Here is a 70716-nt window from a genome sequence, read left to right on the forward strand (position 1 = left end):
AGATAATCTTGTGTTTTGAAGTTTGTACTTTGCATTCTTTTTTTTTTTTAAAATTAATTAATTTTTATTTTTTTCCAACTTTTTTTTTAAATTTTTATTTTATAATAACTTTTTATTGACAGAATCCACGCCAGGTTAATTTTTTTTTTTACAACATTATCCCTTGCACTTGCTTCTGTTCCAATTTTTCCCCTCCCTCCCTCCATCCCCTCCCCTAGATGGCAAGCAGTCCTATATATGTTAAATATGATACTTTGCACTCTTTTATTATACCTTGTCTGTCGGGATGTTGCCCTCTTTCGGAAAGATAATAATACATTTTTTGCCTTTTTTTTTTTTGAGTCTCTGATTTTAATTTGGATAAGGACCATGTCCCACACAAATTAAAACAGGAATAATTGAAAATATTACCCTACACAAGTATGTGGTAGAGGATGGCAGGAGAATTTTATAAGCCCTTTTGCTGAGAGATGGAAATTCATTTTTTTTGACCATCTTGATGTGATCTATGGTGTGGGGTTTGTCACCAAATGGGAGTATTCCCCAAAAGTTGGGGTTCGGCCATGTGAAGAATTCACAATGGCCATTCTCTTTGGCAAAAGGTAGACGTATTTAGGGGAGAGGTTACAGTCAAAATGAAGAGATACAATAGACATCAGGAATGGTAAATATGGAATAGAGTGGGATAGCATGTGGAAGACAAGTTCCTCGATGGAAACACACAATTACTGGGTAGAAAGGGAGCATCCATGAGGTTGGGGCATGCCCTTAGCTGGCAGGCTAAATCCCTAAAGGGACTTCTTCTCCTTAGAGCTAACTCTTTTAGGGTATAAAGACTTAGCACCCTAAAAGAGTTAGCTCTAAGGAAGAGAAGTGGGGTTGGGAAGCAGATGGAGTTAGGGGAGATACCACATGGGAAAAGACACCAGAGGCAGCGTGCCATGGACCCAAAGGAAGCCAGCACAAGTAGGTTTTTTAGGGAAATTTTAAAACATGACTGGGATTTCTACAGAGAGCGTTCGGCAGGAATTTGACATAAGTTGGATTTCAGACTGGACCACCCCCACCCCCAGGGATGGGACTGAAGCTCAGTTGATCTCTATCAGAGCTTTTTGCCTCCTTGCCCCAGAGATCAATTCCTCTACTGACCACACCTAACATTGAAGACCTCATCCATCTAACCAATCAACAAAAAAGAATAGCTTGTTATCATATAAGATATTTTTCTAATAGCTAACGATGAACATTATATCAGATGATAAATCTATTCAAAGTTCGATGATTATATGGCTTTGTTTTTTAAAGTTTCTATAGGAACTAACTTTGTTAAGGAACAATCTCTTTCCTTCCTTCCACACTAGAAACTATTCAAGGTAAGGGGGTGGGGTTGATCCTTGTGCCTCAGTGGAGTTTCTTGGGTACCAAATGGGATAATGGATGCAAAGGGCAATTGCTATAAGAAAATTCAGAGCAATGGCGGCTGTTTTGTGAGAAATGGAGGCACTTTGGTTTCCAGAGTTAGGAAAATCAAATGGAAGAAATGGAACTTAAATTAGAAACGGAAACCCACAAGGACATGGAAGAAGAATCAAAGGTGGAGATTATCTTCCCAAAAAGAATGTAAACATCTTGGAGCCAGGGACCGACTTTCGTCATCAGGAGTGGCGGCCTGAGATTTGGGAAGAATCTTGTTCTTTGTCCTTAGTCCTCCTCTGTTACCTTCCTCTACTGGAGTGGGAGCTCCTGAGAAGCAGGGAATGAGGGGTGGAGATTCATGTCGTGTAACTTCCAAATAACGGGGAATCTGGAGGAGAGGAAAGAAAATGCTGCCTTTGGAGTCCCAATGGTGTGTCTGCTCACCTAGGCAGCCGTTCTCGCAAAAATGGGAAAGAAACCTTTCCTGCATCATCAGGGAGTCAGTGGAGTTCTGGGTAAGAGATTTTTTCCCTTAGTTATTAGTTATTTAATAATAGTAATGACTAGAGAGGGAGGGGGAATTCGGGCAGGCTTGCAGAGCCAGAGGAGCAATGAAAGGCAGGCTGGGGGATGGAGGGAATGAGGGAAAGGCGTCCTGAAGTCTCCAGAGCCCCCCTTTTTTGCCTTTAGTACCAGAGGGCTTTCTCCTCCCCTCTGCCTTCTCCCTTAAGTCTCTGCCCAGTTAGCCCTCGCCACAGAGCGCCCGGTGCCCAGGGTGGCAGCGCGGGCGGATTCCCTGTGCTGTTGGGAGGCGTTCCCTCTGCCTCTTTACCTGTCCCGGTGCCGGAGGGAGCGAGAGGGCGGACGGGGCGCTAAGGCATTGGCTCTTGGTCCGTTCTGTGGCTTCTGATTGGACCTTGTGGGGCAGGCGACTCCGCTCCGTCCTGGGCGCCCCGACCTAAGTGGCTTCGGGTAACCTGCTCCTCCCGGGAGGCTCCTTTGGCTTCGGCCAGCATGGCGAGCGGGTAAGAGGGCCGGGGCGAGGGGGAGCCGAGACCTCCTCACACCTCCCAGGGAAAGGAAGGGCTTCCCTTAGCCGGGATCGGAGCTCCCCCCGCGGTGGTCAGCCCCTTGCTTACCTCCTCCCCCGCGACTCCTTATTAAATCTCCCTAAAACCTAATCAGCCTCTGGGCTCTCTGCCCCTCTCTCTCTTTATCCCTCCTTCCTTTCTCCAGCCCCTCCCCCAGTGGCCCTGTGGAACCCTCCGAACAGAAGGGTGCCCTGGACCCTTTGATCCTCAGCTTTCCCTCCGTCCAGAAAGTGCAAGCCATTCTTGTCTGTGTCCCCCATTTCTCTAGTCCTCAGTAAATGCTTGCTGACTGACGGGCTAAGTTCCAAGGTAATTTAACAGAGTACGGGAGCCAGAAGATAAGTTTTATAGGAAAAAGAAACGAAGAACGGGTTCTTCAAGTCCTGGTTGTGCTCATTTTGTGGCTCAGAGGTAAAACTGAGAACTGGTTGCGCCCATTGTTGAATTGGATGGCTTAGGGGGAGAATTGGGGGGTGCTCTGAGAGGTGGAGTTGAGGCGTATTGAATTCTGGGGCTTTGGGGAGGACTTGCACCCCACTGAATTCACCCCACTATTGAATTCTCAGAAACTCTGCTATTACAGACCAACAGATTGTGGCATTATTCCTCAGGTAGGATAGCCTTAGGGTTATTGTTACCTCCTCCCTGTATGAAAGAGGTGGGAGGGAAGGAGAAGGATGGGGGCACAGAGGAAAGCAGGGGGATCTTAATGGAGGAGGCGGCATTTGCTGGGCCTTGAAGGGTGAGAGAGACTTCTCTACCCCAGCCCAGGGGGTGGAGGGCAAGTTTGGGGAATGGGTCCTGGCAGGACCGGACTTTTGTCAGGTCATCATTTAGCTTTCTCCATGTTGGGTAAGTCACTTATCTTTCCCAGGGTCTCAGTTTCCTCATTTGTAAAGTGAGGATGTTGGACTAGACAGCTTCTGAGGCTCCAGGTGCCCTCCTCTCTGGGGCAGTTCTCTCAAAGACTGAAACGCTAGTAAATAGCTCCTTGGCACCCAGCACATAGGTCCAGACCCATTGAAAGCCCCCGTGTGACTTTGCAGAACTGGGACCTGGGCCCTTTTTCTGGATGGCACCCGTCGGACTAGTTCTGGGCTGGGAAGGAACTTGGCTTCCCCCTGTGCCAACACTGGCTGCTGGGTGGGGCAGGTCTGCTGGGTATTTGATAGTAGGAAAAAGGGAACTGGGGATGTAGAACTCCCACCCAGAGCCCTTCCATCCTGGGACATAATACGTAGGAGGGGAGAGCTCTGGCCCTTTTCTCAATCCTTTCAACATCGGATGCTGAACACTAGTCCCAAACAGCCTGGGCCTTCTAGAGCCCCACCTGAATCAGGAACTGGGCCTGCCTCTTTTGTGCTGGGCTTTTAAAAATTCCGTTAATTACAAATATAAACAGTGGCAAGAACAAATAATCAAATGTCCATAAGGGATAGGATTCCTCCAACTCTAAACCAGTTGTTTAGAGTTACAAAGGCACTAAAAAAAACCCCTCCTGCTTCCAGGTGAAAGTACTTCCCATGGCCTCTTGCCTCTTTGGAAACTTGTAGATGCTTTAAATGAAACTCTTTGTTATTGCCAGCTTCCCAGAGTGTCCCCTGCCCTCTTACACTCAACAGAATTAAGCAATTAGGCAATGCATTGCTATCAAACTGCATCCCCTTTGACCCAGCAGTGCTACTACTGGGCTTATATCCCAAAGAGATATTAAAGAAGGGAAAGGGACCTGTATGTGCAAGAATGTTGGTGGCAGCCCTCTTTGTAGTGGCCAGGAACTGGAAACTAAGTGGATGCCCATCCATTGGAGAATGGCTAAATAAATTGTATATGAATGTTACGGAATATTATTGTTTGGTAAGAAATGACCAGCAGGAGGATTTCAGAAAGGCCTGGAGAGACCTACACGAACTGATGCTGAGGGAAATGAGCAGGACCAGGAGGTCATTATTTACTTCAATAACAATACCATATGATGATCAATTCTGATGTTAGTGGCCATCTTCAACAATGAGATGAACCAAATCAGTTCCAATAGAGCCGTAATGAACTGAACCAGCTACACCCAGAGAAAGAACTCTGGGAGATGACTAGGAACCATTACATAGAATTCCCAATCCCTGTATTTTTCCCCGCCTGCATTTTTGATTTCCTTCACAGGCTAATTGTACGCTATTTCAGAGTCCGATTCTTTTTGGACAGCAAATTAACTGTATGCACATGTATAATATATTGTATTTAACATATACTTTAACATATTTAACATGTATTGGTCAACCTGCCATCTGGGGGAGGGTTGGGGGAAGGAGGGAAAAAGTTGGAACAAAAGGATTTGCAACTGTCAATGCTGAAAAATTACCCATGCATATATCTTGTAAATAAAAAGCTATAATTTAAAAAAAAGCAAAAAAAAAAAAAAGTTAGGCAATGCATTGTCCATGGCAGACTGTGGGTTCCTTAGTAATAGCGTCCCAGCTCCGTTAAACCACCAGAATCTTGAATCTGTTTGCCTCAGCATCTAAGAACAGGGAAGGCTGAGAGGGAGCTTAGAGCAGGGAAGATTAGAGCTAGGAAGGGCATAGCTTGGGAAGTCAGGGTTGGAAGGAGCCCATAACTTGGAAAGTCAGTGTTGGGAAGGGCCTTAGAACATGAAAAGTCAGGGTTAGGAAGGAATTTGAAGAGTATGTATTTTTTTCCTGGTTACACATGTATATTAACTTTTAAAATACACATTTCTTTATTAATTATGTTGGGAGAGAAAAATCAGAACAACCGCGAGAGGAAAAACCACGAGAGAGAAAAAAATGAAAAAAAGAAGTGAACGTAACATGTGTTGATTTACATTCAATCTCCATTGTTGGAATCCTTACTAACTGCTAACTAATTAGAGTTGATCTAATCTTACAAGAAGATGTTTTGGGCAGAACCTGAAACAAGGTACTAAGTAGAACTAAGTTCAATGAGTTCACACCTCCCTTGAAGCTCGTTGGGCCAGAGAGCACTATGGGAGAAAACCCATAATCCCTCTCTCTCGCCCCCTCCGACTGGCCCATTGGCCTATTTATGCTCCTTCCAGAGAGAGGGATTATGGGTAGTTCTACTTAGTACCTTGTTTCAGGTTCTGCCCAAAACATCTTCTTGTAAGATTAGATCAATTCTAATTACTTAGCAGTTAGTAAGGATTCCAACACTCCATAGTTCTTTTTCTGGTTGCAAATGGCATTTTCTATCCAAAGTATATTGACGGAATAGAAACGTGTGCAAGGGATACTGTTGTAAAAAAAAATTACCCTGGCATGGATTCTGTCAATATAAAGTAATTATTAAATAAAAATTAAAAAAAAAGTGTATTGAAATTGCCTTGGATCACTGAACCGCTGAGAAGAACCAAATCTTTCATTGTTGATCATCGCACATTGTTGCCGTTGCTGTGTACAACGTATTCCTGGTTCTGCTTGTTTCGCTCAGTTCAGTTCACGGAAATCTTTCCAGGCCTTTCTATGATCAGCTTGTTCATGATTTTTATAGAACAATAATATTCCATGACCTTCATGGACCACAACTTGCTCAGCCATTCCCCAACTGATGAGCATCCACTCATTTTCCAATTCTTTGCCACCACAAGAAGGGCTGCCACAAAGATTTTGCCCACGGGGGTCCTTTTCTTTCCTTTATGATTTCCTTGGGATACACACCCAGTAATGGCATGCTGGGACAAAGGGCACCCACTGTTCCATGGCCCTTTGGGCACACTTCCAAATTGTTTGGAGAGTATGATTTTCCATGTGAGCAGCAAACAGTCCCACAGAAGTGAGCTGTTCGTGGGGTCCTTGGGTGTTTCAGGAGGCCCAGTGTCCAGACTACCCCCTACATCCATGTTCCACAAGCTCAGATTTCCCTCTCAGGAGGTCATATACTGCATGGGCTTCCCCCTCCCCCCAATTAGGTTGGGGTTCTGTAGGTCCAGATCCTTGGAGGTAAGCACATTCAGCCCCTTCATTTTTAGGGGGCTTGATCTGAGTCACACAGTAAGTATCTGAGGCAGGAGATCTGACCAAAGTTCCCCTCCCCATCCCAGTGTGTTTGTCTGCCTGAGGTAGCGGAGGACAGCAGGGCTATGGGCTCTTTAAGACTCAGACAGGAATCAACAACCACAAATTAGGGTTTTAGCTCCAGCTGGTGGGAGGCCGGCCTTCATTGATCAAGGCATTCTCTCTAGTTTAAATGGAGGTCATTTAACTCAATCTGTGCCTAAATCAGAACCCTCCCTGTGTTAGTCCCGACTCTGCAGGAAGACTTGAGTGATGGGGAACTCCCTCCCTCCCTCCTCTCCCCATCCTTCAGGTTTTTAGTTTCCTCTGTAAGATTATGGGGGCTGGCTCAGAGGACTTCAAAGGTCTCCTTTGAGCCTCTTTCCTCATCTGGAAGAGGCTACAGTAATTGAAGTCCTGAGAGTCATGAACTTGGAAGCCCAGAGGGAGAGACCTTGGGATCTTTCATTACTTCGTCTTCTGCCCAATGCTGGGAACCTGGAGCTCCAAGACTAGTCCTGGTTCTACCTACTTTCGACATGTCCTTTCTGTGCCAAATTTATTCTCAAGAAAACAGGAGAAGACTCTGTTCACTTCTCCCTCACCTCCTTGGAGAAAGACAGAAGCATTTTGGAAATCACTGGCCCCATGTAAACACAGGGGAAGGAAAGAGAGTATGTATAGAGCACCTACTATGTGCCTGGCACAAATTATCTCCTTTCATTTTTACAACGGCCCTGAAAGGTAGGCACTATTATTATCCCCATTTTACAGGAGAGGAAACGGAGGCAGACAGATCAAAGATGTTTTGCCCAGGGTCACGTAGTCAGTAAATGTCTGAAGCTAGATTTGAAATCAAGTTTTCCTGATCCTAAAAAAATTTTAGTTGCCTAAAAACAGGGAGATAGTATTACTTTATTAAGAATAAATGTCATTTGATAAAATCCAACATCCATTCCTATTAAAAACATGTGAGAGTATAGGAATACATGGACTTTTCCTTAAAATAATCAGTAGCATCTATTTAAAACCATCAGTAAGCATCATATGTAATGGGGACAAACTGCAACCATTCCCAAGAATAAATGTCATAATTACCTGCCATAAAATAAAAACTCAGGCTTCAGGGATATCTGAAAGAAGCTAGTCTAGCTCTTATTTTACATACATACAGACTATGAAGTAGAGACCCAAAAAAAGGAAATGACTTATTGTTACTATATTTTTCTGAGGGGGAAACTGGAGTACAGAAAAATGAGGTGTCATGAAAGCAATGGTAGCCAGAATATTAAACATGGAGTCAGGAAAATCCAAATTCAGATCCTACTTTACACACTAGCTAAGGGACCTTGGGAAAAACTTAACTTTTCCTAGCCTCAGAGATAATGATTAACAATAATAACAGGACCCGTTTCATAGAGTTGTGAGGATCAGAAGTGTCAAATTCTGTGCTATAAAAATGTTGGCTACTATGAACAGATCGAGGGGGCTTATGAAAGGGATCCGTAAGGAGAAATGTGTGTATGTAGAAGGGTTGAGATGGAGGCCTCGGAGATAATTAATAATAACAATGATAATAATAATAATAATAATAGGACCTACTTTCCAGAATTGTGATGAGGATCAGAAAAAGTATCAAATTCTGTGTTATAAAAATGTCGGCTATTGTGAACAGATTGAGGGGACTTATGAAAGGGATCCTTAAGGAGGAATGTGTGTATGTAGCAGGATTGGGATGGAGGCCAGGGAATTGTTTCTCTCCTGACTTCCCCCACTCCTTCCCCACCACTAACTCCTTGCGCTGGCCTAGGTGGATCGCAGATGGCTTTTTGGGAAAAAACACTGTTTTCCAAATGTTTAAATCTACTCACAGGAAACAAGGTCTGGACCTGGAACCAAGGTTTTCCAATAAGTTCTTCTGCTAGAACTTCCACCATTCTTTGACTTCAACCCAATTCAGTAGGTCATTGTAAGCGGCACAGCCGCGATTTGAACGCCGCTCCTCCTACTCCAGACCCACCCTTCTAGCCAGGGGAGCCTGACACTCACCTGACACCTCGAATGCTTGGTCTGGACAGATCTGCTCCTGTGTTTCCTTGCAGGCTGGTTTTAAATCATGAGCTCTCAAAACTTTTCAACCAGCTGTGGGATGCCGATGTTAACCGCTTTAGGCCTGGCCAAGACTACACCATCTCCTTGCAGGTGGGTGCTTCCAGGTGGGCTGAGGCAGGGGATGCTTGACGAGGAGCCAATCAGGGCTGGCCAAGAATCGCTCGCCTGTGGACTTTGTTGCTCGTCAGGTGGCTTCTCCACCCAGTGCCATGAGAGGGAATGGTGGAGAGCTCTCTCTGTTCCACCACTGACCCTCAAACTGTCCCTCACATTAAAGCCCTGTTATCTCACTTTGACCATGTAGTACTTCCTCTGGGATAACTCAGTTGTCCCCCAGGGACAGGTTCGGGGGATTCTGTGAGTCAGAATGCTTTGAACTAGGGATTGAGCCCCTACTAGTTTAATCACTTTTAATAATCAGCCGATTGATACAATTAAAGCAAAGGCATTTACTGAAATGAATAAAAGTACAAACTATTTCTTCCATAAACCTAACGCACATCCTCTCCAAAATGCCCACAGTATAAGTGGGAAGAATGGGTGGAGGAACTGCCTCTGAAAGGGGCTTTCTGCCCTCTAAACTGTCTGCCTAAAGGCAGAGTTTTGGCTGTCCCACCCAGGTGTAGATCCCATCAGTAGGGAGAACAAATCTCTGCCCAGAGCTTCTTGCTCATAATTATTATTCTCTTGAAGAACAAATGTCTCTAGAACCTTCAGGTCATAGAATCAAAGATTATCTAGAAATCAAAAGGGCATCCAAGATAATCTCTTCATTGCCCCTTTTGTTTTCAGAGAAGAAAATTACCCATTAAAGAGGTAGGAAGATGTTTGCAGTATATATAATATACCATAGATATATAGATACACTATAATATATAACATATATAATCAGATGGCCCCTCTTATTGTCCCTTCTCTGATTCCTTCCTTCCCTCTCAGGGGAAGGCAGACTTTGTCCCCCAAGGTGCCCACAGAGCCACCGACCATGCTTCTCAGGCTCTGTTCCTCTGGGTGAACGAGGGCCGGTTACAAAGCACCAAGACCTTTGCAGGTAAGAATCACCGCCTCTCCTGGTGGGCTGCACTTCCAGCTTAGCTAGCCTGGTCTTTGGGCACTGGACGGATCACCAGCCTGTGTAGTCTTCCTCCCTGGCAGGCCCTATCAGGGCTTACTCTTTGCTGACAGGGTATTCCAGAGCCCCAGTCAGAGTATCCTCATTGTGTGTATTCTCCACCCAGCGACTACCTCTGATGCTACTTAACCTTTCTAACCTTAGCCAACTGACCGAAGAGAGAAATGATTCATTTTGGACCCCTGGTCTATTCCAATCCGTATTAACCAATTTCATAGAATCATATCAAAGTTCCATATTTAAGTGTACACATAGATTGTAGTTAAGATATACTTTAACATGTTTAACATGTATAAGACTGCCTGCCATCGAGGGAAGGGAAAAGTTGGAACAGAAGTGAGTGCCAGGGACAATGTTGAAAAATTATCCATGCATATGTTCTGTCAATAAAAAGCTATAAAAAACGTTCCTTATTTAAGGCCCCAGAGCTATGAACTACAGATCCTAAGTTCCCTTGCTAAACTACAGGAAGTTAGCTAAAGTCCCCAGCGTGTTTTGCCCTGTGATGATGACTAAGTCCGGCGTGGCAGGGGTCATGACGACACGGAAAGTCCCACAAAATATTTTTGTACCTTTGTCCAAGGCTGACCATCTTAGGACCACTTAGGTCACTGACTGTGATGGCTTGTACCAGTTCCTCCTATCCAAATTAAGGAGAAGCCTGTCCGTTTACGTGGAGATAGTCCTTGTTTCACCCAAAGGCTGACCCTGCTGACATATTATTTTGTTAATTCAGTGGAATTATTTTGTATTTAGTTTAGCGTTTTCCGGCAATGACTGGACATCCAGTCCTATAAAAATAGGGCCCTGGGAGGAGGCATCTCAGATCAAAAGGAAGATCTGAGGTCTACTTCATTAAAGGGAACCGTGGGCCTTTTAATAAAGTGCCATTGGCGCTGAGCTCTGCCACAGTCTCTCTTATTGTAAGTGGGATAATTTTAATTTCCACACTTATCTCCTAGTCAACTTCTGACTAGACTTGAAGAGGATTCCCACATACCGGCCTGCTGGCTCACAGCATGCAGAAGTTTTAAGTTTTGAAAGACTTTCAATCTGTTATCTCACTTAGCCCCATGACTAAAGGGATCATGGGGCAGGGATCATTTTCCTCCTTTTTATAGCTGGAAAAATGGAACTTTAGTTCAAGTAGTTCAGTTGCTTTCGATTTTTCCTTCAAAAGTCCTTTTGTTTTCTCCTCGTAATGCTCTTGGGGCTCTTGTTCTCATTTCACTGATGAGGAATCTCCGACTCAGAAAGCACTATTTGTCCAAGGTAGCGCAGCGGCTCGGTGGTGGGGCTGGGATTGTTTTCCTCTGCTCATGGAGGGCTCCCTGCTTCGCCTTCTTTGCCCCACTGAGGTGATCTCCGCGTTTTTAGCTTTTATCTCCCTTTTGGATAACTACGAGACGTCAACGGGTATAGCAGAAGTCGTGACCCCGGAGGAGGAAGCAGAAAACAACCTGTTCCTGGATGCTCTCTTAGAGACGGAGGTGATGAAGGTGAGAGGAGAGCAGTGGAGGCCCATCCCTTTCCCATTCCTCTTCAGTTCTTCCCTTTGACTTAAGTCACAGTCATTTTTGCAAATATTCACTAAGCTTGCATTAAGCACCTCCTGTTTCCTGAACTCAAGAACATCCAGGTTGTATAGAACAAATGCTAGACTCAAATCAAGAAGCTGTTAATTCAGAACTTGTTTTAGATATTTCCTACCTGTATGATTTCTAGCAACTCTCTTCACTCCTCTCAGCCTCAATATACTTGTCTATAAAATAGGTATAACAATAACTAGCACTTATTATTACATTATATTGTTACATAATTATTATTATTACATTATTCATTATTATTACATAATAATTTAAAATTCAATTATTTAAATGGGGACATTAATAGCTAACATTTATTTAATTATATATAAAAATAGCCAAGTTTATTACAGAATCATTTAAAATTAAATTATTTAAATGGGGACAATGATAAAATTTATTTCATTATGTATAACAATAGCTAGCACTTATGATCACACAATTTAAAATAAAGTTAAGTGGGGACAATAATAGCTAGCGTTTATTTAATTATTATATATGATAATAGCATTTATTTTCAAGTTATCACACAATAAATTTTAAATTATTTAAACAGGGACAATAATAGCTAGAATTTATTTAATATTTCTTACACAATTTATTTTTAAATTATTTAAATGGGTATAATAATATATATAATAAAATGATAATAATTTTATGTTGTAATCTATAAATTATTGAAATAGAGACCATAATTAGCATTTATTATCAAATTACAATAATTCATAATTAAATTAAGTAGGGGTAATAATAATAGCACCTGCTTCACAGGCTTTGATCTTGTGAAGATCAAATAAAATAATATTTGTAAGCGTGCCAGCAGATGATAAAATGTTCTTCAAGTGCTTATTATTGTTATGATTCCTGATGGGCCCGAGGCACTTGGGAAATCAGGATGAGACCTGCCCCTGAAGAGTGTAGAATTTCTCAGAGCTGGAAGGGGCCTTAGGGATCAGAGATTTCCATCCCCTCATTCTCCAGATGTGACTTGCTGTTGCCCAGGTGACTCAGCTGAAATGTGAGAAGCGTTATTTGCACTCAGATCTCTCTAGAGCCCAATTAAGGACTGGGCTCTGCAGTTGGCCCCTGGTAGGATTAGAACTGTGTTCCATAGGTCAGGGCAGCACTGGCAGCGATCCTAGAATGAGTCCGGCCTTTAAGTGGACAATACCCAGGGCAGGGAAGGGCTGAAGGGGGCAGAGGTACAAAAGGGCAGTAGAAAGGGCACTTGATTTGAAATCAGTGGATCTGAGTTCAAATCTTCCCTCAGACACTTTTTAACCTGTGTTATTTTACTTAAACTCACTTTCCTCCTGCCTCGATGAGCCTGAGGGTTTCTTCCAGCTCCAAATCAATAACCCTAAGTCTGGGCCAGTTTCCATCTATTTCAAGAATGATGGCTACTCGTAGCTTCCGTCTGAGACACACTATTACCCTGTGACCGATCGTGGGGAATGCCCCGGCAGCAGAGACTCTGGGCAAGGGGCAGCTTGAAGGTTCACTGGGAGCCGGGGGGAGTCGGTACCCGTGGACCACCTCTTCAAAACGATAACAGCGCCCATTTCTAAAATGCCAAAGGGGCTCACCAAGCACCCTCCCTACAATAGCCCCGTGAGTCGGTGCATTATTGTGCCCATTTTACAGATGAAGAGACAGTTCAGAGCCCCTTGTTGGACGTCCCAGCCAGTGTGTCAGAGCTGAGATCCACGGTGAGGTTCTCTGTTCCCCCAAAGGGGCTTCTTCCATGTCATGGGTCTCGATACCGTGGAATGAGTGATGCCCCCAATGCCCCCTAAAGCCCCCTACCCACCTCTTTCCTCTCTTCCAGCTCACCCATCAGTATCTGGTGAGAAAAAACTGGTCCAAGCCCAGCCGGACGGATTTCAAGGCTCAGCTCTACAGAATCTGGTTCCAGCTGTACACTCGGGAGGGCTACCAAGGGTCTGCAGCCCAGCCTGAAACCCGGGGCTCCCGAGCAAGTCTCTGGGGATGGGGTCAGGAGAGACACGGAGCCTGCCCTAACTCAATCACCCCTTTGGGAAAGCTGGCCCTTCCCTTCTCGGGTCCTCAGTCTCCTCCATCAAATAAAGGGGTTTGCCAGCGGCCCCTCCCAACCAGGACCCTCTGACTTCTGACTAGCTCAGTGCCACGTAGGGGTGCCCACCCTGGAGTCAGGAAGAGCCGAGTTCAAATCCTGGTTCGTACACTTATAAACTATATGACCTGCCTCAGTTTCCCTACCTGTAAAATGAATGGAACTAGACTAGCTGGCCTCTGAGGATGGAGTCTCACCAAGGAGGAAGGAAGCTTATCTCATTTGATCCTCACAATAACCTGTGAAGGAGGTGCTACGATTATCCTCACTTTACAGAAGAGGAAACTGAGGCAGGCGACTATTAAGTGGCTTCCCCAGGGCTCCACAGCTAGTAAGAATCTGAGGTCAGATTTGAATTTAGGGCTTTCTGTCCAGATCCAGCTCTCTAACCACTGCACCATCCAGCTCTCCTGGGATAGGCTGGAGAACCTTACCTTTCTCTGTGATTAACACAGGCCTGATTCCTGTGGTTTTGAGCACGTGTTTGTGGGTGAAACGCGGCGAGGACGGGACATCCTGGGCTTCCATAATTGGGTCCAGTTCTACCTGCAGGAGAAGCGGGGAAATATCGATTACAAAGGCTATGTGGCCAGGAGGCACAAGAGCCGGGTGAGTGGGCTGGTGGTGGGGGGCGTAGAGGGATTGTCATCCTCCCTCTGCCTTCTCTTTTTCTTCCTTCCTCTCCATCCCACTTTTTGTGGTGCTTTCACTCTCCTCCCTTATCACCTTTCTATTCCCTCTTTTTTTTTCCTGTTTTTTTCCTCTCTCTTCTGTGCTCCCTCCTTTCTTTTCCTTCATCTTCCTCCTCTTCCTACATCCTTATTTCCTTCTCTCCTTCCTTCTCCTTTCCTCTTTCCTCATCTTTCTTATTTTCCCTTTCCTTTTTTGTTTCTTTCTCTCCTCTCCTATGCTCCCTCCTTTCTCTTCCTTCATCTTCTTCCTTTCTTCCTTCATCCTTCTTTCTTTCTCTCCCTCCTCCTTTCCTCTTTTCTCATCTCTTATTTTCCCTTTTTTCTTCCTCTCCTCTCTCTTCTATGCTCCTTCCTTTCTCTTCCTTCCTCTTTCTTCCTACATCCTTATTTCCTTCTCTCTCTCCTCTTTTCATCATTTCTCATCTCCTTTTCCCTCTTTCCTTTTTCTGTTTCTTCCTCTCCTCTCCTATGCTCCCTCTTTTCTCTTCCTTCATCTTCTTCCTCTTTCTTCCTACATCCTTCTCTCCTCTCCCTCCTCCTCTTTCCCTCTTTCCTCTCTCCGATCCTCCTCCTCTCTGGCTCCCTTGCTCTTCCTGCTCTCTCTCTTCTCCATCGGGTGGTTCCCTCTCCCTTGAAGGAATACGCTATACCAAACCGATTTCTGCCAAAGCTCAGCCTCTCTTCCCCCCCTCGGCTCCCCCCTCCTCCCCTCTGGTTGTATCTTGAACCCAGGATTTTGTCTCCTTGCCCTTTCCTTAGCTTCCCTCCAGATTCAGTTGAGGTGCCCCCTCCCATAGGATTGTGGGGAAGATCCTCCGAGATGCTGGCTGTGAAGTGCTTTGCCAATGTCAGAACCCTATAAAAACATCAGCCGTCATCATTACTATGATGAAACCTCCTTACACAACACAAAATAAACTCTTTGAGGGCAATGCTGATACCTGGCACACAGCAGGTGCTTAATAAATGCTGGTTGGATTGAATGGAGGTGAAGGCTTCAAACAGATGTTGCTGATCAGCCGGTTGGGGCTGGAGGCGTGAGGCCGCCTTTGGCCTCCAGGGGTCGCGGCTCCCCCAGTTTTCCCCGCTCCTCCACGCCTCCTCCCGCCACACCCACAAACTTATGTGGAGGCTGGCTGGGCTCACCTAAGGATCGCCCGAGGGGCTCTCTGTGGGCCACTCTTCTGCCTCCCAAGGTACTTTCGGGTGCACTCTAAGCACATTGGTTGTTCACAGAACCCCATGGAGGGGGCAGGTGGGGACAGTTGTCCCCATTTTTGAGATGGGCCTGACTGAGGCCTGGAGGGAAAATCACACTGGTGCAGCCTCAGTTCCCTGGGCAACCAGACGAGGTATCTACCCAAGCAGGAAACAGATCTTAGCTGAACTCAATGAGTCGTTTTTAATGTTTTATTGATGCCTTTGTTTTTTATTTTAGTGCTTCCCCAACACATTCCCCACAGAAAGCTTATAGAGCCTTTTCCTAAGTGACTTGCCCAGGGTCCCACAGCCAGGAAGTGTGAAGTGTCTGAGGTCAGAGTTGAACTCAGGTCCTCCTGACTTCTGGGCCGGTGCTCTACCCACTGCGCCACCCAGCTTTTTTGTAGCAGAGGAACCCACATTGGATTGGCTCCTTCGGTGTGCATCTCAAGGGGCTCAGAAGGGGGAGGGACTTTAGAACATGGGATGTTTGGGCTGGACTTGGACTCCTAACATTTCCCACTCTCCTGACCCCAGCCCGATGAAGATGACCAGGTGATGAACCTTCAGTTCAGCTGGAAGGGTTTGGTGAAACCCGTGGGCAGCACCTTCTTGGGCGTGAGCCCTGAGTTCGAATTTGCCCTCTTCACCGTTGTGTTCCTGCAGTCCCAAGAAAAGGTCACTCGGGAGCTCGTCCGCATCGAGGAGTATGAGCTGCAGGTTGTGGTCTGCCGCCATGGTCAGCACATGGGTTCCGCCTACCCCATCCTGCTCAGCAGCAACAATGAGGACCTGTACTGAGACTGGGTGGGGGCCGGAGCCTGGGCCGGGGCCGGGGCCTGAGCGGGCCTTCCTGGAGAAGTCATTCATTCCAGAGGGCCTCCTGCTACTGGAATGGGAATGACGGGAGTCCTGGCTTCTCTCTCCTTTGTACTTGTGTCTCCTTGGACAAGTGAGGGCTAATCTCCACTCTAGAAATAGAACTATTCTCATCTGAAAATTTCTGTTCTAAGTCTCCTCCCAGCTCTGACATCCCCTGTTCTAAGCCCCCTCCCAGCTCTGACCTCCCCTGTTCTAAGCTCCCTCCCAGCTCTGACACCCCCTATTCTAAGCCCCCTCCCAGCCCTGACATCCTCTGTTCTAGGTCCCCTCCCAGCTCTGACACCCCCTGTTCTAAGCCCCCTCCCAGCCCTGACATCCCCTGTTCTAAGCCCCCTCCCAGCCCTGACATCCCCTGTTCTAAGCTTCCTCCCAGCCCTGACATTCCCTGTTCTAAGCTCCTTCCCAGCCCTGACATCCCCCGTTCTAAGCTCCCTCCCAGCCCTGACATCCCCCGTTCTAAGCCCCCTCCCAGCTCTGACACCCCCTATTCTAAGCCCCCTCCCAGCCCTGACATCCTCTGTTCTAGGTCCCCTCCCAGCTCTGACACCCCCTGTTCTAAGCCCCCTCCTAGCCCTGACATCCCCTGTTCTAGGTCCCCTCCCAGCTCTGACATCCCCTGTTCTAAGCTCCCTCCCAGCCCTGACACCCCCTGTTCTAAGCTCCCTCCCAGCTCTGACATCCCCTGTTCTAAGCTCCCTCCCAGCTCTGACATCCCCTGTTCTAAGCTCCCTCCAGCTCTGACACCCCCTGTTCTAAGCCCCCTCCCAGCCCTGACATCCCCTGTTCTAGGTCCCCTCCCAGCTCTGACACCCCCTGTTCTAAGCTCCCTCCAGCCCTGACACCCCCTGTTCTAAGCTCCCTCCCAGCTCTGACACCCCCTGTTCTAAGCTCCCTCCCAGCTCTGACATCCCTGTTCTAAGCTCCCTCCCAGCTCTGACATCCCCTGTTCTAAGCTCCCTCCCAGCTGACACCCCCTGTTCTAAGCTCCCCCCCAGCCCTGACATCCCCTGTTCTAAGCTCCCTCCCAGCTCTGACACCCCCTGTTCTAAGCTCCCTCCCAGCTCTGACATCCCCTGTTCTAAGCTCCCTCCAGCTCTGACATCCCCTGTTCTAAGCTCCCTCCCAGCTGACACCCCCTGTTCTAAGCTCCCCCCCAGCCCTGACATCCCCTGTTCTAAGCTCCCTCCCAGCCCTGACATCCCCTGTTCTAAGCTCCTCCCAGCTCTGACATCCCCTGTTCTAAGCTCCCTCCCAGCCCTGACATCCCCTGTTCTAAGCTCCCTCCCAGCTCTGACATCCCCTGTTCTAAGCTCCCTCCCAGCTCTAACACCCCCTGTTCTAGGCCCCCTCCCAGTTCTGACATCCCCCGTTCTAAGCCCCCTCCCAGCTCTGACATCCCCTGTTCCCAATACTAGTTGGTATGATTTTTCCCACTTCATTCAGATTCCCTTTCTGGAGCTTACTTGGAGATAGTTCTTGCCAACTTTTGGAGGAAAGAATCTCATCGAGGGACAGAGCTGAAAGGGCCCTAGTGGCTGTTCAACCCTTCATTTTACAGTTGGAATTGAGATCCAGAGAGGTCAGATGCCCCGAGAGCACATGGCCAGTTAAAAGTAGAACCCGGGTTCCTGATCCAAGTCCCCTCCTCTAGCATTGGCAAAATTCTGCTTAGACTAATGTCCTCTAAGGACAAAGCTTTTAAGCTGCTGTCCAGTGGGAGGGCAGAGTTGGGTCTGTTCTTTCTTCTGCATTTATAACAGTAGTAGAGAGCGAGCTCTTCCATATGCAATCCAATAGAAAAAGATTGTCCACTTAGGTACACTTTGCTTTAAAAAAAAATCTACAATAAATTCAACATAAGCCTTTCAAAGCTGTTCTTACGGTGCTTCCTTCTGTTTTCTTCTGTGCATTAAAAAAAAAAACAGGCTTCACTGAGCCTGTTTTTTCCCTTTTTTGGCACTTCTGTTCTTTTTCCTCCTCCCCACACTCTGCAATTAAAAAGGAACAAAAACATACCCCAAACCCTCATAACAAATATGACTAGTCAAGCAAAACAAATCGCTATGTTGGCCCCTTCTGGATATGTGCCACTTGTTCTGCAGGTGTGATCCGTCCCATCCCAGCCAGGTCAGCAGGTCATGACCTGTTATATCATTGGTCCTCTGTAATTGTAGTTGACTGCTGCCTTTTCAATGGGGTCTTTCCTTACAGTGTAGGTGTCATGATATAAATGGTTCTCTCAGTTCTCCCTCCCTTCATGCAAGTCTTCCCAGATTTCTCTAAACCTGTCTTTTTTATCATTTCCCAGAAACCCGAGGTCTGACAAGGCAAGTCTGTATTTATCTGGTACCCTATGGGGCATCTCAATCAACCGATACGTTAGTCATATCCACATATTCACCCAAGAAAGAGATGAAAATTTTATGAACAGATTTATCATCTCCAAGTATTCCTACCTGAGTATCCATGATGGTGTTGGTCATTTTCCCACGTGCAACCTGATAGACTGTAAAACATTTTATTCTGGAAGCAACATTTGGGTCGTTGAAATGATACAAACAAACAAACAAAAAACCCCAAACCAAAAAACTGTACTTTGCAATAGCAATAAAAGAAGAAAAAGAAATACAAAAAAACGAATAGGAAACAAGGTCATAAAACGATCTCTTTTTGCAGATGATATGATGATATACTTGGAAAAACCCAAAGACTCAACTAAAAAGTTAGTTGAAATAATATTAGTGAAGTAGCAGGATATAAAGTAAATCCACAAGACTCATCAGCATTCCTAGATGTCACAAATAAAATTCTGCAAGGATAGGAAAAGATACCCTGATTTAAAATAACTCTAGATAGTATGAAATACCTGAAAGTACATCTGCTAAAAAAAAAAAAAAGAAGAAGAAGAAGAAAAGAAAACGAAAAAGAAATGATTATAGATAACCAATATCTTGGGGAGATTCAGAGACTCTCCTCTTCCACTAAGTTCCTGATTTGAAAAAGTTCAGGCATTTGAAGGACACTACTGCTAAGGAAATTACATTAACTCTCCTCTGCTTGGTCCAACCTCAGACAATCTTACAAGGAAATTAATCTAAGATGGAGAAACCCATTTTGTTCTGCTCAAGCGTGGGTGGAGACAGATCCTTTTATCTAAATACCCCAACGTTGAGATTGACCTGAAATAATTTGGATGTCCCAAAGTGACACGATGTCTCCCATAGCCCCTCTTTGAACTACCTACTCTTTGGGAAGGGTCTATAAACTGTCATAATTGTCTTTGGTCTAAGAGAGATGGCCAAATGATCATTCTTTTATTATTAACCTACTGGCCTTATTAATAAAATAACTAAGTTATCCAGAAACTATGTCTCTTGAATCCTTTTATTTGTCACAATACAAAAAAAATTTTTTCCTGATATTTTTTAATTTCTTTTTTTTAATTGAAGTTTTTTTTTATTTTTCAAAATAAATGCAAGGATAATTTTTCAACATTGACCCTTGAAAAACAAAAACAAACCCATTTTATTCAAGTAAAATCAGATCTAAATAATTCGAAAAGTCAGTGCCAATATAATAAAAGTGACTTTTTTTTATCCAAGCCAATTTATTCAATGCTACCCTGTTGGGACGTTTCTCCTCTGAGAATTGCCATGGATGCCCTATCAGCTGGTAGGGTAGGGTCAGGAGGTAAAAAAGGGCTTGGTTTTTGAGGCTGGAGGTTGTGTTTTAACAGGTGAAAGGTTCCTTGAGGTGAGGAGGGGTGTGTCCTCTTGTTAGATCTCTTCTTAGGAGGAAGCACTAACTCCAGGTGTCTCCTTTTGTGGATCTACCTATGCAGTTGAGTGGGCTAGGCAATAAAGAAAGGCTATTTGGTACCTTAAGATCGGCTGGTCTTCATGTGTATTTGGAGATATCCCTAAAACTGGTACGTATGACCCTGGCAATCTAGAATAGTGTACATGGACGGTCCGGTATCCTACTCCAACTAAATGACTAAAATATTATTTTAGTGAATTAGAAAAAATAATAACAAAATTCATTTGGAAAAACGAAAAGTCAAGAATATAAAAGGAAATAATGAAAAAAAAACATAAAGGAAGGAGGCTTAGCAGTACCAGACCCTAAATTATATTATAAAGCAGTAATTATCAAAACTATCTGGTGCTGACTAAGAAGAAGAAAGGTGGATTAATGGAACAGAGTCGACTTACAAGTTAACAGCAGCAAATAAACATAATAACCTCTTTTTAACAAATATAAAGACTTAAGATTTTGGGATAAGAATTCATCATTTGGTTAAAAAAAACAGTTGAGAAAACTAAAAAGAAGTGTGGCAGAAACTTGGCATAGGACTGATATCTTACAACATTTACCAATTTAAGATCAAAATGGACATGTGATTTCTTTACATAAAAGAGACATTACAAGAAAATTAGAAGAGCCCAGAATATATTACTTATCAGATATATGGATAGGTGAACAATTTATAAATAAACAGAAGATACAAAACAGTTTAATTACATTAAATTAAAAAAGTTTTGTACAAATAAAACAAGTATAGCCAGGATCAGAAAGAAAGCAGAAAATTGGGGGGAAATTTTTATAGACAAGTCTTTCTTACAAAAGTCTCATATCAAAAATGTGTCAAATCTCTAAGAATATGAAGCATTCCTCAACTTATAAATGATCAAAGGAGATGAACAGAAAGTTTTCTAAAGAAGAAATCAAAACAGTTTATAGTCATATGAAAAATAATGCTTTTAAATCATTATTAATTAGAGAAATGTGTTGGGAGTCCAGCTCCTGTAGCGAGATGAAGGATGTGACAACATACAGGGCCCGGCAGAGAAATTCTGATTATGGAGTCTTCGAAGTTTATTGATCAGAGAGACAAATACATATACTTCAAATGCTCATTGGTTTGATACAAAATATCTTTTAAATTTTCAATTTTTAAAAAATCTTTTTAAATTCCTATAGCCGAACAAAATCTACTATGATGTAAATGATTAAACTCCTTAAGCCCTGAATCTTGGTTACTTAGAGATATAGTTGAGATACACATCAGAGTAAAGCTTATCATACCATTATCTCAGGTATCTTTCTCCCAATACCTTTAGTCTCCTTGTGGACAATTCTTTCCTGTCCTAAGTTCAGTCACTAGAATTCCAGTTTATAGTATTGCCAAGAATGTCTCTGCTATTAATTTAAAAAAAAAAAAAAAAGAGATGTTGTTGAGCAAGATTTAAGACCTGGGATGGATTCTTACCTCCTGGTCTACAGAAATGCAAGTTAAAACAACATTAAGATCTCATTTAAAACCTACCAATTGGAAGGGGAAAGTGACAGATGTAGGACATTGTTGGTGGAACTGAACTAATCCAACCGTTTTGGAGAACAAGCTAGAATTATGCCCAAAGATTTTGTAAACTATCTATACTGATCCAGTAATACCAAAGTGTTTAGGGAAAAAGGAAAAGAACTCTATGCCCATCAACTGGGGGTATGGAAAATAAGTTGTGCTATATGATTGTGATGGAATACTACTCTACTTAACAAATTTTAAGCTCAATGATCTTGGAAAAATGCAGAAAGAATTTCATGAAATAATGAAAGGCAAAATGAGCAGAACCAAGAGAACGTTGTATTGTTTGAAGAATGGCTAAGTTATTTTTTTTTGATTTTTGATTATTTTTGATCATTTTAAGTACTCTAATTATAAAGGACCTATGAAGAAAGATGCTATCTGCATCCAGAGAAAGAATTGATAAATAGAAGTCTGTATAGAATAATTGTACATACATACACATATAAACACACACATATGCATATGTGTATGTATATTTATACACTTATTTGTGTCTAATGGGGGAAGAGTAGAGAAAAAGGGAAAAAAAAGAAATTTATGTAATTTTATTGTATATTTGAACAGAATAGCAAACTGCATAGTAGATTTTCAGTTTCATGTACAATCATCTTTTTTATTGTATATATTGCATGTATTCTATGTATTGTATATATTATTAATATATACTATATTATTATAATATGTATTTTATTGTAGTATATGTAATATTTACTATTGTATTATATATTAAAACAATATACATTATTATTTTATTCTATAAATATATATTAATGTAATGTAATGTATAATGTAATTAATATAATGTAAGACTTCTACATAGGAGTTATAAAGGAATATGATCCATCTGGAGATAATGGTTAGTTAAGCATGCAACAGTTTTGTTTTTTTCCTTTTATTTACATTTATATATTAATTATTACATTATTCCTTTAAAGCATTTCTATTGTACAATTTTTCTTAGCTGTGACCCAATTGGCTGCTGTTTCTACTTCAGGTTCCACGAAGAATGATGCTACGAAGGTCTCAGTACGCACACGTGGGGACTTTGTTTTTGTCTTCAGTGCCCTTGGGACCCCCACATGCTCAGGAGTCAGAGGGTCCAAACAGGTTAGTGACTTTTCTTGAACAATTCCAGACTTAGTTTTGTAGGAGAAGCGACGCTGTCCATCCCTAGCATCCATTCCTAGTTGCAGAGTTGATGCTGTCCATTCCCAGAATCAAAAGGTGGGAGAAGCGGCCCGGGGAAGCTGACTGGGGAAGCTGACTGGGGAAGCTGGCTGACTTTTTAGTTCCTTCTAATGGAATGATGCCGAACTGGTTTATCATCTCACAAATGGCCCCGCCTGAGTGCTTCAATGACGTTTCGGTCACTCTGATACACAACATTGGCGGGTTCTGCAAAATACCTTGTGGGGGAAGCAGCGTTTGGACTGCTGTGAGCACAGCAAGAAAAACACTTAATCTTGCTTGAGAAATACCTGGTGCATAACCAACCATTATCTTTAGATAGGAGTAACAAACAAATCTCACAAAAAGTCCTTCCTGCTGAGTGTAATGTTGAGTGCACACCTACCAGACCAAGGACATCAGTGTTTGGAGGCGCTCCATCTACTTTATAAAACTCAGAGCAGTCTCAGATGACTTTGAACGAGCCTTCTGTTAAGTGCCTACTGTGTGCCAGGCCCTGGCATTGGAAAGACACAATGAAATGACCCCTGCCCGCTTTGGATAGATGAACAATTTATAAATAAACAAGAGAGAGAAAACATTTTGAAGACACTAAATTAAAAAGGGTTTGTACAAATAAAACAAATGTAGCCAGGATCAGAAGGAAAGCAGAAAATTGGGGGAAATTTTAAAGAAAAGTCTCTTTGCAATAGACATCACCTTGGTCCTGTCTGTAAGCTTCTGTGACGCCAGCGTCCTTGCTGATGAACACAATTATCCCCCCCCACACACACACACAATTTTGCCATCTTTTTTCTGGTGGAAAAAAATTCAATGTTTTAGGATCTCCTTTTCAGGAACTCTTTATGCTTTGGGAAGTCTTGTTTTCTACGTTTATTCATTTGTTTGTTCGTTTTTTTATTTCAAGTGACTTTTATTGGTGCACCATTTTTACATCTGTAATCTCTGGATGTGAAGCAGGATGGCATAGTGGATAGAGAGCTTTCTAGGAGTCAGGAAGATAGGTTCAAATCTCTCTCCACACACCTTCCGGCTTATGTGACTAGGGATGAGGGGGAGGACACAGAACCTCTCAGTTTCTCAGGCAGTTTTCTAGAGAGGTAAATTGAATAATAGGTTCTCTCAAGGGGAGAACTACAGCCTCAGACCAGAACAAAATTCTATTCCCTGCCACATCTTCCAAAGTAGAACCCTTTCTTAAAAGTTAAGCAACAGCCAACTTCTATAGTGACCGTGACTTTATGCAATCTTGTATGCAGCATTGCGCCCCAGGAATCCACCACCTTTCTGTGAAATGAAGGAGAGATACCTCATTATCTCTTCCTGGGATTATTTCTGCTTATCCAATGACTTAGAAAATATTTCCATTGATTTGTGATTTCCATTTCCACTTTGTTGTGATTCTTTAGTTTGAGATGTTAGGGAAGTCTGGATTGATGTATTCATTCATTTCTTTGTTTATTTTTAGTGTTTTAAAAAAAATTTTTAAGTTCCAAATTCTCCCTCCCTCCCATCCCTTTGCTACCCATTAAGAAGGTAAGACACATGATATCTATTATAACTGTGAAATCATGCAAAACGGGGTGTCTTGGAAGAACAAAACCAAATTCTTCTCTGGAGTTGGAGGCATTTGGAGAATCGGGGATATGGACAAATGTAACGATTTTATCCCATTGATCCATCTCCAGAAAAAAATTGGGGTCTGAATGTCAATCAAAACATACTATTTTTACTTCTATTTCTTCTTTCACCATGTGACAAATATGGAAATGTGTTTTTTATGATGGCACGTACGTAACCGATATTAAATTGCTTACCATCTTAGAGAGGGGATAGTCAAGGAAGAAGGAAGAAATGTGTTTTATGTGATAGCATGTATGTCACCGATATCTTACCATCTTAGGGAGGGGGTAGTCAAGAAAAAAGGAAGAAATGGGTTTTATGTGATAGCACGTATGTCACCGATATCTTATCATCTTAGGGAGGGGGTAGTCAAGAAAGAAGGAAGAAATGGGTTTTATGTGATAGTACGTATGTAACCAATATCTTATCATCTTAGGGAGGGGATAGTTGAGGAAGAAGAAAGAAATGTGTTTTATGTGGTAGCACGTATGAAACTTATATTAAATTGCTTACCATCTTACGGAAGGGGTAGTCAAGGAAGAAGGAAGATAGTTTGGAACTCAACATTTAAAAAAAATGAAAGCTAAACATTGTTTTTATGTGTAATTGGGAAAAATAAATTTCCATTAAAAAAACTGACTTTAAATTCATCTTTAGATATTAGCTATTTGATGCTGGACAAATCATTCTTCAGTTTCTTCATCTGTAAAATGGGGCTGTTGTGAGACCCAAATGAAATAATAATTGTAAAGGGCTTAGCACAGTGCCACGCACATAGTAGGTACTATATAAATGTTATCCATTATCATTATTATATAGAGAAGTAGACTCAGTATTGGGATCTGGATTCAAATTCTGCCTTTCCTAGTTGTATGAACAAGGATAGGTCAATTTCTTCATCTATGAATTAGAGATCCTAATCCTTACAAGTAAGGCCATCTAGCCCATCTTTTTTATTTTTTATTATTATTATTTTTTTTTACTCTTAATTGGGGTCAAGTGACTTGCCTAGGGCCACACAGCCAGGAAATGAGAGTCTGAGGTCACAGTTGAACTTGGGTCCTCCTGACTTCAGGGCTGGTGCTCTATCCACTGCACCGCCCAGCTGCCCCTAGCTTAAGTGTCTTATCCAAGGTTATACCATGAACTGATGGTCAGTGATCTAGGAGCCTACAGGCTCCTACCTCATGTGGAAACCCAATTTTTCCTTTGATGCGTGTGCTCATAGGACCTAGATTTAATTATAACGAGAGCTGACATTTATACAAAACTACTATTAAATTGAAAATAAAATAAATTAAATTAAATTGAAAGTCTACCCTTTCATTTGACAGATGGGGAAACAGGCGGTGTATAGGTTAGGGGGCTTTTCAAGGACATACAGAGAGCGTGGGAGGGAGGGTTTAAACGCAGGTCCCCTGACTCTGAGCCCCCTGCAATGTGGTCTGGCCTGCTCGCTGGCTCCGACGGCCCCGGGGTGGGTGGGTGAGCGGGTGGTGGGAGCCAGCTGCTCTCCCTGGGGACCCTCGGCCTTGGGGGGGGAGGCTCCCACTCTGGTTTCCTGGCAGCAGAGCCAGCCTTGTGATGCCAGAAGTTCCCAGCCCCGGTGCATCCCCTGGGGTATACCCTTCAGTCCTCGGCCGAGTCACTCTTTCCAGGGCTCCGGTCCACAGGCTTCTATAAATGGGCATGCTGCTCTGGCTGGGGAAGAGGGGATGGAAAAGGAGAAAGTGGGAGTCAGTGAGAGGAGGGGGAAGGAGGGGGAGACCGAGGCGGAATCTCTGCCCATGAAGACCAGCTGGCTGGCAGCTTGTGAGCCGTGAACGGCTGGCACGGGAAGGAGCAGCCCGAGAGCCAAGGGAGGGGACCCTCTTTCCCTTACTGGAAGGGTGACACAGAACGGCCAAGGGCGGGACCCGAGCTCACAGCTCTGACTCAGCTTTGGATCGCTGGTTCCCCCGAAGGCCAATCACGGCTCTTTTCTGCATCTCCCTTGTCTGATCTGTCAAACAGAGGAAGGAAGAAAGGAGAGATTTCGCTTCTGAAGGCCAGGCTGCTTCTCAGCCTGGAGGCCCTTGGGGAAGATATTGCCTCAGTTTCCAGTTTTGTAAATTGAAACTGGAGGGACCTTGGAAAGGCAGCCTGGGATCACATATTCACACCCTACTCTGCGACCATGCAGGGTGGTTAGGACGTCGCTTCTCTCTCAGCCATCAGCTTCCCAGCCCATGAGAGGAAGGTTCATTGTTGTTCGATCCATTTTCAGGCGTATCCAATGCCTTGTGATTGCATTTGGGGTTTTCTTGGCAAAGACACAGGCGAGGTTTGCCATTTCCTTCTCCAGCTCATTTTACAGGTGAGGAAACTGAGGCAGACAGGGTGACACAGCTAGGAAGTGTCTGAGGTTGGGTTTGAACTCAGAAAGATGGATGTTCCTCCTCCATGTGCCTCCAAGGCTGGCCACCTGGCTGCCCAAGTCAGGCCAATGGTAACCCTAAGACCTCTCCCAACTATCTGGGCAGTGCCATGCTCTCTAAGGTCCTTCCTGGCTCTAAGATAAGATGGTTCTTTGGCTTGAGCCCAAAGATCCCCTTAGTCAGTATTTCCTGGGGGCTCATGATGGGTCTTGTTCTGGGCACTGTCCTGTTGGGGAGAAAGATACCAAGAACCAGTCAACTTAACTAGCTTTTAGGAAGCACCTCTATGTGCCAAGGACTGTGGTTAGCAAAATACAGAGCCTGCCCTCAAGGAGCTTCCCCCCATGAGGAAAAACAATGGGAAAGGGCTCCACACAAACAAGAGAAATTGGTGATATCCACAGAGAGAAGGCACCATCCTTAAGGGGGCTGGGAAAGACTTCTGGAGAAGGTGGGGTTTTAACTGGGGTCCGGACAGGGAAGCAGCCAATGAAAATGATAAGAACACCAATGATACCAATCACATAGCACCTTAAGATTTGCTTTAAATATAAGCCTCACAACTCTGTGAGCTAGGTGCTATTATTAACCCCATTTTACAGGTCAGGAAACAGTATCTGAGGCAAGATTTGAATTTGAGACACTCACACATTGCTGGTGGAGTTGTGAGCTGATCCACCCATTCTGGAAAGCAATATGGAACTACATCCAAAGGGTTATCAAACTGGTCGTACCCTTTAACCCAGCAGTGTTACTACTCGGCCTGTATCCCAAAGAGTCTTAAAGAAGGGACAGGGACCTGTGTATGCAAGAATGTTTGTGGCAGCCCTGTTTGTAGTGGCTAGAAACTGGAAACGGAGTGGATGCCCATCAGTGGGAGAATGGCTGAATAAATTGTGGTATATGATCTTATGGAATATTATTTTTCTGTAAGAAACGACCAGCGGGATGGTGTCAGAGAGACCTGGGGAGACTTACACGAACCGATGCTGAGTGAAATGAGCAGGACCAGAGATCATTATATATGGCAACAACAAGACTATACCATGATCAGTTCTGATGGCCGTGTAAGATGATTCGGAACAATTCCAACGGACTTGTGCTGGAGAGAGCCACCTGCACTCAGAGAGAGCGCCGAGTGTGGATCCCAACCTAGTATTTTCACCTTTTTGCTGCTATTTGCTTGCTTTTTTTCCCCTCTTTCTCACTTTTTCTTTTTGATCTAATTTTTCTTGTGCAGCAGGATAATCATGGGAAAATATAGAGAAGAACTGCACGTATTTAATATATATTGGACCACTTGTCATTTGGGGGAGGCATGGGGGCAAGGGAGGGAAAAATTTAGAACACAAGGTTTTTCAAGGGTGAATGTTAAAAACTATGTGTATATTTTAGGGGAAAAGCTATTATTTTAAATTTTTTTTAAGATTCAGTTCTTCTGGACTCCAAATCCAGCATTCTAGTTGCTGTACTTTCCAGTTGCCTCGCTGTAAATGGGGAGAGGGGAGTGAGGTGTAAGAAGAGTGGGCAAGTAGGAGGGGTGCATGGGAAAGTTGTTATGAGAGATGTTATAAAGTAATGGAAAGTTGGGAAGGAGGGAAGTTGGCTTTGGGGAGAAATGAAATCAGATTCAAAGGTGCTGAGTTTAAGGAAGCAGCTGGAGCCTGCAGTTCAGGAGAAAGATTAGGGCTGGATGAACACGCCTGAGAATGTCTACAAAAGGATGACAAATGAATCAGTCTAGAGGAGCTGCTGAGGGCACCACATGACACGGTCACAGGGAAGAAAAGGGTTCAGGACCGAGTCCTGCGGGAAGCCCGTGAGCTGAACGAAGAGGCAGCAAAGGCGAAGAATGGTCAGATAGAGGGGAAAGCCAGGAGAAAATAGTGTCATGAAAACCCATCGAGAAGAGATCATCCAGGACAGCAAGAGTCAAAGGCAACAGAGGTCAAAAAGGACAAGGATGGAGAAAAGGCCGTTGGATTTGGCCATTAAGAGACCAGAGAGGGGCAGCTGGGTGGTTCGGCCTGCAGAGCGTCATTTTTGTCAGGAGGACCTGAGTTCAAATTTGGCCTGAGACACTTACAAGCTGTGTGACCCTGGCCAAATTACTCAGTCCTGAATGCAAGGGTCACCTCAAATGTCTCCAGAGAGGAGAGAGACAGAGACAGAGAGAGAGAGACAGAAACAGAGAGAGACACAGAGACAGAGATGGAGAGACAGAGAGAGAAAAGAGAGACACAGATGGAGAGACAGAAAAGAGAGACAGAGACAGAAAGAGAGAGAAAAAACCAGACAGAAAGGAGCACAGAGAAACGAGAGAGAGAGAGAGAGATAAAAGAGAGACAGAGATAGAAAGAGACAGAGAGAGACACACAAAGACAGAGAGAGCCTTGATGTAGATTCCCAGCCTCTCCCTCAAAGAAGGCAGCACGATGTAATGGTAAGAATCCTGCATGTGCTGCCAGGGCACTTGGATTTGAAACCAGGCTCTGATGAGCTATATGATCCCAACAAGGCATTTTCCTTTTCAGTCTCAGTCTCCTTATCTATAAAATGGGGATGATAACCACCTGAATCCCTCTCTTCAAAAACCTTGCAGTACCGTAAAAATTGGGGGTAAATCATAATCTGCCCTTAGAGAAAAGAGCAAAGCAGGATGGAAGCCCGAGATGACTTTGCATTTCCATTTTGACACAGTTCCATTTCACCCATTCCTCCAATATTTAATAAAGGAGATAGATCATATATGTAAAAGCACTTAGCGCAGTGTCTGGCACATAGTAAGTGCTATATAAGTGCTTATTGCCTTCCCATTTATGCAGTACCTATTAGGTGTAGGGCTTGGTCCAGCTCATTTGTCTGTGCTAATGAGCAGGACTGCCGCCATGCAGAACGCTCCCTCCCTCCATCAAAACAGCCCCGGCACACCCATTGCACTCCCAGACTACAAGCTCTTGGGTAATCCAATTTCTCCTGGTCTTCGTTCAGAACTCTTGTGCACTCTGGGAAGCCTCCCACGGTCCCGAGATGTTAACGCCAACCCTTCTTTCTTTATTAAATCCTTCTGGGAATAGCCTAAAAGTTTGGAAGGGAGAAGAGGTTCCAGGAAACAAAGTCCTCTGAGTGATGACTGTTCCACAAAGTGGTAAAAACACTCACAGAGAAATAGAAACTGGCTATACCTGAGTTCTCTTTCTGGGAAAGGAAATTCTCCCATATCGTTCCAACCCGCCCCTGTCTTAGCCTAGAGCCAGAACTGAGGAAAAATCCCAGGCTAGTGAATGGGCACTTATTGTAGCTTCTGGGGAAGAGGTAAGGGACTTGGGTTGCAGGCTTGCCTCTACCGTTCAGTCAACAAGCATTTAGAAAGTGCCTACTAGGTGCCAGGCAGGTTCTTGCTGAAACCCCCTGGTTTCAACCCCCTGGCTATTGAGACACCTCCTTAGATCTAGCTCTTTCCTTCCCCCCCTTTTTTTGAAGCAATTGGGGGTAAATGATTTGCCCAGGGTCACACAGGTAGGAAGTGTTAAGTGTCTGAGGCCAAATCTGAACCCGGGGCCCTCCTGACTTCAAGGCTGATGCTTTATCCACTATCCCCCCCCCTCCTTTTAATAAAGGTTCATAACAATAAATGTTTTGCATCTGGTTATTCTTTCTCAGATATTATTCTCCAGCCTTGTAGGTGTGTCCAACCTTCCTTTATTCCTTTTATATAAAAGTGAAGTCCATCTCATACTTATTCCCTCCCACTTCCTTCTCTTCTTTTCAAACCAAACATGAGAACTTGAGTTAGATCTGCCTTGTTCCTCTTTTTACACCAGTTTGTTCCTCTTTTTGCCCTTCCTTTTCATCCTTTTCTTTAAATACTCAGAACAGAACCAATCCACCCTCAGAACCTCCATGTTTCTTATTTCAAAGTTTCCTTGGATCCTTATGTTCCCCTCTTAAAGTTCCTACTCAACACTGGCCTTTTCATCAGAAATGCTTGAAAATCTTCCATTTCACTAAAGAACCACTTTCCTCACTGCAGGATTATACTTAGATTGTCAGGATCAATTATTCTTGGCCATTAAGTATGATTTCTGGAATATTGTGTTCCAAGATCTTTGATAGTTTTCAGTAGAAGCTGCCAGGTCTTGTGTGATATCGATTGAAGTTGCTTACTACTCGAACTCCTTTCTGGAAGCATGTAGTATTTTTTTCTTTTCTAACTTTATTTTGCCCTCTGGCTTGAATAAATCTGAAGTTTTCATTTCTTAAAATCTAATATGTAGGCTTAAATGCAACCATGTTTTTCAGAGAGTCTAAAGAATCAAATTGGTTCTTCTTGACCTGTTTTCAAGATTAATTGTATTTTATATTAAATATCTTACTTCTATTTTTTCTTTTTTTGATTTTGTCTCTTATTTCTACTTTTGGGTAGAGTCTTTGATTTGTTTGGCCTACTCTGGTTTTCAAGAAGGTCATTTTTTGAGTTAGATTGGCCATTTTCTGTTCTAAAGCATTTTAGTGTCTTTTCAAATTTTCCTCGAGGAACTTTTGTTTCATTTTTTAAAATTTCTTGCTTCATTTCTCAAATGAGAGAGACAGACCACCATGTTACCCAAGAGGAAATTCCCTAAAATTTCTAGGGAGCTGAGGGAGAAATCAGCAAGCTGTTGAGCTGGTTTCCCCTATATAATTGTTCTTGCATGTCTGTTCTTTTCCTCTCTGGAGTAAGTTCTCAAGAATGGTTGGAGCCACTTGTTCCCTGTCTCCAAGAAAGAAGTTCTCTCTTTACCCAGTTTCTCCCATCATCTCCCCTCCTTTCCAGTGACACACAGAATAGGGTCAACATTCTCTATAGCACTGCAGAGATTTGTGCAAATATTCCAGGTTTGAACTAGAGGTTACCTGATGGTGGGGAATTTTAGGCTAAAGGAGATAGGTCACTAGGCTGAAGTAATTTTGTGTCAAAGCTGGGACTCAGGCCCATTCACTCTTTTTTTAAAATTTTGCATATATTTTGCCTCCATTTTTTTTTTTTTTTTTTTTTGCTGAGGCAATTGGGATTACGTGACTTGCCTGTGATATGGGAGATGGGGCTCTGGGGAGAGAGACTGAAGCAAGGTAACACAATGCCTTTCAAGTGCTTGGGATTGGGGGAAGATCAGATTCAAAGGAAAGATCCCCATATTCTTAGAGCTGCTAAATAGGGCTCAATGACAGAGGCCACTGAGAATCTGAGGATGGCTTCCAAGAAGCTCCTGTTTTCACGATTGGGCTGACGCCAAAAAGGCCTAAACCCTTCGAGCATCCAGAGCATGAGCCAAAAGGAGAACCTCCAGTCAGAGCTGGTACCATACCGGAGAGCCAACCAGCATCCATCGCGAGTCCTCGCTGGGAGATCAAAAGTAGAGAGAGACATTACAATTTAATATTTAAACAGCATGTTTAATATTTATACAGTGAGGCAGAATTAGTCCCTTTATGAGCTAAGGATCCCAGAAACACTTCACTGCTCAGTGATTCCGGACACGGCTGGAATGTTTATTAAATAATTTAATGACGTACACGCTGAGTCCTGCATCCCCCAAACCTGCCGCTGCACGGCCTTTGCCAAAAGAAAACAAAAAGGTGAGGGGGTAGGTAGGGAAGATGCTGTGATTTCTTTTGTAAACATGTAGTGATACCCCGTCCTAGGAAACAGAGCCTACTTCTGGAAGGAAAGCAAAAAGATATTAGCTCTGGATTTGGCCCCGGGAGACCAACCCACCTATTTTGCAGAGGAGCAAACAGAGAAATGTCTTATCTAGAGTCACCTAGCCACAACTCGTCCCTCTCCTATACCGTACCACAGCATCCAGGGCCACGTGGGGCGATGTGCAGGGACTGGGGTCAGCCAAAGTCTGTGCAAAAGATATGCTAATAGCCTTCTCTGCTGCCTCCTTTTATCATAAGGGCAGGTTATTTCACTGGGGCCTACACGCGATGCACCTTGAGTCCGTCTTCAGTACAAAGGTTTGGGGAAGAATAGACTTGGGTTCCAAGTATGGCTCCGCCATTAACTCCCAGTTGGGTTAACTCCTCACCTCCCTGAGCCTCAGTTTCCCTGTTAAATGAAGAGGGAGACAATGATTCTGAGGTCCCCTCCAGCTTTAGAGTTGGGTGGAAGAGTGTGGAGGACCCAGTGAAGGACCAACTTCACAAGGTCACAGACCATTCGCCATTTTGTGTGTTCGTCCCCCTTAGTGCTCAGCCCTTTCTACATAACTTCCTAGTTTGAACCCGGTCTCAAATGCTCCTGAATAACCTTGGGCAAGCATCTAAATTCTTGTAGCTGCTAGTTTCCTCCTTGGAAAATGGCCACAATTCCTGGGAACTCCTTGATTGGAAACATTGTAAAGGAAGCACTTTTCAAACTTCCATACCTGACAGGTACAGGGGACAGATACCAATAAGGAAACGTAGGCTCTGAAAAGGAGGCACAAGTTAAAAAATAAGGATGTGGGTCAATGGGGTGCAGGGCAGCTTCCAGATTATTGGCCAGTCCTCTTGGGAAGACTATGGCCTGGAGGATGAGAGGGTGCAAATGGATGTGTATCAGCACGATGGAGGGGAATGCCTGATTGATGAGATCTCCCATCCATTGATTTATTATTGACTAAAGGAAGGACCTAGGATATCTTTGTGGCTTGAGGACAGAAGAGAGATCAGAGGGAAAAACACACTCTTCAAACTTGTGAGCTTGGGGAGACCCAAACCAAGACAGAGGGAGCTCAGAAGTGCAAGGCTTTGGGGCAAAGTCTATGATATCAGTGGTTGGCGTAGTGGCTAGAACACCAGCCCTGAAATCAGGAGGACCCGAGTTCAAATCTGACCTCAGACACTTAACACCTCCTAGCTGTGTGACCCTGGGCAAGTCACTTAACCCCAATTGTCTCAGGGGAAAAAAAAATTGATGATGTCAGTGGAGATGGTGAACTATTCTCTGGCACATTGTGTCATGGCTACTGGGGTTTGCCATAATAAGAGAAGCAGTCTTGGCCCCCTTCTACTTATCCTAACCCAAATGCATTTGCACATCCAGTTAGGGAAGATTGGTGGAATTTCTGACTCTGAAGTCCTATACTTGTCTGGAGCAAAGGACAGTGATCTCAGCCCAGATCAGAAATTAAGAAGAAAAGACGTAATCTTTTCTTGGGGTCACCTTGCTGAGGGTGGGAAAGGGGATCCTTTCTGGCATCCTTTTATAGGCCAGAAAACATTGATATCTTCCTCCAAGGGTCCTGACCAGAGGAACTCTGGGTATTGAGCCTTAAAAATTGTCTTGTTTTAATTTACCAAGTGTCTATTTTGTACGACATGCCAAAGGTTCCAAACTGAGACTCACACATGCTCATCACATTAATTTGGAAACTCTCTTGATAAAACACTCCTTGATATACATTCAGAAAACCAAGAAACGGGTGCAAGTTGAGACATCTTGATGCACCTATTATGTCTGGAGCCCCCAGTGCCCTAAAATGGTTTGGCCTGTTTCCTAAAGGGTTAAGTAATTTCCAAGTAGACGATTCACAAATAAAAGAAGAGGAAAGGGAACTCTGGCTCTTCCGAGATGCCTTGATTCCAACTGGATGACCTCCACCTTGTTTTTCTAGTCTCTGAACTCCTTAATTTCTTCCATCTTATCCATTATTAGTGGAAAGGAAAGGTAGAACTGAGGTTCTAGGTCACAAGCATAGAAACTACAATTCTAGGGGATCTGAATTTTCCCCACTCACTCACTAAAGCATCCTGCCATATTCTGTTTCTAGGAGAAGTCACAGAGAGCCAGAGAAGTGATGAGTTTTTTAGTTGGGAAATACTTAAACTTTCGGGAAAAAGGTCAAACCATATTAGGACATTAGTGGCTCCAGACAGTACCAGATGCAGCAAGATATCTCAGCTCATACCTGGAAGGCAAGAAGCCACCAGATTTCTATTGACTTAGGAGTCTGATTCAGCTGAGATAAACCAGTTCTGGGTCCACTACCGAAACCCTGAAAGAGACTGTGGGGTGCCTGGCCAGCTCACACTGGTTTATTACGCTCAGTCTAATGTTATTTCGATGCAACTAAAATCTGATTACAGCCTCAGCTCAATCATTTAGAGGCAAAAACCATCATGTGCCAGTAGAACAAGATGCCATAGAACAGAATGTTTTCATGGAAGGAGAAAAAAATAATAAACTCAGAAAACCCAGAAATTTTCTCCTTCCCCTCACTCCTACCCCCCAACTAAATATTTAAAACGGAGAAGGAAAAAAGTGACTCAGTTCTGTAAATGACAACATCTGTGCATGAGAAAGGTCCAGAAGACACTAGTATAGGGTTAGAGCTGAAATAACAGCCTGGGAGGGGCAGGGAAGGGTAATCTCATTAGTGTCCCTCCAGGTATGTGCAAAGCCTCCGTCCAATATTCTTAAAGCTTCAAAGAAAACAAGAAATTGTGGGTTTGAAGCCAAAAGACCTCAGGAGTCAACTAGTGCCCTCGTTTTATAGATCAGAAAATTGAGGTACAAAAAGTGAGGTCCCAAAGGGAATAAGTGGCAAGGCCAGGCTTTGAACTGAGGTCTCTCCATTCAGATCCAGAGCTTTTTACCAGTCCTCTCACTTTCCAAGTGGTGGAGCCCAACACTGGGCTGCCTCCCACTTTGCCCCTTGGCTCTCCAACCAACAAGGGACCACCATCCATGCTCTTCTTCCATTATACTATCTTGGGGCCAGTCTCAGGATCCAGAATCTAGCAACTGGAAAAGATTTTCCATATGATACCTGCAAAAACAATGTCCCAAATCCTCCTGGACCAGTAGATGTTACCCAACCATGAAGGGTGGGTTGGATCTGGACCAGCTTCCTCTTAGAAAGAATCTGGAAGATTTCAGGTTCTACTGCTTAGTTGTCAACCAAACCCAACAGGAAATAAACTCAGTTGTGAGGGAGAGGAGAAAGGGGAAGCTTGATGAGATTAGATGAACAGAAATAAAGACAGGATAGAGCCCTAGAGGCAGAGAATGAAACATAGCAGTAGGGAATGAAACATGGCGGCAGGGAATGTACACGGCTCTATTGAAGAAAATTCTCCGCTGGAGGATGAATACAGAGAGGCTTGGAGAGACCTACATGAACTGATGCTAAGTGAAATGAGCAGAACCAGGAGATCATTATACACTTCGACAACGATATTGTATGAGGACATATTTTGATGGAAGTGGATTTCTTTGACAAAGAGACCTGAGTTTCAATTGATAAATGACGGACAAAAGCAGCTACACCCAAAGAAAGAACACTGGGAAACGAATGTGAACTATCTGCATTTTTGTTTTTCTTCCCGGATTATTTATACCTTCTGAATCCAATTCTCCCTACGCAACAAGAGAACTGTTCGGTTCTGCAAACATATATTGTATCTAGGATATACTGCAACATATCCAACATATAAAGGACTGCTTGCCATCTAGGGGAGGGGGTGGAGGGTGGGAGGGGAAAAAAAAATCGGAACAGAAATGAGTGTCAATATAATGTAATTATTAAATAAAAAATTAAAAAAAAAATTAAAAAAAAAAAAAAAGAAAAGAAAATTCTCCGCTGGGTCCCTTCTCTTCTGACCTGCTGCTTCACTTCTCTTAATTCTTTTCCATCCTCCTCCTCCACCAGATAATCTGAGAAGAAGGCACAGGACAGGCTTGCAACTTGATAAACTTTCTGATAATGATGGAGCTTACATGCAACAAGAGAGTAGGAAAATCAATTCTTGACTCCACCCCTCATCACCCTTTCCTTCTCAAACAAACCCAGTAGTAGAAAGTGAGCTTTATCATATCGGATACTCTCTTTTCCCATGTGGAACTCACAGAAAAGCACCAAGTTGAGTTCTTCTGTAGGTTCTCATCCACTTCGAACCACGACTCATGAGCCCCCAGCCATGTGCCATATTTGGACCGGGGCAGGAGGAAGAAAAATAATACAATCCACTATCTCTTTATAATAACTTTAGTAGGGGAGCAAACCCTGAAGTTGAGATGGACGGGTTATATGAGTAGCCAGGGTTGCATATTAACCAAGAATTCTAGGGAGGCAGGGGTGAGGCACTAGATGCCCCCACCTCAAGGCTCTCCTCCTGGGCAGCCTGGGGATGACTTCTCTCTTGCAAGCAGATTTTAATTCTTTCTAGTAATCAAAAGACTACTGAGTGTTCTGAGTTCTAAGCCTCAGAATGTTTTTTCCCTTCTAAATATATATTAAACACACTCTCATGTTCAGAATTGGGAACTGAGAAGGGAAAGGTCAAACTCAGCCTCCAAAACCTGACAGTCAACTTTCAGGAGGGACCTTCGGAAGTTAGAGGGCGGACGAGGTCAAGCAGGGCATTCTTAGCTTCTCAAGGGATGGGTGCCACATGGCACAATAGACAGTGCAGATCAGGAGGAATTAAAAAGGCAAACTTGATTGGTGGGTGCTGGTTTTGCTCAACTGGTGGTTTTTTCCTTCCTTCTTTTTCCTTCTGTTATGATGGGTGACTTTTGGGGGAAAGGGAAAGGAGAAGGAAACATTGGGGAAGACAATTTGTGGACCAATGCAGAACCAAGAAGGGATGGAGGATAGGGACCAGACTGTGTGAATTCTTTGGCATCCAAACTCCTGGGCAAGGAAGTTTCTACTAATGACACTCCTGCCACTTACACATTTAGGGGGGGGGGGTATGTGCAGACACTGAAAGGTTAATTAAAATAACTTGTCCAGGATCATACAGATAGCATAGGAGATGTGGTACTTCCTGTCCCCCAGATCAGCTTATCCCCTTCCTATTTTCCTAAAAAAGGCCTCCATTAAAAATGTAAATAAAAATAAAAATTAAAATTAAAAAATTTTAATATTAGGGGGGAGACTTAGAGAAAGCAATGGAGAAATCTTATTGAGAAGCCCCTGGTGAAGATTACAAAGAGGGGGCTCTTGACACAATGGCGGAGCCCCCGTTTACCATCCAGGTGTTCAAAGAGACACCTAGGTGAGGGCTTGATTCTGGAGGGCCGCTTCCAGATTAGAAATACCAAATAAAGAAAGGTTTGCAAGATCCCAGCCCCCGACAAAATGCAGGGGAATGGCACCCCCTTGTAGCTGATGTATCTTTGTCCAATTGGACGGTCTGCTTGGATGAAGGATGCTTCAGAACGCCTTGGATTTGAGTCAGCTTTTTCTTGTGAATCTAGCAAAATCCATGGGGAAAACTTGCTCAGTGAGCTTCCAAGACGACCTGAAAGTGAGGGTAAGTGGCAGGGGACTGGGAAGGAGCATCCACCAAGTTTTAGGAACCTCTTAGCAATAAGGGTGCCAGACCTCCTAGGACAATCTGACAACCTTTGTAGCAGACAGAGCCTTAGATTCGGAGTAGGGAAGACCTGTGTTCAAATCCTGTCTCAGGCACTTATTAGCTCTATGACATGTAGTCCTCTAAGACCCAGTTTCTTTCCCTATGAAATGGACGTAATCTCCCTGAGCTGTTGTGAAACTCAAATGAGATCATGGAGAAAATTCGATTTACAAAGTCAAAAGATGAGGAGTTGTTGTTGTTGTTGTTGTTGTTATTATTATTATTATTATTATATTTTTCTCTTGTTCTTACCTGATATGTGGAAGAGAGAATATTTTAGAGATTTTGTCAGTCTCTCCTGAAATGCCTTTCTCACGACCCCTCCCCACCCCAAAAGTTAGTGGCTGACCCTATTCAGTTGACTCAAGTCTATTCCTAAAAGGGACAAAGTGAGGGCAGGAGTAGGATAGGGGAGAAAACAGGGAGGCTCTCCCACCTTGGGAACTCCAAAGCTCAATTCCCCTCTCCCCCAAATGTAAGCTCCTGCTGCCAGTCTTCAAAGAGCCAAAGAAGACATATTCATCTCAATATTCAGAGCGACTTGGGAGAGTGGAAAGCCTCCAGAAGCTTTTGGCCTCTATGACTTCAAGAATAACCTTTTCTCCCTCTTTTCTCATGGGCAATCTCTTCCTACATTGGGTAATTTTTTTTTTTTTTTGCCTTCTTCACCCTGAAGTCTCTGAACCAGCTTCCATTCTCTGACTTATTTTATTTTTGGTGAAGCAATTGGGGTTAAGTGACTTGTCCAAGGTCACACAGCTAGAAAGTGTTACGTGTCTGAGGCCGCATCCGAACTCAGGTCTGAACTCCAGGGCCAGTCTAGCTGCCCCAATTCTCTGATTTCTTGTGACAAACATCTCCCTTTCTTCCAAGCCAACAGCCTTTTCCTCCATTCTGTTCTTTTGGATACTCACAGTTCCAGTTGGCAGATGGCTACCATTCAGGACAGATGGAGGAGGATGGTTCATCACTTCCCACCTCCAGCCCAATCAGAACCCCCTCTTCATGGAAGATCCCATGTTCTTTAGCTGGAATGGACCTTCCATCTGAGGTGCCCTTTTCCGTAAAGAGGGCACTGAGTGTTGAGCCAAAGCTTTCTCAAGGGGGCAGGTTGTCAGGAGTCCACTTCAGCTCTTCAGAGGTACATCTTCATGACCTCTGAGGTCATAGGGCAATAGCGGGAGTAGAGCCGGGCCAGCAGTACCTTAGAAGTGACCTCAAAGCTGACGCTCTGGCTCTTCTTGTTCCACACGTGGACCGCGTAGGTCTTATTCAGCAGCGTGTGGAATTCCTGCGAGCTGATGTCTTCGAAATACCTCTTCCAGTTTTGCCACGTGATGGGGTAGAAGGCTTCCTGGGGCAGGGCGTGGACCCCCCTGCAGCTCCGGCGATCCTGAAGGCTCTTACTCCCGCACCACTTTTTGAAGACGCGGGTCAAGAGCTGGGGGCCCTGGTGGCCCCAGATCCACCCGTTATAATGATCCACAAAGTCCTGCATGCAGAGCTGGATGAACTCGTGTTTGGGCTCGAAGGCCAGGAAGGCCCCATTGAGCACATATTTGGACTGGATGCCCAGGACGTTGGTGAAGTTCTTCAGATTTTTCAGGACGATGAAGTCCGTATCCAAATAAATCCCCCCAAACTTCCACATGATGGCTATTCTGGCAGCGTCCGAAATGGTGGGGAGCAGGTACGGATGCCATCTTTGGTTGAGAAAGGCGTACCAACTGGCTAAAGGGGTGCCCTCAAAAAGGTCGGCCAGGTCCAATGGCTGGAATTCCACATTGGAGAAGCAGCTCAGCAGAGAGATGCCCAAGTGCTTGGGGAGGGAAGAGTTCCTGCCAAGCAGACCCTTCATGAGGACAACAATCCTGGTACCAGGGTGAGTCCTGGAGGCCGACTCCACCGAGCACATGAAAAGGAAGTTGGGGTTGGTCCGATCGGAAGTTTCCACAAAGAAGATGTCCCCTGGTGGGGCAGGGGGCTCACCCAGGATCGGAGGAGGTGCTGAAGAAAGGAGAAGGGGGCACTTAACCTCGAGAGGCAAGCTGTGCAGCTGGCCCTTGTATTTCGATTCTGCCATCCAGTAGATCATGATAGAGACGAGAAACATGAGCTTGAAAATAATGGCTAACAGCATGCACACTCTCTGGTTGGTGGACCCTCGGAGGAACTTCAGCACACACATGGGCTGCTTGGACATGGTCTCCGACCATAGAGAAGGGCTTCTGAGAAGAACGGGGGATCTGCAAAAGAAGTCACACAGTGAGGAAAGGTTCCCCGAAAGTCCAAGGCAAGACACATTCATTTACGACATATAAAATTATAGTTGGGCTCTGTTATGTACACCATCACCTGTGACTACTAATGAGGGCCTCTCGGTACCATTTTAAGGATTTCGATGTGTTTCACATGTGTAAAGAGGAAGGGATTCATTGCTTCTTCCCTCCCGCTCCCCAGTCCAGCAGATGAAATTTCAAGTCTTCTGAGGAAGGTGAGAAACCATGAGAGATTCATTCCCTCTCCTCAGGCTTGATTGAATTAGAGCAAAGCCGGCCATTGGTTGGTTGGAACACTGACCATACCCATGGTGTGGCCTTTAAAAATCAAGGTATGGAGCAGGTAGGTGGTGCAGTGGGTAGAACACCCACCCTGAAGTCAGGAGGATCTGAGTTCAAATCTTCCTAGCTATATGATCCTGGGCAAGTCACCTAACCCCAATTGCCTCAGGAAAACAAAATCAAGGAATACTCTAGGGAGTAAGATAAGTTACCTCTGAAAAGTGACAAGCTATGCAAGGTCAAATTAATGGTAAAATGATGGGTTTTGATTATTGATTGACCAAAAACATATTCTTCATAAGCCCCGAGTGAGGAAGGTGTAAAACATCTTGTTGAATGATCAGATGCAGATCTGGTTCTGTGGGCGCCATATTTTGGCAGGGCTCCGGGGGGAGGGTGATGAAAGTGAGGAGAAAATTGGACACGGGAAGAAGAGGAAGCAGAACTGAGCAGTTCACTTAGAGAAGGCGGTTGAGAGGAATGCACATGCTATGGCCACCACCTTCAAGTATCTCGGTGGTTGTTGTAGGCAAGAGGGATTTGAGTTGTTCCATTTGGCCTCAAAGGGCAAAAATTAGGAAGAGCAGGGAGAAGTGAGACAGGGATCCACTCCACAGCAGGGAAAAGTGTCTCCCAATCAGGGAGAACGTGGGATGGGCAGCCATGGGAGGGAGGGAGCTCCCATCCATCGCTCAAGGTCTTCCAGCGAAGGTCAGCATGAGGAACACCCAAGGGGGGTTCCTGCCCAGCTGCGGCTCAAACTTGGATGCCCTTCCAGCTCTGGGAGCTTTTGACTGCACTTGTTGTTTCATGTAAGAGATGCCATTTGAGAACCCAGTGAAGGAACTGGGGAAGACGAGCCCCGGATGATATAGTTATTGGCTTAACTTGCTTATAGATTGGATTACTCTTTCTTCCCAAGTCCTCGAGGTCCGGGGATCAGACAAAAGTCAGAATGACCAGCGATGGTCTGGGATACAGCGGATGATCCGGGCATCTCCAGTGTCTGACCGAGTTCCAAGCATCCCACGGCACTTGCGTCAGCCATTTTCATGGCTGTTGAAACATTCTCCTTCACCCATTCTGCCAGGGGAATTCTCCACCTACTAGGAGCAGACATCCATTAACTTACCCGTGGCCTGTTGGTTATCTTCAGCCCGGTTTGGCCCATCTGCCAAGATGATTTTATTGGGGTGTGTTGCCCGTGTGTGCTACTTCTTGGAGCCTCAGGTGAGAGGTGGGTGCGGGTGAGTAGCCCTCACACCAGCACACCTCCTGAATACTGTGTGTGCATGCTCGTGTATGTATAACAAAGGTCCTCTTCAGTGTGTCAGGGACTTAAGAGATGGAAGGACCCTTAGAGAGCATGGCGACCAAAACTCATTCTACTCATCAGAAAACCAAGGCCCAGGGACCGGTAATGATTTGGTCAAAGTCGTCTGGCTGGGGGGCAGCTGGATGGTGAGATGGCGAGAGCACTGGCTGATGTCTCAGGAGGACCAAAGTCGTCTGGCTCGTAAGTGGCTGAGTGAATTTGTTCATTAATGTTCAACTCCTCCAAATTGACAGTGGCGAGACAACGGCTCCAGATGGCCAGAGATGATGGAAATATTGATTCCACCAAAATGAAGGGCAAGAGGATCAACACTTCAGACAAAGACTGTTTCTAACAAAGTCAGGCGCTCCCCTTGGAAGGGGTCAGCCAGGGAAGCGGCAGCTGCACAGTGCCAGGCACAGAGCACCATGGCCCTAAAGTCAGATCTGGCCGCAGATACTCACTAGCTGGGCAAGTCACTTCACCTTGTCTGCCTTGGTTTCCTCATCTGTAAAATGAGCTGGGGAAGGAAATAGCCAATTACTGCGGTAACTCTTCCAAGAAAATTCCAAATGGAGTCACAGAGAATGACTGAAAGCACTCGACAAGAGCCAGGAAAAAACTACAGACCAGCCCCCGATGGTCCTAATACATCCTGGCAAGTCCGGGAAAGTCCTTAGTGCCTGTCAGACAAGGGAGCCCAAGATATCCGTGGCCAGGATTGCTCAATGCCAGACGTTTCCCAAGAAATCTCTCGAGTTTCCTGGTCCCGGTCCCCCTCTAATTTAAGAATATTTCTAGGGCATTGTCTGAGTGTTCCTAAATGCTCTGTCATCTTCTGTCCCCTGGGGAGTTCAGCGGGGCTGATTCCCTCACTTTATCTCACTTAGGATCAGAACTTCTGGAGCCAGAAAGGGCCTTGGAGGTCATGGAATTCAGCCCCAATCTCCCCCCTCTCCAAAATACACTTTACAGAGCAGGAAAATGAGACCTCGAGCCCTCCCCAGAAGTCACTTGCCCAAGATCAGCCAGGTTTCTAGGTCCATGGAGCTATAGAAACTTTGACATTTTAGTCTAAACTTCTTTTTACACACAAGGAAACTGAAGTTCAGGTCACCTGGGCAGCAGAGGGACTTCTTCCTTATTATAACCCTGGGACATCCACATTGCAGGTATCATTGCCCCCATTTTACAAATCAGGAAACTGAGGTAAGTCAAGTGACTTGACACATCCAGTAAAGGGTCTCTCACGAATCCAACTCAATCCAAGCCAAGAGTCTCATTGCTGCTCTCCAGGGAAAGCTGGATACAATTCCGGGGATGGGGGAAGGACCCCTGTAAGAGGAGCCATTGGCCGAGGTCTGAATTTGAGCAGGGACCTGAAGAGCAGCATCTCCCTCCCCATGTGGCCAGAGATGGGATGTTCGATGTCTGAAATCTCGAGGGCGGGGGGGGAGAAAAGCCAGTTTCTCATCTTCTATCTGGGTTGAAAAACAAGAGCCTTCCAGTAAATAGATGGAAGATTGATTTTGGTTAGGATGAGAAGAGGGGAGGGGAAAGAGAAATCTGCCGGCTCACAGTGGCTTCCTTGGAGTTGGGAGGAAGGCTCTCTCTGGGCACTGGGAGAGTCCGGGGGCATCTAAATAGTCCCTACCCAGAAATCTGCCCCCGAACAATCCAGACACACTTTCAGTGAAAGAACTCCAGTGCTGGGAACTCACTATGTTCTGGGGTAATGCCTGGGGCCTGAAATGAATCTGATTCAATTAATTTTTTTCACTTTATTAATATTTTTTAATTTCAAAATTGAGTTGCAAATTCTCTCCCTCCCTTTGGCCCCGTCACAGCCATAGAGAAGGCAAGCAATGATATTGATGATACATGGACACCCATTTAAAATATATTGCCCAATACTTGTAGAAATATGTACAGAGGAATTGCACACTTTTAAGATATATTGGATTGCTTGTCGACTGTGAGGGAAGGGGTGGGGGGAAGGGAGGGGGAAAATTGGAACACAGGGTTTTGTAGGGGTCAAAAATTATCCAAAATAAAAATAAAATAAAAAGTTTTAATTAAAATAAATAAGTAAAAGATATTGCTCTATTAACCATGGAAAAAAGGAAAGAAGGAAGTAGGGAGGAAGGAAGAGAAAGAGAGGGGGGTGAGGAAAGAAGGGGGAAGGGGCAAGGAAGGGGCAAGGAAGGAGGGAAAAGAAGGGGGAAAGGAAGGGGGAAAAAGAAGGGGGAAGGAAGGGAGAAAAAGAAGAGGGAGAAAAGAAGGGGGAGAAAAGAAGGGGGAAAAAGAAGGGGGAGAAAAGAAGGGGGAGAAAAGAAGGGGGAGAAAAGAAGGGGGAGAAAAGAAGGGAGAAAAGAAGGGGGAGAAAAGGGGGAAATTACTGTTAAGAATTTTAATTTTTTTAAACTCTGGAAAGGCCAATACTGGGGTCATGGTGGCAAAATGTATAACAATTACCTCAAAACCTAAACCCATTCGTGACCATCAAGTCATTGAGGAGTACTGGAGAGCTTGGCAAAGGTGACAATCTCAGGGAATGCATTCGTTCTCTCTCCCCCCATTTTTATTCATCTGCTCCAGCCTGGACTTCCAGAGAAGGTTGTGGAAAAGGGGCCAGAACTAGAATCAGAAGGATCTCTGGATCCTTAGTGAGGTCTTCCTAAGTCTCAACATAGAGTTCTATCCACAGAACCACCAGCCTGTCCCATGAAGAATTCATAAGGAAACTCCCTCCTTACCTCCCCAGAAGTGATAAATTCAGGGGCCAGATTGAACAAAATTATGCTTGGGTGGAGCTAATACAAATATTTGATTTCCTGGATTCTGATTAATTGCTATGAGAATTTTAATTTTCTTTTTTCCAGTCTGGGAGGTAAAGAAGGCATGAGAGAAAAAAAAAAAAAAAAAAAAAAACTTTGGGTAAGTGAAAAAACAAAATAAAAAATTTTAAAATGTTTGTTGACCCACTGATTGACCATAGGGGAACATGTCATCCTTCAAAGCTCGACTCTAGGAAAGCTCTCTCAATTACTGCAACTCTAAGCGTTCTCTTTCTCTTCCTATTTTCTCACCTCACTTTTTCCAATAACAAGGCAATCAATAAACATCTATTAAGTGCCGACTGTATGCCAAACGATATGTTTTCTATACCTTTTCTCTAACCATCTTTTTCTGTTTTATGCCTATTTATAAAAATGTCACCAGTTCCTAATAGAGTGAATTTTAGGAAAAGAACGTTCCTGAATTTTCTCACTGACGCCATATTTGTGGAAGAAAGCTCCCCCACAAACTTGGGGTACAATCTCATTACTATTGTTTTTATTATTTCATTTCAATGAACATTTTACCTTGTTCTAACTGTAAATTATCTTTGTAAGTGTAACGAACCTTTTTTATTAAAAAAAAAAAAAGCTAACATTCTAGAAAGAATATTCTTTTACCTTGTGCTAATTGTAAATTATCTTTATAATTATAAAGTACCTTTTTATTTTAAAAAAAAGGTATCAGACTAGAATAAAGATAATTACACTAGTGGGGGCTTGTGAGCTCTGGGTGGGAGGGGAAGCTCAGAAGGAACACCTGATCTTTCTTGCTGTAGCTCTTTAAGAAAGGGCAGTGGATAAAGTGCGGGGCCTGGACTCATTTGTGAGAGTTTGAAACTGGCCAGTTTCTGGCAATCACTTCATCCTGTTTGCCTCAGTTTCCTTATCTGTAAAATGAATTAGAAGAGATTTTGAAATGGCAAACCACTCCATTATCTTTGCCAAGAAAACAACAACATCATCTTTAAGGAAGTGTTATGTGCTGGAGCCAGAGAGAAATATTTCTGTGAAGGAGAAGAGCATGGACCGGTTAGCCCTTTGCCATATTTGGTGAAGGGAGCAAAATGCATTTAAATAGAGCGGCTGACTCAAAGTTGGCCCGGAACCAGTGCCTGAGTGGCGTCCACACCAGAGTCCATTATACTGATTTCATGCCAGACCAAGCATTTTCCTGAGTTACTCCCCAAAAGGATCGTCCACTTAGTCTTAGATCTGGAAAAGTTGAGACATCAAATGCCTCATTTTCCAGGTAAGGAAACCAAGTCAGGGTCAAAGTCCTGTGATTTCTCTGAAACCTTAAAACTTTTCTTTTTGGGAGGTGGGATACTTATGTCATCTGTGGGGAGGGGGGGACTTAGAGTCTCAAAGATCCATGTGCTACCCCCCAAGGCAGAGGACAGAGCCCCTCCTTTCTCACAGGGTAGTCCACTGTGCTCAGCCCCCCACAGCAGACCTGAAGGGACAAGGCCGGGGCCTTTCTCACTAGCTGGTGGCCCTGGAACAGCTCCAACAACAGTCACCTCTCACCAAGAACCCCCAAGTCTAGTCTCCCCTCATAAATCCCAATTTATGGTCCTTTCTCCCAATTCCTGCTTGAGGGCCTCAGGAGCTCACGTCAAGCCATTCCCAGTCACTTCCCCTTCCACCTCTCCTTTCAGAGCTCCTATTCCTTTCTTTTGGAGCTGAAACCACTCCTGAAGGCCCCAAGTAGCCCTCCACATGGAAGGCTCTGGACTGAATGCAGACCCCTCCAACTTCCTAACCCAGGGTCCTCCTAGGGTGCAGTAAGACCCAGCCTGCTCCCCATCACCCCGGCCCTCTCCTTCCTAGACCCCGGACTCCAGGAGGAGCCAGTTTTGGCTAGCCAGCTCTTTGGCTGAAGACAGTCCCCAAGGATCAGCTCTTCTTTCTCCCCATACAAGGGGCTGAATGATCAGAGATCCTCATTTTAGTTATCACCACCCCCTCCCTCCCAAAACACACACTCATTTTGCTCTACTTCATCTGTAAAATGGGAATAATAAAAGGCCCTTTGCAAGCTCTTAATCCTCCTAGAAACATAGTAAAACCAGGGTTGGCTGTGAAGGGGTGATTGGTGTTATATGCCCAAATGAGGTCCTAAGATAGAAAGAAGAAAAGGGCAAAATAAAAAGCCCCACGCCAGCCCTTAATGAGTTTAGATTTTACTGGGAGATAACACTGTGACATATTTAATGTGCATAGGACTGCTTGCTATCTAGGGGAGGAGGGGGAGGGAGGGAAGGGAAAAATCAGAACAGAAGTGAGTGCAAGGGATAATGTTGTAAAAAAAAAACTACCGGGGCGTGGGTTCTGTCAATAAAAGTTTTAATAAAAAAAAAAGATTTTACTGGGAGGGAGTGTATATGCAAAGCAATATGCAAAGCAACAGCAAATAATTTCAAGAGTGCTCATAATTAGGAAACTGGGGATCCTGGAACAATGGAACCCCCATTTTTAGACTCTGAACTCCAGATGTCAAGTGGAGAGGGCATTTTCTCCTCTGCACCTGCCTGTTCCATAATGCTTGGCAAGTTCTGCCCCCTCCCTGGGCCTCAGTTTCCCCCACTGTAACACAAGGGAGATTGGGCTGCCCGATCCAAGGCGCTCCCTAGTTCTAATCCATGTACTAGGCAGATTCAAACTGGTCACCCTTGAGCAAAAATCAGAAACACTCCTCCACGCGCAGGAGCTAATGATCAGTTAGAGAAAATAAAACCCCATCTGGTTCCTTTGTTTTCTCTGTCATGAGAACACGGGCAACAGTGGAATTCCCCACTGCTACTTCCAATTTTGAGAGCAGTGAATGATTAAATGCTGTTTGGGGAGGGAAGCTCACGAGTCCCGTTTTCTGAGAGCAGGGAGCCAACCTCCTGTGTTTCGGGGAGCTCTGGGATTGGCGGGTGAACGTAGGGCAACCCAACCCAGAAGCATGGTCTTAAGTGTGCCCCCCACTCGATAAAGAAGCACAAAGGAAGCCAGTTCTCCTGAGTTTTAAAAAAAACAATCGAGTTCAGAGACTTTGGGTTCAGAACCCCAGAAAGAGCAGACCTAGATGGACCCACTTCTCAAGCCACTTGATCCACCCCTGGCCTTTTCCTCTGGGTGGAAGACCTTACCCCTTATACACCTGGGTGAAAGAAATTGCCATCACTGCTCTGTCCAGCTCCACGTTCCCCTTCTCCTCCCAGATTCCCCTTGAGATCGCCCACTCCCTTCTCCCTTCCAGGCCCGGGCCCATCCCTCTCCTTCTGGGCTGCCTTCATCCATACCAAGACCACCCCGCTCTCTGGCTGTTGGCGAACACGTCTGGATATAGTCTCTTCTCTACCTGTCAAGCTGCTCTTTTGCTGGCCGAGCCCCGTCCTAGGTGTGGATACATGACTCATACATGCTCCAGCCTCCGAGACCTCTCCCTTCCACGGCCTCCCCTGCCGAGGACTTCACTCTGAGCTTCTGACGCTAGTACCCCGCTCCACGCCCCTCCTTCCTGCCCCTCCTTCCTGCCCCTCCTTCCTGCCCCTCCTCCCTTCCCCTCCCCTAACCCTCATCCTCTCCCACCTGAATGCCATCTCCCTCTTTGGCCTCCCTGCCACTGGCTTCCATCCTCCTCCGACCTCTCCCAGGTGATCTCCCAGAACCGCTGAGTGGCCGAGTCACCCATCATCTGTAGGTTGGGGAGCCATCTGGGGCATTACTGAGGACTGCCTGGGTAAGTGAAGGAGCAGGACCCAGACGTTCGGACCACCGCCTGAGACAAAGGAAGTGAGGCCGGAGCCCCTGTGCATGACGGGGCAGAGGAGAGTAACAAGAAAAGCATTAAAGAGAAGCAGAAATCCTAAGGACCGGGTTACCCTTGAGACCCAGGACAGAGAAAGAGAGTGAATCAGAGGCTTCTAAACCATCCAGTATCCTGGAGAGATCTCACACTCAGCATGGTGAACCGTAATTTCTCCTCTTCCAGTCTTCCTTCCTCGAGTGGAAAGTACCGCCATCCTTCCAGTCTTCCCGTGCATCCTCAATCCTCCCTGCCAAATTCTGCCATCTCTGCTTCAAAGACCCCCTGACCCGAGTTCCTTCCCTCTATTCCCATAGGCCCCGATCACCTCTCACAGTAACAGCCTCCCCCTGGCCTCAGCCCAGGCCCTCCCACACACAGAGGCTGAAGTAATTTCCCTTAATCATTCACATCCCAGGATGTCATTAGCCAATCAACCCCAGCATCTCGCCCTGCTTTGGGGATAAACTAGAAGCTTCTCCATGTTAAAAAGCCCTGCACAGGCTGGTCCTCATTCCCCGTCCATCCTCCCTGGACACTGCACTGCCATTTGGCCAAACTGCCCTCTCAGAGGAACTCTGCCTGAGCCTGGGACGTACCCCTCTTCTGCCTGCCTCTTAGAGCCTCCTGGAAGCTCTCCTGATGTCCTCTAGTTACCAACACCTTCCCTCAGAATTACCTTTTGTCTACTTTCTATTTACTTCTCTGTGTATTTGTTGTTTGATAATGTAAACTTCTTGAAGTCTTTTTTTTTAATACTCTATATTTTATGGGATGGTTCTCTTGGGAGAAGAGGGATGAGAATGGACTAGAGGATACTATGGTAATGTAAAAAAAAAAAAAACAAGCAGTAATTAAGTGTCAAAGTAGAGAGATGGATGGGCCTAGAGTCAGGAATCCGAGTTCAAATTTGGCCTCAGACATTTACTAGCTGTGTGACTCTAAGAAAGTCGGTTCGCCTTATTTGTATGGTCCATGGGATCCTGAAGAGTTGGATACCATTGAACAGTAACATAAAATTCAAAAGAAGATATCACTACAACTCATTTTTAAAAAGATGGAAGGAAGGAAGGGAGGGAGAGCAGTAAAGGAGATGGGTCATCAAGAGTCATTATGACAGGAAAAGATAATGATAAATGGTGGAGGGGATGTAGAAAAACTGGGACACTAATACATTGTTGGTGGAGTTGTGAAATGATCCGACCATTCTGGAGAACAATCTGGAACTATGCCCAAAGGGCTATCATACTGAGCACATCCTTTGATCCAGCAGTGTCTCTACTGGGCCTGGATCCCAAGGAGATCATAAGAATAATCATAATCATACTCATAAGAAAGAGAAAAGGCCCCACATGTGCAAAAATGTTTGTGGCAGCCCTTTTTGTAGTGGCAAGGAACTGGAAACTGAGTGGCTGCCCATCATTTGAGGAATGGCTGAATAAATTATGGCACATGAATGTTATGGAATATTATCGTTCTGGAAGGAACAAAAACATCAGCAGGATGATTTCAGAAAGGCCTGGAGAGACTTACATGAACTGACACTGAGGGAAGTGAGCAGAACCTGGAAAACAATATGCACAACAACAGCCACAACGCTGTGTGATGATCAGTTATGATGGATTTAGCTCTTCTCAGCAATAAAACAATTTAAGACAATTCCAAAAGACTCATCCATTCACGTTAAGAGAAAGAACTATAGCGTCTGAATGCAGATGGAAGCAGACTATTTTCTCTTTCAGACATATTCTTTCACTTTTTTTCTTTCTTAGGGTTTTTCTCTTTTGTTCTGCTTCTTCTTTCACAACATGACTAGCGTGGGAAGTTTTACCACAAAGATAAGCTCTATCAGATTGTTGTCTTGGAGAGGAAAGGAGGGAGAAAAAAATAGAAATTAAAGTCTTATAAAAGGAAATGTTGAAAGTTATATCTATATGTAATTGGAGAAAATAAAATACAATTAAGTGGGGAAAATCAAAGCAAAACAAAGAAATGGGATTTTTAAAAGTGTATTTTATACATTTGAATTCCTATTGAGAGACAGCATAGCCTAATGGGCAGAGTGCTGGTGGAAGGAGGGGCTTTTTCAGTTTGTCCTTGTATTCCTGGTGTCCAGTCTCATGCGTGGCCCACAGTAGGTGTTTAATAATTGCTTGCGGGATTGGAGTGGTAACGGTCCCAGGCTACAAAGCCTTGTCTTTCCAAACCATCGAGCACCGAGGAAGGTTTCCTGGGACTCCCTGGCACAGTTTGTTCTCCTAGATCAGTTTTGAGCATAATAAAGCCAAACCCTGGCCCAGAGATCACAGAAACTGAGTGGGAGCCCCAGAGAGTGGGAGATGAGAACCTTGCCTGAGGCCCCAGGGATTCATTAAAGACCCACTGTCCCAGTGCTAGGAGAGAGCAAGGAAGGGGAGTGCCTGCATTTTTCCTGCTGGACAGCCCAGAGCCAGTGAATTCCTCTCTCACAAAGCCCCTGACAACTCTTAATGCCTGAAATGTATCCCAGTTGCCTATAAACGCAAACTAGCTAAGTAGCTCTGCTGACCACAGGAGAAATGACCACAGGAGAATTCACAGGAGTGAATCCTACCATTCACTCCCTCTCTCCCCAAGGAGATTAGAGAGGTAACTCTGCGGAGTGAAGTTCCACATCAGAAGCACTCTACACTGGACTAAAAAAATGAATAACAACTGGCATGTTGAGAGTATTGCTAAGGTTTATACACACATTCCTCCAAAGTGGGGGAAAGAAGGAAGTATGTGTTGGTGCCTACTATGTGGCAGATACTGTACAATTACTGTCTCCCAACAGCCCGGGAAGGAGGTGCTATTGTTATCTTTATTTTACAAGTGAGGAAACTGAGGCAGAGATGAAGCGATTTCGCCATAGTCACCCAGCTAGTAATCTTCTGAGGTTGAATTTACGATTCCAAGCCCAAGTCTTTCTCCCCTGTACCATGTAATGAGAGGGAAAGTGGAAGATGACTGAAGAGACTCAATAATAACTTTTTATTATTATTTTCTGGTTTTTGCTTTCCTCTGTTTGCCAAAAGATTCCTCTCCACAGCCCAAGGTTCATCCCTCAGAACTAAAAATGACCAAAAAGAGAGGAGAGAGCATTTCAGGAAAGTGACATAGTGACCAAGTCTGCTTATGGGGGTGAGGAGATGGGGAAGGAGATAGGTGCTGGGACTACAACCTGTTTTTTTTTTTTTTCATTTCAGAAAAATGGACTTTCCCAGAAGGACTTTGGAGATAGGACATTGCCAAGAATAATTTCACTCTCAGATTGGTTGGTCCCTGGCCTCTATCCAACCCTGGCCATCACACATGATGCTTTCAGTGCCAGGAAAGATTAAATAAAATCATCAAACTTTCCCCACAATTCCATTCCCAGATACCTCTCTCACCTCTTCTCCCAAAAGCAACCCTTAATAGCTTTGAGACCTTAGTAGAAAGAAAGAAAGAAAGAAAGAAAGGGAGGGAGGGAGGGAGGGAGGAAGGAAGGAAGGAAGGAAGGAAGGAAGGAAGGAAGGAAGGAAGGAAAGAAGGAAGGAAGGAAGGAAGGAAGGAAGGAGGGAAGGAAGGAAGGAGGGAGGGAAGGAAAGAAGATCGTTAAATTTGACTTTAAGCAGAGGCTAGAGAAAACAAATCCTTGGCCAAGTTTTTTAGCTTCAATTAAGACCAAAATTAAAATTAAAATAACAACAACAGCTTTTGATATAATAAAGTTTCCTTGTTCTTAACAATGTCCAAATTTCAATGTGTTTCCTCTTTCAAAAGCCACTGGGGAAAACCAGATGGAATCCTTCCAAACCTCCTAGAACACACGAACTGCCGGGCACAAGATCCAATGGTCAACCTTCTGGGCTTTTATTTTATTACAAAATAACATAGTTCTATAAGAAATGATCAGCAGGCTAAAGAAAGACCTGGAGAGATTTAACATGAACTGAGACTAAGTAAAGTGAGTAGAACCAAGAGGACATTATATACAGCAACAACTAGATTACGTGATGAGCAACTGTGGTGGACTTGGCTCTTTTCACCAGTGAGATGTTTCAGGGCAATTCCAATAGACTTGTGATGGAGAGAGCCATCTACATCCAGAGAGAGGATTAACTGAATGTGAATCACAACATAGTTTTTTCATCTTGTTTTGTTGTCATTTGCTTGCTTTTTGTTTTTTCCCCCTCTTTCGATCTTATTTTTCTTGTGCATCCTGATAAATGTGGAAATAATTTTAGAAGAATTGCATATGTTTAACTTATATTGGATTATTTGCTATCCAAGGGAAGGGGAGAAGTGGGAAGGGGGAGAGAAAAATTTGGAATAAAAGAGTTTTCAAGGATGAATGCTGAAAACTATCTTTGCATGTATTTTGAAAAATAAGAAGCTTTATATATATATATATAATATATATATATATATATATATACGTATATATATATATATATATATATATATATCTACACACACGCGCACACGATAGAAATGACATGGTTTAATAATTGGTATGGGCAGGCAGTGTGAGCTAGTGGACAAAGCCAGCTTTCGAGTCAGGATGACTGGCATTAAAGCTCCGACACATTCACCATGTATTTTCCATTCCCATAATCACCAAATCACTGTTTATTACTATATATTTTAGATAAAATGCCCTCAGATACCTCAAAATTCAAGGTATCCAAAATGACTCATTATTATTCCCCCATTTCTGGGGAGGAAATCGCCCTGCTTTCACCTCCAAGTTCTCTACCCTGGTGTCATTCTGATACCTCACTTGAACTCACCCCACAAGTTCAATAAGTAGGAAGTCTACACAAAAATGGTTTTCTTGTTGCTTTTCAGCCAAGAGGTTCCACCTCCCAAGTCAACAACAAAGTACCCTTCCTTCCCCTTCCCCTCTGATTCCTGGTGGATTATGTCCTCTGCCAGTAGATACTGTTTCGCTTTTGTATTTGTAATCCCTCCATGTAGCAATAGAGGCACAAGAAACACAGAAATCATGGAATCACAAAATCTGGGAATTGAAGAGACCGAAGCAGTCCAACCTCCAAGCAAAAAGAAATCCCTTCTATAAACAAGCAATCGTCCAGTCTCTCCCTGGAGACCTCCAAGGAGGGGGAGCCAGTTTCCCTTGACAACAGCTGGTTCCACTTTGGGAAGATTCCTGGCCCTGCTTCCTGGGGCCAAACAGGCCAAGGAGGCACAGATTTAACTTTTCTCAGGCACTTCTCTAGGTCAGAAAGAATTTTTTTGGTATTCTTTCAGAGGGAAGGGGCTAGGATTGGAACCAGTAAAATTCAAGCTCAAATCACGATTTATACACTGACTAGCTATGTCAATTAATAAGTCAATTAATCCCTTTCTGCCTTAGTTTCCTTATCTGTAAAATGTGGGTGATGATAGCACCTATCTTTCATTATATTAAAAAATTGGGGGGTAGCTAGGTGGCGCAGTGCTTAGAGCACCAGCCCTGAAATCAGAGGGACCTGAGTTCAAATCTGGTCTCTGACACTTAACTGTATGACCTGGCTATATGACCCTAGGCAAGTCACTTAACCCCAAATTGCCTCAGGGGGAAAAAAAAAAGCAAGGTACTTAAAAATTTTTAAACTAACTAGAAAACTAAAGAAAAATCAAGCAAAATATTATAATTATTACTGGATCAGGAATTCCCTCTTATATTTTAAAAAAAAAGTTCACAGCAAAAGGAAATTTCTGCTAGAGGCTCATAAAAGTGAAAATATAACTGGTATTTTCCAGTCCTAGTTCACAGAGCTCCTTGAATACCATCTCCCCGATCCTCTGTTACCATTTCCTACTCCAAGACCTATGGAAAGGACTTTCTAGGAATTCGTAGACTGAAGAACAAAGTCCCAGAGCCAGCTTACTCTCCTCGCCCACCCATGCCCTAACATTGGGCAAGTGGTGGAGAGAACTGGACTGTAAGTCAGAAGCCTATATCTTATCCTTTCCTCCTCTTGTTCAAGAGATGTGTGACTCACTGAATTTCTGACAATTATTTGCTTTCTTTTTGGGCGGGGGTGGGAATGGGGTTAAGTGACTTGTCCAGGATCACTTGCTAATAAAGTGTCAAGTTTTGGAGGCCACATTTGAAGTTCTCCTGAGCTAGTGTTCTAAGCACAGCAGCACCTAGATACCTCTAGTTATTTTCCTTATCTGTAAATGCAGCTGGGTTAGAACAGTTTGATGCCTTATATCTGGAACCCCCAGTAACCCAGGTAGTCGGTTTCCCTCCGATATTGCCTCCATTTAGAAGAAGGAAGCTTATCTCTAAAAATGTCCCTGGGAAGGATTTGGCCCTTTCCAATCTAACTAAAACTAACTCAGACAAGCATAAAATGGAGGGAGGGAGATTTCAAACTGGGAGGTCCTAGTCATAGTGGGTGGGAGTTTTCTGGAAAGGAAAAGGCTTCCAAATTGGAAAAGGAGTGGATGCCCACCAACTGGGGAATGGTGGAACAAATTGTGGCACACGAAGGTAATGGAATATTATTGTTCTATAAAAATGATGAACAAGCTGAATATAGAAAGGCCCGGAAAGATTTACACGAACTGATGCTGAGGGAAACAAGCAGAAAGGAGGAATGCATCATATACAGTAACAGCACAATGTGAGGTAATCAGCTATGAAAGGCTTGATTCTTCTCAGGGGTCAGTGATCCAAAGCAATCCCAGTAGGCTTTGGACAGAAAACACCATCTGCATCCAGAAAAAGAGCTAAGGAGTCTGAATGTATAGCAACACATGTTATGTTCACTTCTTTTTTTCTGTTTTTTTTTAATCTTTCCATTAAAAAAAACTCCCTCTTGCTCGGATTTTTTCTCCCAACATAATATAACAATAAGTATTCAAAGGAAAAGGCTGCTAGCATATGGTGAGATCTGAACTGAGTCTGGGGAGCCCCAAAGGCAGGTGGGAAGAGAGAGTATTGGAGACACAGGGAAAATCGGAATAGAGGCAGAGTCAAGAGTTAGAGAGACATTAAGGAGGCTGGCTTAAGATGTCAGAGGACATGTGGGTGTGTGTGGGGGATGCTGGATAGACTTATTATGGAGCAACTCCTGTAGAGGTAATAAGGGAAAGGAAATTCAGGCTAGAGCTTTGGTTTAAACCCTTTGGCAGCTGAATAGAGAAGGATGGATTAGAGGCAGAGGGGAGATGCATGAGGCCGAGATCCAGTGAGAGGCCAGTAAAGAGAGGGGACAGAAGCAAGAGGAAAAGGCGTTAGCTACACAGTTGGACAAAGTATTGGAGAAACACATCTCCTAGGTTTCCTGGATGACTGGGCACCTGATGCTACCTTGGACAGCAACAGGAGTGGGATGCTGAGCACCCGAATGGGAATCCTAGCTGAGAAAATGCTCTGTTTACCCATCTATGGAGATGAGTGATCTCTGTCTCTAGTCCTGGGCCTCAGTTTCCTAATCTGTAAAGGGAAGAGGTTGAGGTTAGACACCCAAGGCTCTTCTATCAGTCCAGAGGCATTTAAGCTCTCACTATTATGGAAGCATATCAAAAATCTTTTTTAAAAAATTGAAAATATTATTTCAGAGAAACAGCAATCTTTTCTAGAATTTCCTGGGAGAGAGAATTCTTTCTAGAGTTTTCTAGAAAAAGACTCCTTTCTGGGGTAAAGCAAAAGGTCTTAGAGAAATGGATTAAAGATGGAAATCCAATCAACCTTTGAACAAAGAAGGCTTCAAGTGTTTAGGCCAAGAAACCATATGGTAAAGTGGCCTGGCATCCGAAGTCACTCAGCTTCTTGAGTTCAGTTCTGAGCTCAAATGTGCCTTAGTTTCCTCATCTATAAAATGAGCTAGAAAACAAAATGGCAAACCATCCCAGTATCTTTGCCAAGAAAACCTTAAATTCAATCAGGAATAATTAACGAGACTGGAACAAACCAACTAACAAAACTTGGCCAGGAAAGGGCAGCCCTCTTTTGCCTAACTCTTTTGGTTCCAAAGAATTAAAGGCTGTGTAATCCTGGGTAAGTCACTTAACCCCAATTGCCTCAGAAAAAAAAATCAAAGAGATTAAAGGGATTGAGGAATCTAATTGAATCTTTGAGAGGAGTGGTCCATGATGGAATAGGATGGATGTCCTAGGCACCAGGTACTCAATTAATAAGTAAAATGTAATAATATCATTCTAGATGATTTTGTCTTTAAGTTCAAGATGTCTATTGATTATAAAACTATTTCCCCTTTTAAACCAGATTCTCCTGCCAGGAAATTTATGAAGCTGCATAGTTACTTGGAAAAGGGCTCATTTTCACACATGAACCAGAACAGACCTCCCAGGCCATAGCCAGGTGATTGTGGGAAGAACATGTATGGGTCCAGCTAAGGAAAGGACTAGGTGTTTATACTGTGAAGAAGGGCAGTCTTGCGTGTGGTTCAAACCTTAGTAACACAGAGGAGGAAGGAAGGAAGGAAGGAAGGAAGGAAGGAAGGAAGGAAGGAAGGAAGGAAGGAAGGAAGGAAGGAAGGAAGGAAGGAAGGAGGAAGGAAGGAAAGGTCTGTAATAAATAGATGATCATCTGAGAGATCCAGCTGGGGTAGCATATAGGATGGGGGCCTAGGAGAGGAGGACCAGGGCTCTGTGAGTGCTGTGGGGGAGGGTGATGGAGCAGAATGGAGGATTCCATCTATGGGAGGGAGAAGAGTTCACAATGGGAAAGCCTAAAAGCTGCAGAGGAGGATAAACTAGGTTCTTTGTAGGAAGAAACAATGTGATCTATCAGAGGAGAGCATGAAGGTTCTGGAAAAATGAGAGGGAATCTGGAAGGTCTCAAAAGAAGAAAGTTTTTGATTAAATCTGCTCAGCCTCAAGACCAATACTCTAGGATTCTTTAAACCTTGAATCTATAGAGGTTGGTTGTGGAAAAGGGATGAAGGTGGGAAACTCCTCATGGGGAGGATGGTTCCAGTGTCCCGGCTTCTCCCTACCCTCAGGGCCAAGTCTGATTAGCCTCCCCTTGACTGTTCCCACATCCCCACTGAATGAGAGTACAGCCCCACCCCCAATGGGGCTCAGGTGCTTATGGGAAGAAGGAAGACTACACCTCTAACTCTACCTCTCCAGAGAAGTGATAGCCACCGGGGATGTTCTCTTAACCCTGGAGACAGGGAGAGGGAGAAGGAGAGGGAAAAAGAGAGGGAGAAGGCGAGGGAATGGAAGAGGAAGAGAGAAAAAGAGAAGAAGAGGGAGAGGGAGACTAAAAGAAAAGAAGGAGCAAGGGAGAGGAAGAGAAAGGGAGAGAGGGAGATGGGGAAAGGAACAGAGAGTGGGGACAACAGAGAGGGAGAAGGAGAAGAAGAGGAGAGAGTAGAGGGGAGGAAGAAAGGGAAATGGGGGGAAGGACAGAGAGTGGGGACAGGAGAGAGAGGGAGAGGAGGAGAGAGAGCGACTGTGATTGTTATGCATTCAGACCCACCCAGATATCACCCAAAGTGATAACTGCCAACTTTATATTGTTGGATGTCACAAGATAATGACGAGTCCAATATGGAATTCCTTGGACCGAGTGGTCTTGAGACCCACAGAAAGGAGCCCTTTGTACTTTTCCACTCCCTAGGCTGCGAGCTTTTTGCCTGGATGAGTTCCTGACTTGCCGCAGGGCCCTTGAGCCATTTCTGGAGTGGCTGCCTTGGTTATCAGTAGATCTTTCCATCAGGGTGTTGACCTCTTAAAGAAACTCGCCATCTGAGCTTTGCAGGAGAACTTTTCTACCTCTTCTTCGTCTGGCCCCAGTTACCTGTTCTCAAGCAAGCCCATTCTTGTGGTACAGGAGCCACCCCAAGCCCAGGTTTGACCCTGCTCCCTCTCCACCTTCCGGCATGTGGAGACAAACCTGTGGCTTTCTGTTGTCACATAAAATGTGCAGAAGATTTATTGGCCCTCTTGCTGAGTCATTGCAGAACAAGAAAGCTCATGATTTTCTCCTTCCTGGAGCACTGATTTTCTAGATCTCCAGAGTCCTAGTGTTTGCTCTTTCCCAAGCCATGAGGGTCAAATAAATTCCAATCCAATCAATCATCATTTATCTAAGGGTTTCTTGGTTGGCAATCTGAGCTAGAGGAGGTCTTGGCATCCAGGTGGTATCATGGGTGAGGATATTGCACACACTTATTAGTCACGGCAAGCCACTTAATCAACTGTCTGCCTCAGTTTGCTCATCAGTAAAATGGGAATGATAAAAATGGCATCCGCTTTGCAGAGCCACTGTTGAGGATCAAAGGAGATACTATTTGTAAACTGCTACATATATACTATCAGGGATTATTCTTAACAACAGTAACCATTAAGAAATGAATGCAATTTTGTTTTCTTTCTCGGGTTTTCTTTTCCTTCCTTCTTGATCTGATTTTTCTTGTGCAGCAAGATAACTGTATTGCTATATATACATATTTTGGATTTAACATGTATTTCAACATATTTAACATGTATTGGACTACCTGCCAGCTAGGGGAGGGGGTGGGGAGAAGGAGGGGAAAATTTGGAACAGAAGGTTTAGCAGGGATCAATGTTGAAAAACTACCCATATGCATATGTTTTGTAAATTAAAAAATGAAAATTAAAAAAAAATAAAAGAAGGAAAAAAGTGAGTGGGCAAACAAACAAAAAAAGAAAAAGAAAAAGAAATGAATTCGAGTAATAGTTCTATTTCAACAGTAACGTTCCTGGGTAATCCCTTGTGGAATCCCAATGACTACTGGGGAATCATTACATATATTATCTTCTCCTTCCCCTCCCCCATCCTTTGACAAATGGGGAAACTTGCTCTCAGGAAGGAGTCAAATCCAAGTTCAGGGAGATTATTTGAAACAGTGGAACAGACACTGGATCTGGAACCAGGGTTCTGAGTTCTGCTATTCACCAGAAATCCTTCCCCTTTTTCTGGACCTTCTTTGCACATCAGGACAGTCGGGAGGTTGGCCTTTAGACCACCTAACAAGAGAAGCCCCAGATGGGGCCATGATCTAGATAGAAAACATAACCTCACCAAGAAACTGAAAATGAAACCTCAGTTACACACACAGGAAAAAGTTCCTGATGGAGCAAATATTGAGAAAAAATGTGCAATTTTTTAAATTAAAAAAAAATTTAGACAATTTTGATTTTCTAACACTAAAAAGGGTTTTTTTGCAAATCAAGCTGTGGAGTTAAGATTAGGAAGGAAACAGTTAAGTAGGGGGAAAATACTGGATTCGTGCTGAGAACCTGCCATGTCAGACAGAGTTGGAGACAGTGCTCAGAACATGGAAGGGGATCCTTCTGTACCTCTCCTGGTCCTCTACATGATCCTTCGTTCTCTGCCTTTCTTTCATCCAGTCCCCGATCTCACTTGATTTACAATTATTATTTTTTTATTATTATAGCTTTTTATTGACAAAACATACGCATGGGGAATTTTTCAACATTTCTCCTTGCAAAAACTTCTGTTCTAACTTTCCCCCTCCTTCCCTCCAAGCTCTCCCCTAGATGGCAGGCAGTCTCATACATGTTAAACACGTTAAAGTATATGTTAAATACAATTTATATGTATATATTTATACAGTTATCTGGTTGCACAAGAAAAATCGGATTTAGAAAGAAGGTAAAAATAACCTGGGAAGAAAAACAAAAATGCAACAGAAAGAATGCAAATGCTATGTTGTGGTCCACACTCATTTCCCAGTGTTCTTCCCTGGGTGTAGCTGGTTCTATACAATTGTTATTTTATTTGATCCACTTAACAACCTTGGGAAGAAGATGCTATTATTAGCCCCATTTTGTAGATGGGGAAACTGAGGCCGGTAGCAGAGAAGTGATTTACCCAGGAGTCAAGATAAGTAGTTTGAACTCGGTTGTCCCAGACACTGTACTACTTATTTGCATCAAGTGCCTTTGATCTTATTATCCCAGGCTGTTTTGTGATGCAAATGACTCCTTCACCTAGCTGGTCCCTTCTCCGATCTCCACCCACTTCCTAGCTAACGATTCCTCACCTGCCTCTCACAAAGCTCCCATGTCTCCCAGCCTCAAAGAAGCCACCATCCCTCGGAGCTGTCCTGCCTCGTTCCGGCAAATCCCGGGTTTTCCCCTCCTTTCACTGACCTTTTGGAGTTAAGCTTCCGGCTTCATTCCCACTGATGCCATCCCCTCCTACGGCACCAGTGATGCTGCACTTTCCCAAGCCACATCCCAGAGGCTCCTCCACAGAAAGACACCTTTGAACTTTCACCTTAAACTCTCTCCTCCAAGGTTTGTGAAACCTGCTCTCTCTGGGTTCTTCCCCTCCTCAACTGCCGGAGCTTCTTTGCTGGACCACGTGCCCCCAATGGCTCTCTCTGGGCTCATCGACTTCTCCTAATCTCCTTTTCAAACTGTTGTTCATGACTAAATTTGTTTTTGTTTTTGTTTTGGCAAAGAAATGCCATTTCCTTCGCCAACTCATTTTACAGATGAGATTTTATTGAAGCAAACAGAGTGAAGTGACTTGTCCAGGGGCATACAATTAGGAAAAGTCTGAGGCTGACTTTGAGACTTCCTGAATGCAGGTCTGGGGCTCACCCAGCCACCCCTTTCAAAGCTATGGGTGGCCCTTAAGACTTTGTCCAAGCCCTCCACTCTTTCCACACACTCTCTCTTAAAGACCTTATCCGTTCCCATGGATTAATTCTCTTTTCTACCCAGATGAGTCCCAGACCTCCTGTATCCAGTCCCACAACACCCACTGCCCACAGAACATTTCCAACTTTGTGCCCAGCAAACACACAAACTCAACTCGTCCAAACCAGAACTCAGTGGCTTTCCCCTAGTCAGCCTCCCACTATTGTCCGGGCCCTGCCGGCTGCTGGGAGGGAGAGGGGGGGTGTCCGGTGGCTCCATCCCCACCCTGGGGATTCTGCTACCGCTCAGGTGTGACCAAGTCACAGCACATCCATTCCAGTACCTCCGAATCAAAGGGCCAATCTTGGGTTTGGCATTTAAAAGCTGGTCCAAGTCACTCCCATCTTTTCCCTCCTGCTTCGTTATATGATTCTTCTTCATGGTCTCTGCAAATCAGTCAGGCGGGCCTTCTACCTACGTCTCACACCCCTGACACCATCTCTGGGAATCCTTTCTCTGTCAGAGGCTCAGCTTCCCACAGGGGGGCTCCACCCCTCCCACCCCCTGCCAATTACCTAGTATTTATTATATATATTCATACATGTATATATTGTCTCAGAAAGAGTGTACATGAATTAATTTTTTTGCATCCCACTTGACAAATAGTGGGCTTTTAATACATACTTGCTGATGGATTTTGATCAGATAATTGATGGAATGGCGATGATAGAAGGAGAGCTTAGAACGTGGAATATCAGAATTAAAGGGAGCTTTGGAACATGGAATATCAGTACTGAGAGGGAGTGGAGAACGGGGATTATCCGAAAGTGGGAGGGAGATTAGAATGGGAAATGTTGAAATTGGGACAGAGAGTGGAATGGGAAATGTCCAAAGTGGGAGGGAGTTTAGAATAGAGAACGGAGAAGCTGGGAGGGAGTCTAGAACAGAGAACCGAGAAGCTGGGAGGGAGTTTAGAATAGAGAATGGAGAAGCTGGGAACGAACGAGTAATGTCAAATTCAGGTCAAAGACACCTTAAATCAGAGAGTGTCAGGTGAGAGGGACCTGAGAACAGGAAAAGTTAGAACAGATATTGGCCGGGCAGGAAAGGACCCATTCAGTCCATTTTCCTTCCATTAAGTCGTGCCGTGTGTGCCAGAGCTGGCACTAAAAGCGCTCCAGTCCCCGGGGAGACGGACCGTTGAGTCCATCCCCTTCACGTTTATAGCCGGACAAACTGAGACCCAGAGCGGGTCGGCGAGCGTGCCCTTTCGGACGTCAGCTTCCGTGGTGTCCTCTCAGCCGGACTCCGTGCTCCCCCCGCCTCCCACGGCCCGGGCCCCCTCCTCTTTACTCACAGGTGGTTTCAGGGTCCTCCGCACCCCCAAGCTTTGGGGTTGTTTTCCTTTTCCCCCTCCCGCGGCGCTGGGCTACAGCCCCCACATCCCTCAGCGCGCCCATTTCTCGGGACCCCGGGCCTGAGGGCGGAACCTTCGGTGGCAGGGCGCGGTCCTCTCCCAGGGGATCCGCGCGGACCCTACGAGGCGCCTCCGAGGCAGCTGCGTCCAAGAGCTAGAAGCAGCCGCTGGGGGTCCCCGGGGAGCGCTAGGGGTTGTGGGGAGGATTGGATATGTTTGTGTGAGGGAGAATTGGCTGCGGGAGACGGGGGGAGTCGGACGTGGGGATGGGAGGGTGTTCCCCGGGACCGCGTTTTGCCCCTGGCTCTGCCCCGCGGCCGGGGGGGGACATCGGGGGTCCCCGGGGGAGCGCTAGGGGTTGTGGGGGGATTGGAGATGTTTGTGTGGGAGAGACTTGGATGCGGGAGGCGGGGGGTGTCGGACGTGGGGATGTGGGAGGGTGGTCCCCGGGACCTCGTCCTGCCCCTGGTTCTGCCCCGCGGCCCGAGGGGCGGGAGATCGGGGGTCCCCTGGGGGCCCCGGCCCCAGCGCCGCTCCTCTCTCAAAGCCCCGAGCGCCTTGGAGTCCCTCCCCGGGCAGCCCCGCTCACCTCCTCCGGGCTGGGGCTCCGAGGACCGGAAGGGAGGGGGCTCCCGGGCCTGCCCCCGGCTGGGCTCCGCTCGCCTCCCCCCGGCCGCTGCCCCGCGGCCGCTGCGTCCCCCGCCTCCTGCCCCCGGCCGCGCGCGGCCACAGCCCCGGCTCCGATGCTCCGGCTCCGGCCAACTTGTAGCTGCAGCCCGGAGCTCGGCAGGGCGCCCCGCCCAGCCCCGCGTCCTCCCCGCCCCCCGGGCTGTCCTCCTTACTCCTTCCCTCCCTCTTCCCTGAGACGTGGATCCCTGCAGGCCGGCGCCCAGCTCCGGTTTCTCCTCTCCCTGGAGTTCGGGCCAATTAAGGGGCATGAATAATGAACGCTGAGCCCTGCGCTTAGCGCTGAATGCTCTCCCCCCCTCAAAGCCCCAACCTACTACCTCGATGCCTCGGGCCTTCACGCCCTTGCCCCCTCCCCAATCGCACCTACAACTCTCCCCCCCATTACATCTTTTCTCCCTCTCCGCTTTTGCCCAGCCTGAGCCCCCAGCCCGGCCTCGCCCTGACCCCCCATTCCTGTAATCCCTCCCCGCACTTTCACTTAGACTCCCTCGGTCCTTTAAGGTGGAGTACATCGGCCACCTCCTCCGGGAAGCCTTTCCTGATTTCCCTGGTCTCTAATAAGGGGGCTGCAGTCTTTTTGGTACCGTAGAATCTGCCCAAACTGGGGAGCCTTCAGAAGTCACTTTGGGTGGAGGTGTTTTAATCACAATGGAAGGAAATGCTAAATTTCCTTTAGAGGTGGGGGAGAGGGGGGATTCTTTCCATCCAAGTTCACTGCCAAGGGTTCTACTGCCTTTCCCCTCAACTTGTACTTTAGACGCACACACACACAGACATGTGTCTCTCTGGAGGTGCACACACGTACACATGTGTCCCTACATGCTTGCACATGTCTATTCCGTTTGCTGTGTGTAGTGGAAAACCATCACCCTCAGCGCCAAGACTGCCTGGAACACAGTAAGTGCTTAATAAATGCTTTGGAGGGATGGATTAAATGATGGATGAGAGGCGGGAGGTGAGGGACTGAGCCAGCCTTGGGGTCAAAAAGACCTGAAGGTGTCTGGCTCTTATTGGCTGTGTGATCCAGGCAAGTTTCTTTACCTCTCTGGCTTTCAAGATGACTCTTTGTAGGGTAGAGGAGCTGCTTTTGTAGTGGTGGAGGAGTGAGGAGGTCCCGACGTCAAATCAGACCTTATGGGACAGGGCCATGGTCTTAGATCAGAGCACCGGGTTCAAGTTCTGCTGTCATTTATTAGCTGGGTGACTGGGGAGCAAATCTCCCACTCACAAGTTTCCTTCCTTGCAAACCTTCCCTAACCGATGAGCTCCCAAAGTGCGGGTGCAAAGTCCCTCCCAGCTCTGACATCCTCTGTTCTAAGCTCCCTCCCAGATCTGATATTCTGTTTCAAGCTCCCTCCCAGCTTTGACATCTCCTGTTCTGAGCTCCCTCCCAGCTCTGACACCCTCTGTTCTAAGCCCCCTCTCCGCTCTGACATCCCTTGTTCTAAACTCCCTCCCAGCTCTGACATCCCCTGTTCTAAGCCCCCTCCCAGATCTGATATTCTGTTTCAAGCTCCCTCCCAGATCTGACATCCCTTGTCTTTGGAGACACCATCTGTATTTCCTGTTCTACCATGAGCTCCCAGGAGGCTCTCTGAAGGGGAAGAAAAGAGGGAGAGAAGAAAAGAGAAGAAAGAAGAGGGGAGAGAGTGGATAATGGGAAGAGGAGAGAGAAGGAGAAAGAGAGAAATGGAGAAAGAGGAAAAGGAAGAGAGGGAGAGGAAGAGGGAAGGAAAAGGAGGGAGGAAAGGAGATTGTGAGGGGGAGAAAAAGGGGGAAGAGAGAGGGAGGAAAAGAAAAGAGGAGGAAGATGAAGAAGAAGAAGAGAAAGGGGAAGGGAAGAAGGGAGAGAGAACACTCTGATGGGAGATTCAGGGCCACACAAAACATAGGCGACAAGTAGGGAAGCTGGGGTGAGTAAGAGCCCCAGATATCCTTTGAAAGAACTGGGGTCATATAGCCTGGGAAGAAAACCTGAAGGTGCCTGATGTGTCCCCTCTGAGGCTTGAGGAGCTTTCGCAGGAAGAAGGGGTTTGCCCCAGTCTGCCTGGCGGGGACCTCGGGGAGGGCACATCCCATTAGCCCGTCCTGGAGCGGGCAGGGCTCCTGGTCAGGAAGCCGTCCCTCTAGCCCCGGCTCTGGCCTTCCTTCAGCTCTGAGGTTCCCCCAAAGTCCTGCACTAACCTGGTCTCTCCAGGGTCCGGTGCACTACTCCAGGCCCTGTGATCCTACAAACTAATGGGGTACACCCTGGGGACCCTGCCCAGATTGTGAGCCGCCATTCACTTAGGGCTTGTAGCCTCCCAGCTTCCCTTGCTGTGACATCTCAGTTCAAGAACCAGCCCAGGATGGCTGATCCATGACTGCCCTGATCCTCCCTGTTCAGGATCCCGGTGAGGAGGCCGGGTGAGGAGGCCCTTCAGCGAGGCTGGGGGAGAAGTGAGCTCCGGAGGCCTCAGACCCTCCAGGGCCAGTGAGGGGTTTGCTCACGGTCACAAAGCTTGTGGGAACCTAAGGATCTGAAGCCAAGGCTTCCCAATTCTTATCTCTTGACTGTGAGCATTTGCCCAGGCTGTGCCCCCTGCCCAGGATGCTCTCCCTCCTCCTCTTCCCCCACTGCCTTCCCTTTTTTTTATCAGCTAAAATCGCACCACAAGAAACCTTTCCCACAATCCCTTACGGCCAGTGCAGTGAGGCCTCAAGCCTCAGAGGGGACACAACAGGCACCTTCAGGTTTTCTTCCCAGGCTAAATGACCCCAGTTCTTTCAAAGAATATCTGGGGCTCTTACTCACCCCAGCTTCCCTACTTGTCGCCTATGTTTTGTGTGGCCCTGAATCTCCCATCAGAGTGTTCTCTCTCCCTCCTTCCCTTCCCCTTTCTCTTCTTGTTCATCATCTTCTTCCTCTTCTTTTCTTTTCCTCCCTCTCTCCCCCTCACAATCTCCTTTCCTCCCCCCTTTTCCTTCCCTCTTCCTCTCCCTCTCTTTCTTTTCCTCTTTCTCCATTTCTCTCTTTATCGGGTGAGGGTCTTGTACACAGTGGTTGCCATGCCGTCTCTCCTGAGGGTAGGATGTCTTTTATCTTTCTTCGCACCCTGAGAGCTCAACACAATGCCTGGTACACAGGAGGCGCTTAATAATAGCACAGCTGTGCTAGGAGGGCTCTCAGAGAGCTTCAGACCCCACGCCCACTTTATTAAGAAGAGGAGAGGAAAATGAGAAAGCTGCTCCTCCCCAGATGCCCTGTGAGTTTGAGACATCTCCCTTCTCTTCCTTCTTCCTCCTACCCCCCACCTCATACACCCCCATCACCTCCCTGTCTCATGCAAAAGGCTGCAGCCTTTGGGGTTTATGCAAAACTCCATGTTCCTTTTGGTCCCCTGGAGTCTGTGGCCTTATGTGGGACTGGGCAGTGTTTGCCTAGATGGGGGTGAAAGTCTGAGGGCGAAGAGGCCTCTGGGAGAGTACCTGGGGGAGATGTAGCAAGGGAGGAGCAGTGGGACAGACCCTGGATTCGAATCCTACCTTTGTGACTCTGGGGAGGTCAGGCCCTTCTGGAACAGAAGGATAAGGTGCCTTTTGCTCTGGATTCAGGGGCCTCGGACCCTTTCCCCAGCGTGTGGAGACGCAGCATCGGGAGGGTGTCTCATTTTAGAAACCTGGGGTCAAGTTTCTGAGCCCCTCCCCCTGCGGCCATTCCCCAGGACAGGCAGCTCATTCCTCACATCTTGACAAAGTCCAGCAGCGCTCCAGCTCCTGGGGGCAGCGAGCTCAGCTCCCATTCTCCAGATGATAAACAGATTCCAAAGCAGGACTATCTGATCTGTGCCCGGCCCTCCCTTCCTGGTGCCCGACAATCCTGCTGCCCCTCCCCCATGGCCTCCATCTCTCTCCCCAGCCCTCCTGTAGCCTCCCAGCCCTCTCAGCTGAAGATGACAAACAATAGCTCAAATGGGCCTATGGCTTGTAAAATGCTTCACAAACGTTTCATCCTTATAAGAACCTGCAGGGGGAGTGCTTTCCTTATCCCCACCTCTCCCATCCCCCCTTTCAGCCCTAGTTTTGGGGTTTCCTCACTCCCATACCCAGTTTGTGGCCAAATCTTGCCTTTTCCGCTTTCCCTCCGTCTCTTGGGTGCGCCCCCTTTTTCTACACTCCTATATCCAGCACCCCACTTCAAGCTCTCATCAGTCTCAAACTTGTGAACTCCTGTTGGGTATCCCTGTCACACACCTTCGTCCAGTCAGTCAGTCAGTCAGTCAATAAGTATTTACTCTGGGCCAACTGCTTGCAATACCAAGGTAGGAGTGAAACAGTCCCTGCCTTGGAAGAGTTGACACTGTATGGGAGGAGAGAGAATTACCCCCCAGCTTCTAGAGTTGGCTTTTCCCAAAGCCGGATCTGACCATGGCCAAAGAACTTCCATGGCTCCCTATTACTCCCAGGACCTCTTTCTCAAGGGCCCATCCCACCTTTCTTGAGTTGTTACACTTCACTCTCCCTCTGTCCTCCATAAGGGGCAGTCATAAAGACCCATTTGCGACACTGTTTCTTCCTTCCACATCTTTGTACAGGCTGCTCCCCAAGACCGCCATGCTCTCCTTCAAGCTTCCTTCAAGACAGTCGAAGGGCTCACAAGAAGTCTCTCCGAGTTCCTCCCCAAAGTGAGCTTTAGAGTGTTTGAGATACCTATTGTTGCGTAAGGACCATTCACTTGGGAAGCTCGAGTTTTGGCCTTGGAGTGAGTAAGACCTCTGATATAGGTAGTAGCCATATGCCCCTGACTCAAATACAGGCGGCCAGGCAGACACAGACAAGTCATATTTCCCTACTGGCTGTCTCGGTTTCCCCATCTGTAAAATCAGGCTCCCAATAGCACTTCCCTAGAAAGGTTGTTTTGAAGATCAGCCAAGATAAAATTTGTTGGGAACGTTCCACCGAAATGTCAACAGTCATGATAGTATCTCCTTTCTCTTCCTTGTAAGGCCGTACTTTCTCTCAAGGCAGAAACTACTTCCCCGGGGTTCTTTGTGTCATCCCATAACCAGTCCTTGGATGGATGGATGTCTTCTTCCCGACTGAGCTTCTGAATGTGAAAATAAAGGATTTGGACTGAAGGCTCTCTTGGCCCCAAATTCAGTGAAATCCTGTAATGTGAGACGGGCCGGTTCTGTTGGGTCTGGAGGGCCTGGAGAGAGCTGAGGGTGGGGCAGCAGAGTCTTTGAGAAATTGTTCTGGTTTCCTGTCAATTATTCCAGATTCTCAAGGAGGCCGGGCCTTTCTGGGGCCTGTTAGCAGAAAGGCTGACGGGGAACTTTCTGGGCCCACTTCTGAGGCTGGCGAAAAGGGTATGATTTAGAAGCAGATCAGAGTCTATGATGAAAGCAGGGAACTTGAGTTAGAATTCTGCTGTTGCCATTAATCCTTCTATGACCACAATCAAGGAACTTGGTCCCTCTGAGTCTCAGTTTTCCTTTTTCTATTGGGTGCAGGTATTTTACCCAGGAAAGCAAAATGGAGACCCATAGAAGCTGAGGAGCTAGGATGGAATCTCTGCTCTGAACTCACTCTGTGTCCCCTCCGTGAGCCTCGGTTTCTCCCCTGTAAAATGGAGAGATAGAATTAGATAGCTGCAGGATTTACTGATAGAGGGAAGGGGCTCATCGGGCGAGCCAGGCCTGCTGTCCTTAGGTGCCCTTTGGACTTCTGGCACATCCTCCTGCGGCTGGCTTATCTCCATTTCCGCCTTGGTTTCCCTGCTGGGAACTCTCCCTTTGGATCTTCCTGGATTGGCTCGCCTAAAGATGTTGCTGAGAGGGAGGAAGGATACGAAGAGGGTGGTCTGGAGTGAGGGAAAGGGGAAGCCTTCTTACCCACTCAGCCGCTCCCCACACAGAATGCTTCTGAAGTCCTTCGCGCCCGCTTGCAGTCACCATCTCGGGAAGTCAGTGGGTGCCCCCCAAAAGAAGGGGGGACAAAGATCTGTCCACCCCACATCCACTGACCCCCCTGAAAACCTTCTTCTTTGGTCTCTCTGAAGATTAGGGAGAATCAGAGAATGACGCCACTTTTTCCTTTATCCAATAAATATTTATTGAAGGCCTGCTACGTGCCAAGCAGGAGCCGACAATTTATTAGAGAAACACCATGTTCCCTGATGAGTGAATTAAAATATACGCAATGTAAATATGAAGAAATTGGGGGACAGACTTGGGGAGGGGGAGATTTCTGGGAGGACGTGGCTCCTCCGCCAAGTCTATAAAAAACTGGGGATTCTGAGAGGCACAGGTGAGAGGGAGGGCATTCTAGGCAGGGGGCACAGCTGGGGAGGACAAAGGCAAGGAAGCAGGAGATAAAATTTCATACACAGGAAACAGCACATGAAAAGGAGGGCTGGGGAAAGGACTGGAAAGACCAGTCCTAGAGCCAGATTGGGGCAGGCTTTATGTCCCTCCAGCAACAGGAGGGCAGGAGTGGAGCCCCAGGAGCCCTGGGCAAGCAGGGGCTCCCGAGAGGGTCTGGCGGTGACTGGGGCAAAGCCAGTCGGCACGTGCCCAGAGAAGAAAAGGGATGGGGGGTGTCTTCCTGGACTCCAGACTTCAGCTTTATGCTGGAGAGGGAGTTTCCTGAGGGTTGGATCAAGAGGAGGAGGTTGCAAAGGTAAAATTGGGAGGTCCTCAAACATGGAGACTGCTCTGGGCCTCAGTTTCCCCAGATGTCAAGTGCAGGGGCTTAGGTCTGCCCATGGGCAGATCCCATAAGCACCTCATAAAAGCTTGTTGGCCAGCTGCCTGACTCCACTGGATCTGTCCAGTACCTGAACATCACTGAGGGACTCCTAGCTGTCTGTGATTGACGGGTATGTCCCTGCTTCCATAGGCTGTGGCTTTCCGAGGTCAAGGGGACCTGGCAACTTCTGCCAAGCCCGGGCTCTCTCTTGGCTCCTTTCTGTCCTGCCACGGCCTGGCTCCTCCCACAGAGCAGCAGGATGGTGCAATGGACAGGGACAGATGACTTACTCTTAGAGGAGGGAGGACCTTGAGCAGGGCCCTCCACCTCAGCCTGCCTCAGTTTCCTCATCTGTAAAGTAGGGACCCAGCAGTACTGCTTCCCAGGATTGTCAAGAGGATCGCATGAGATAATGTTTGTAAAATATCTGTAATGTTTGAGTTTATACGGCACCCAGCACATAGTAGGGGCTTAGTAAATGTTGCTTCCCTTCCTTATTTCTCACCAT

The 70716-nt window shown here is 45.6% G+C and overlaps 2 protein-coding genes and 2 long non-coding RNA genes across 5 annotated transcripts; 3 read left to right on the forward strand and 1 right to left on the reverse strand.

The window, feature by feature from the left end:
* The first annotated feature begins 2230 nt into the window (after positions 1 to 2230).
* On the forward strand, positions 2231 to 16355 carry LOC127538460 (poly(U)-specific endoribonuclease-like). 2 transcript variants are annotated; one of them, XM_051962253.1, is made up of 6 exons: positions 2231 to 2441; positions 8641 to 8740; positions 9590 to 9701; positions 11160 to 11281; positions 13197 to 13309; positions 13919 to 15017. In XM_051962253.1, exons 1-6 carry the CDS (start codon positions 2431 to 2433, stop codon positions 15015 to 15017), a joined length of 1557 nt encoding a protein of 518 aa, XP_051818213.1. In that variant the 5' UTR covers positions 2231 to 2430. The 2 variants fall into 2 exon arrangements, with proteins under 2 accessions (XP_051818213.1, XP_051818214.1); XM_051962254.1 differs by lacking the exon at positions 2231 to 2441 and adding an exon at positions 15893 to 16355 and having other exon boundaries at positions 8600 to 8740; positions 13919 to 14072.
* Positions 16356 to 17726: 1371 nt separating this feature from the next.
* Positions 17727 to 19602, forward strand: LOC127538486 (uncharacterized). Its single transcript, XR_007947748.1, has 2 exons — positions 17727 to 17816; positions 18546 to 19602. It is a non-coding gene; the product is annotated as an uncharacterized LOC127538486 (long non-coding RNA).
* Positions 19603 to 32251: 12649 nt separating this feature from the next.
* On the reverse strand, positions 32252 to 40708 carry A4GALT (alpha 1,4-galactosyltransferase (P blood group)). Its single transcript, XM_051962278.1, has one exon. The coding sequence runs from the start codon at positions 40536 to 40538 to the stop codon at positions 39366 to 39368; it is 1173 nt and encodes a 390-aa protein (XP_051818238.1). The 5' UTR covers positions 40539 to 40708; the 3' UTR covers positions 32252 to 39365.
* A 22918-nt stretch (positions 40709 to 63626) lies between these two features.
* On the forward strand, positions 63627 to 68870 carry LOC127538487 (uncharacterized). The gene is made up of 3 exons (XR_007947749.1): positions 63627 to 64376; positions 68054 to 68143; positions 68465 to 68870. It is a non-coding gene; the product is annotated as an uncharacterized LOC127538487 (long non-coding RNA).
* The last annotated feature ends 1846 nt before the right edge of the window (positions 68871 to 70716 follow it).

The sequence above is a fragment of the Antechinus flavipes genome, chromosome 5 (assembly GCF_016432865.1).
Source record: "Antechinus flavipes isolate AdamAnt ecotype Samford, QLD, Australia chromosome 5, AdamAnt_v2, whole genome shotgun sequence".
Taxonomy (NCBI): Eukaryota; Metazoa; Chordata; class Mammalia; order Dasyuromorphia; family Dasyuridae; genus Antechinus; species Antechinus flavipes.

Excerpts from the sequence above, each read along its gene's own strand:
- LOC127538460 (XM_051962253.1), top strand. Across the intron at positions 8,741-9,589 it reads ACTACACCATCTCCTTGCAG|GGGAAGGCAGACTTTGTCCC; the intron begins GTGGGTGCTTCC and ends CTTCCCTCTCAG. Across the intron at positions 13,310-13,918 it reads ACTCGGGAGGGCTACCAAGG|GCCTGATTCCTGTGGTTTTG; the intron begins GTCTGCAGCCCA and ends TGATTAACACAG.
- A4GALT (XM_051962278.1), bottom strand. The coding sequence starts at position 40,538 with ATGAATGTGTCTTGCCTTGGACTTTCGGGGAACCTTTCCTCACTGTGT.